This window comes from Ixodes scapularis, unplaced genomic scaffold, assembly GCF_016920785.2.
Source record: "Ixodes scapularis isolate PalLabHiFi unplaced genomic scaffold, ASM1692078v2 PGA_scaffold3__209_contigs__length_174095766, whole genome shotgun sequence".
Lineage (NCBI taxonomy): Eukaryota > Metazoa > Arthropoda > Arachnida > Ixodida > Ixodidae > Ixodes > Ixodes scapularis.
Window position 1 is genome coordinate 64,950,975 of NW_024609868.1, and position 71,481 is coordinate 65,022,455.

At 48.3% G+C, this 71,481-nt stretch overlaps 2 protein-coding genes and 1 long non-coding RNA gene across 3 annotated transcripts; 2 read left to right on the top strand and 1 right to left on the bottom strand.

The window, feature by feature from the left end:
* The first annotated feature begins 9,086 nt into the window (after window positions 1-9,086).
* LOC115321240 lies at window positions 9,087-14,597 on the top strand. Its single transcript, XM_040219659.1, has 2 exons — window positions 9,087-9,179; window positions 14,087-14,597. The coding sequence occupies exons 1-2, from the start codon at window positions 9,135-9,137 to the stop codon at window positions 14,420-14,422; spliced, it is 381 nt and encodes a 126-aa protein (XP_040075593.1). The 5' UTR covers window positions 9,087-9,134; the 3' UTR covers window positions 14,423-14,597.
* Window positions 14,598-25,202: 10,605 nt separating this feature from the next.
* Window positions 25,203-36,293, top strand: LOC120847790 (guanylate-binding protein 5-like). The gene is made up of 8 exons (XM_040219665.1): window positions 25,203-25,296; window positions 25,411-25,499; window positions 25,781-25,942; window positions 31,372-31,432; window positions 31,496-31,644; window positions 33,143-33,229; window positions 36,036-36,152; window positions 36,252-36,293. Exons 1-8 carry the CDS (start codon window positions 25,203-25,205, stop codon window positions 36,291-36,293), a joined length of 801 nt encoding a protein of 266 aa, XP_040075599.1.
* A 13,068-nt stretch (window positions 36,294-49,361) lies between these two features.
* On the bottom strand, window positions 49,362-54,274 carry LOC120847780. The gene is made up of 4 exons (XR_005717453.3): window positions 54,189-54,274; window positions 52,706-52,961; window positions 50,758-50,851; window positions 49,362-49,837 (listed from the first exon to the last, which is right to left on the bottom strand). It is a non-coding gene; the product is annotated as an uncharacterized LOC120847780 (long non-coding RNA).
* Between the last annotated feature and the right edge of the window lie 17,207 nt (window positions 54,275-71,481).

Here is a 71,481-nt window from a genome sequence, read left to right on the forward strand (position 1 = left end):
GTTACAGCCAGCTATAGAAAAGTTTAGGGCCCTGTGTCTAAAGACTGGGAACCAATTAATTTTCTTTTCCCGTCTATAGAAAGACTGAGGGCTATGTTTCAATAACATTGATAGTAATAATAATCAATAAGTTAGTGTTTTAACAGTGTCCAGGAACATCCAATTGGTCTTCTTGCTGGCGCAGTGCAATAGAACGCACAAACAGACGCTTGCGCGCTCACAGTCACACACATACACGCGCGCACGCACGTACACACGCATGCACGCGCGCAAACACACGCCCGCGCTCGGACGCACACGCACGCACAAGCAGAAACGCACACACGCAAGCACATGGACGCATCCACACGCGCGCGTACAAACACACGCACGCGCATGCACGCACACACACGCAAATCGGTTTCGGTTTACAAAAAAGAAACAACCTGGCACGGAGAGAGTAACTAAATATCAGTCCATCATGTTTTAACCGGACGACGCGGAAACCACCTCCACCTACGGGGGCGACCCGTGTTGCCTAAAGCGCGCGATATGTGACGTCTTTAGTCCTGGGCTTACTACTGGTCAGAGCCGCTAAAAGCTTTTTAGAGCGCAGCTCTTAGGGGCCCGTTTCCAGCCTGAGCGGCGTCGGCGTCGGCGTCGGCGTCGCCGTCGGCGTCGCCGTCGGCGTAACCGGGGGGGGGGGGGGGGGTCACGTGACCCCACCTCGAGATCACGTGACCCCCCCCACCCCGAGGTCACGTGACCCCCCTCCCCCGAGACCACGTGACCCCCCTCGGGGTCACGTGACTACCCGCAGGTGACGTGACCCCCCTCAGTACCCTTCCCTACTCCTCCTCAAGAGCTGCGCTCCAATTCGGCGTTACAGGGATTTTAAACGGCTTTTATTTTTTTAGTCGAGATTTAGGGTGTAAGATAGACAGGTGGGGAAACGGCCCATAGAAGCCTAACGCAGCGCCGTGACCGGATTGTGTACTCGTCTGCTTGCGGGTACCCCCGACTTGCGACAGATGGCGCTGCGGCGAGAGAAAAAAAAAGTCGGAATCGGATTTGCATTGAACTCGATGGGAGAGCGCACAAAATAGACCGAGAGCACGACATTCCTTCATTGAAAATCGACGAGAAACCATCTCCGTTACTTTAGCCGGTCGCCACCGGTCGCCCATTCGGAGTGAGAGTTCGCGGTGCTCCACATAGATGGCGCCACAGAAAAAAAGAAAGCCGAGGGGGACACAATGCGGTCGATTTGGCTCTCGTTTCCCCACCTGTCTATCTTACACCCTGGTCGAGATACAAAATATAGGTGGTATTCACTGAGCCTGCAGGTTCGATTTTGCCAGGGAGCGCCACCGTCGATCCGCCATCTTCGAGGTCTCGGTTTGACTGGCTTGAATACGCTACGCGGTCGTCCGCTGCTAGTGTGTGCTAATTTCATATCTTTGAAGCTTCGTTGAACAGAAGAGAGAAGAAAAGTTGGTCTCGGGGGCTTGCCGTTTTCCTTGTTGCCGCCGAGTACCGTGTGTAAAGGCTGAACCGCATGTAAGCAATTTGGCGAGCGACGGGACGAGACGAGCGACAGCGACGAGACAAGCGACGACGACCCGCCTCGCTGTAGCTCGGTCACTCGCGCGACGTGGCAAACCGCATGAAAGCATTCTAGAAAACTTAGCGCTCATCGCCTTGGTCGTGTGCTCCCGTCGCTTTCATGCGGTTTGCCTCGTCGCGCGAGTGACCGAGCGGCAGCGAAGCGGGTCGCCGTCGCTTGTCTTCCCGCTCGCGAAATCGCTTACATGCGGTTTTTAAATCGCTTTGGCTAATGAAAAATGCGCCGCATTTTTCATAAGCTGCGCACTCTGTGAGCCGCACGGTATGTTTCTGCCTAGGAACGAACACCGAAGGCACGACGTATGTACGACACAGCGGCGATGGAGCAACACGGTTACACGGCCGTAGTATTGAAAATCCGCTAGAGAAAAACAATAAAGAAACTAGCAAAACAAAACAAAGAGTAATCACACCTTGCTACAAAAGCACCAAAGTAGAAAAATTAGTTCTTGCAAGAGCTACCGCCGTCGGCACGGCGGGCGACACGGAGCGCTTCATGGAGCCGAGGGAGCAACGCGGCCGCGGTAAACAAGTTCGATAGCGACAAAAACGAACTAAAACACACAAAAAATACTCCCACGGCGCTTCAAAAGTACCAAAGTATAAGAATAACCCCTAGTTTCGATCAAAAGGACCCTTTAAAGTTGTAAGATCCTGCTAAACCACGCTCAAAAGGTCCGGCCAGATGGCATTCGCGATAGCAAGAGACCTCGAAGATGGCGACCGTGGTGGGCGATGGCAGCGAACCTAGCGAGTGACGTCAAGTGAATGTCACCTATAAGTGTCGCCCGAACCGTTTCAATTATCTATAAAATTAGTTTTTGTTCAGTATTTTAGATCAGAAAATAAACAAATGCAGTTCATAAAGTACGGAAACAAGAAATGACCCGTCGACATACCCGCCACCAAGCGGTTGAAAAGGCGGAGCATACTAGAAAGGTGTACTGGGATCAGGCACCAACGAGCGGTGGGCGTAGAAAGGTCCCGGATGTACGCGGCGGCGCTGCGGTCGTATGGACTGGAGGATCCGACTGCTTCCGAGCGTTTCCAAGGCCTTCGGCGAGCAGCTTTGGCTTGCGGTTTGGTCTTTTGGCGGTATGGCAGCGCGAAGTGGCTCCCATTCTGAACTGATCTTTACCCCGTGTTTGCTGTCGTTTCCGATCAATAGAGTCTCATGCCGAATTAGTGTTTAATCGCACAGCAAATGCAATGCAAGCCGCCCTGGCTGCCCGCTTCATACAGCCTATCCAGAACATGCTTTAGTATCGCGCCCTCTCGAGCCGTCGACACGGAGTGCGGCAGCCGTGAGCGCTCGCTGAGCTCACTACCCCTCGTCTAGTTCACGGCCACTCAAGCAACCAAGGACGTCATGAAGGAGGTTATTTTATGCCTGTTTTGTAATTTTAATTTGCCCATAAATTTTAAAATAAAGCGGATTTTAAGAAAATAAAAGTTTCATTAAGTTACTACGCTCAATGCGCTCAGGTTCGGTGCAAACTAAAAACCAGTAAAAAAGTCCTTGCAAGGTCCCTTTAAGGCCCGTTCATACTATGCCATTTCTTACGTCAATATATGTGCGGTGCAGACGAAGGCAACGCCAGGCGAAGAGAGAAAGGAAGGCGGAACGTGATAGGAGGGCAATTGAGGGCAAGGGGAACATTGTTGACTAGTAAGTACATTCATCTTTGCTTCATTGTCCCGCTCCGTGATAAAATGTTTGACAGAAAAACATGATCTAAAAATTGTTGTTTTTGTACTTTTTTTTATTTTACACGGACCGTTAGCCCGATCTTCATTTTCGCCTGATTCGCTCTCGATTTTAGGTGGGCTATTTGCGGGATATTACGGTAAACGATATTTACTGAAGGTACGAAAATTGCTGCATTGCCCCTTTAGAACAAAATAACGAAAAATAAAAATGGTAAGGTTTCCTTTGAATTTTAACGGTCTTCGGTTCTAAGGTTATGGATTTACAAATAAATTGAATTCCTTCATTCTTACGATCCCTGAAGGATTTAAAAGTGCGTTCAAAAAAAAATGCCCCCCCCCCCAAAAAAAGAAAGAAAGAAATGGAGGACAAGAAGAGAAAGTGTACAAACCACTGATCTCCACTATGGCGCATTGAACTAAAGCCCCTCGATGTGTTTGCGTTCGTCTTGCAAGTAGCGTCAAATGCGCGAGTGCACGAGGCCCATGTCTCGAGCGGCCCTTGGAAGCAAATGGCGGCGCAGCACTGAAATGAGCGGGCCTTGGAAGCGAATGGCGGCGGAGCACCCGCTCATGGCACGTCTCTCGCGCGCTTCCACAACAATGGTTGGCGGTACTTGTAAAAAGCGCTTTTATCAAGGGGCTTTACATTGAACAAACAGGTATGAAGCCACCGGAAGTAAGCGGCTTGTCCCGGAAGTGAGCGCTTGGCAGGCTTTGTAACCCTTCCGAGTTCTGGTTCGAAAAGCGTCGAGGGCGCTGGATTGTCGCCTGTTCCCTCAAGAGAGCCTGCTTGTTGCACAGTAATAGCGCATGCAGACCAGAGAAGTATCATGGGAAGTCATTTTATGTAAAAATTTCGAGATTCTAGTTGATCAAGTGTGAATATGTCACAAGTTCAAATGCCTCATTCCCGGGATTTAATCCAGAACGGGATTATTAAAACCCAATCAACGACACCAAAAAGCATGGTCCAAATTATCGACTGAATGCACTAGGAAGCCCAGCACCCCCTGACTTCCGGGACAAGCATCGAACTTCCGGTGGCTTCACTCGCGCCGGGCTCGGACAGCAGCTAAGCGCCATCCAGCCCCCTATAGTAGAGATCAGTGGTACAAACAGAGGGCTGTAGCATGGAAAAAGCTCGGAAAGTCCATGATGACCACAGGAATCTCACTGATCTTTATGGAATCAAAATAAGAGGAAGCCGGTTTAGGAGTTTGTGCGAATATGATTTTACGCAAATTTATGAATTTGAGAATAGTCTTTATTCTTTCCCCCGCGCACGGAACTAAGCAGTTTTGACAATAAATTAAATTTTAAAAAATTTTCGAATCACGATTTTATGAAAATTGCTCGCTGCCCTTACTACTTCGAAGTAAAGTCGACCACTAATATTTCTCTCCATAAACCATACTTGTTTTCGCCAACAACTTTTAGGTGGCTCTTTTTAACTGTGTAAGAACAAAAAAATACTTGCAAAGACAACTTTTTTTTTTTTTACGCCTGTATTATTTTATGTGCCCGTGTCCTCCGCGCGACGCTAGACCGCTTGCTGTGAAGAAGAAAAAAACATCGAACGAGCGCACGATCGGACCCGTGGGCCAGTAGTCCTGAAATTATGTTCCTCTCCCACGGTTCGTAGGAAAGAACTCCCCGGACCGGAAGCTACAGCCATGGTGTCAGCAACGAGCGGCGGGTACCTGCTCCTGGTGGTATTCATCTGCCGGGGGCTGGGCTGCAGCTGCGAGGCTCAGGCAAACACGTCTGCAGCTTCGGAAACAACAACGTCTGCATCGGCTCACAACCAGGGCAGTTTCATTTTCGACACTGTAACGTTTCCCGTGACCGATGGTGGCTCCAGCCCTCTAATATCCGGCGTAGGTGCAGGCATCTTAGATAGCCTTGCCGACATCCCCACCGACGCCACCCTTCTGGAGTTGACCTCATTCAGTCCCGATTATGACACCGTTAGAGACTACATAAAATCCAATCATAGTGCTATCAGCTCCTTTATTACGTATCTATGGGTAGCATTGGGTGTTTTCATAGTCGTCATTGTCGTTATCTTTCTCATGCGTCTCGCCAGTCTCTGTGGAGCGCGCCGCCAGCAGCGAGTCACCGAGAACTACATGCTGGCTTTCGTGTTTTATGCCATCAGTTTGACGGTTCTCTTTACTCTGTGCGTCATGTTTTTGGTCTGGCTCATCATCACGAGAGAGGCTATGAACGTTGCACTGAAGGAATGGGCTCCCGACTTGTACAACGACTTTCTTAAACCTCAAACTCTTTGTGAACTTGACGTTGGGTCAAATTTCGGAGAGTCGCAAAACACAGTTACCTTTTCATAACGTCAGCAGGGTACTTGGCCCCGATTTTGACCGGACCTTTGAAAAGTTTATCGCCAGCAGCGTCATGGAGGACGCCAGGGTGCCCTTGCACCACATGGCCCGGGACTGTGCGATGGACCACCGCTACCTCGGCCGCGTGTTAAATGCAGCGGGACATCATCGCCTGGGCGTCACATTCAGAAAAATCGGCGACCAATGTGCTCGCGTTCACAGAGACAATGAGGAACTCTTCAGAAACGTCGTCCAGGCTGTTGCCCGGACTACTGCGCCATATCGGTTTAAACTCCTGGAGATTTTAGCAGACTCGATGTCGACGCTCGACGCCAGTGACGTGGACGTGAGTCCTTCGTACACCAGCATTGACATGCTCCAGATGAAGCTACAAGGGTTTGAGGAATATCATGGCGTGTACAAATATTTAACGGAAAAAGCAGTCGTTTGGCTTTTGGTTTTGGTGGCGTTGCTCTTCGTAGCATTGGCACTGCTCGTAATTTGTCTGCTGACGGGCATTGCCGTCCATCGCCAATCTGTGAAACCTCAGAAGCGGAGTCAGGTGTCGAATTCCGTAGGCCATATGTTGATAGTCACGGCTTATGTCTTCTCCGCATTTGTAATTCTAGCCATCCTTACCGTGATTTACTTAACCGTATACAACACACTCGGATATTGCCACTTTTGCGGGCCTTACTTGAAAAAAGATTATGCCATTCTGGATGATGCCATCGACAGAATGTGGCCTGTAGGCAACAGAAGCCAGCTTTTGTCAAAAATTATTCCCAGCGAGATCGCAAGTAAATGTCAAAATGAATCGGTCTCAATCTTTGACTTGGGACCAGTGCCATCTCATGGTCGCACCTTTCATTACCACAGCCTTGCTGTCCCACAAGTGAGTCTACAAGAGGTGCTGCAAAAGCTGCCTCTTCGTGAGCAGAGTCCCATCGTCAATGATTCGCTATCCAGCCATGAAGACCCCTTCCAGCGCCTTTTGCTGTCGATCAGAAACGTGTCGTTCACTGATAATCGCTCTCGCAGAGATGTACAAAGAACTGCCAGGAGAATGTACGACAAATGGCATAACTTTTGGGCTCGAAGAATCATGCCTAGGCTCACCAGGACTTCCATTGAACGAGTGCTCGTGCCGATGGTGCCCTCATACTTCAGGCGTTTTGTCAAACGTGTGACACAAGATGTTAACAATTCGGCTGCATCTAAACCCGCCGTGATTGGTCCGTGCTTCATTGTCTCTCAGCTTATAACTTCGGTCATGGATGTCGTTTGCAAGGGCTTTGTCATTGAGCTCGTAGGCTATTGGGACACGCTTCTTATCTCGATCTTTCCCGTCATTTTAATAATTATCATCTGCTTTTTGTTTTCAAAATACTTTTTTCGAACCCACGAACGCCGGAAGAGGACTTCCCGTAGACAAAGGCGATTGATCTCGTCTTTAGAGGAGTCCGAATCGACTGAGACGACCGAGTCTTCAGGACCGTCCTCCTCTCTGGTCGTTCGAACCATCTTCGTCCGCACAGACTCTAGAACGTCGCCAATTCCCTTTGGCATGCCGAGCGCTTATAATACCTCGATATCATCGCTTCACGTGCATTCTGCTATGCCGTTCAGTTCCTCTTTGGCTCCCATAGTGGTTCGGTCATGCATCAATCGTTTTGCCTCTGTACCAGCGATCATGCACTATCATCCCTTCGTCAGCCTTACGTCTCAAACTTCCATGCACCAAGCCATATGTTCTGGAGCCTCGTTTCATGGCCCGTTGCGCAGGATCAGCTCGCTGACGGCACTTCACTCAACAGAGCACGTTCACGATCACCTGAGGCCAGATTCACGAAACGATCTTACGCCAAAAATGTGCGTAAGACGAAACTTAAGAACAAATCCGTATTCACGAAACGAAATTTTCGTAAGTTTTGCGCAGGTTACGACGAAATCCTACGACAGCTCCGAAGCTGTCTTACGCACTTCTTACGATCAAATCAGCATGGCCGACAGCGTCGCTCAGTTGGTCGTGGCAACCAACGGATGTTTATTTTTCTACGTGCGCTTCTCACGCGTCCCGACTTCAAGCAGCAAGAAACAAGTAAAAAGTACTTGAAACAGACCACGACGAACGAACAAGAACGCTGGATCCACAGACACCCGGGAAAAACTTCAAGGGCCACAAGTACGGACGCCGACCGATCGGCAAATAGGCCTAGCAGGCACTCCGACTCGGCGCAGCGATGATCTGACGGTCCTTGGCGAAGACCGTCTGCCCACGACCGGCTGGCGTGCTGAATGGAATATGCCCGCGCGACCCTTGTGAACCCTTCTCGTATTATAGTTTGATCGCTGACCTCAATTCTAGATTAAGAGGTCAATCTCTTCCTCTTGCCATCCCCTTGTTTTCCGAGGCAACGGTGACGAACGCTGTCGTCGAAAAGGGGCTCTCTTCGATTCTATCTCTGTTTTGTGTGATATCAAGCTCAAATAAACACCGTATGGATTACCTTCGCAACATGGTATGTACACTTTGTTATTAGTATTCCATTTTATTCTGACACGACTGCACCTCACTGTCGATCGCTGTAACAGTTCGTGGGTCGCAATGCCGGTCCAACCTTTCTTCGCCTGGTGTCACGTCAGCATCGAGTTGCAATTGTAAAGGATCGGTCCCGAAGCGCTTATCAATTCGCGGTCCAACAGCGCCAATGTGTACATACCATGTTGCGGGTCGTGCCCTTCGATCAAATGCGCGTGTCCGCTCCGTAGTGTGAACAGGCATTTACGTGGCTCTTGCTGACACTGTCGTAGTTCAAACGTATCTTTTTTAACGTCGCTCGCTCCTGCATTTCCGAGGCCGCAAAAAACGCCGCGGCTTTCCCATCTACGTCGCTTTGCAAACGACTGCGGGCCGCCTTTTACCAACGATGACAGTTGTGTTGACTTGGTAGCGATCGAGTTCGTAGCAGTCAATGGGGGTGGTTACGCATCCCGGCCTCGGCATTCGGGCGAGTTTAAATCGCGTTAGCGTCGACATATCACTGCACGGATACGAACCCCAGACAAGCGGTGGCAGAAAGGCCGGCTGTGTTTGTTATGAAAAATCCACGTGCTCCGAACGGCTCCGAACGGCTCCGAACAAATGCCGAGCTCTCCGATTGGTTGTTCGTGCTACCGAAGACGCCGTCGCCATAGCAACAGCACCGGTAAGTTTTAGTTTCTCCGTACGACAACGTCGCTTTCCTCCTCTCACTTAAGAACGCGTTCGTGAATACCGATTTCTCCTCTTCTTACGATGTTCTTAACTTACGAACTTCTTAGCTAAGTTGTCGTAAACTAAGAAGCTCTTCGTGAATCTGGCCTCTGGTCACGCCGGTCCGACATGCTCATTCGTGCACTACGATCGAGACACTGCTTCCTCCTCCCCAACAGCGAGTTATCATCGCAACACCCCCGTTGTTACCTCCGGCGCCCATCATGATGCCGCCACCGATGATCATCCAGCCACCTCCGCCACCCCAGGCAAGTTAAGCTCATAAATCTCATGTTCTAATTAAGAAACGTCTAGACAGAGTGATCAACTTACTTTTTTTTTACGTTTCCTCCCGTTCCGCTTTTAACATTGTCAAAAGAAATTAGGGTGTACAAGGTCCTTAGCAACTTGGAAGGATTAGGGTGTATACAAGGTCCTCAAAACCTTGGCTTGGAAACTGCAGCCTTTGTGGATGTCTTGGGGCAGGAATGTTAGTTTCCTAGCGATGCACGGTTCACGATTTAGTATATACGCCGAATGAATGCCGTCACACACGCGATCGCGGCCTACATCCTCTGGCGTGCAAAAACCACACACGTTTGCTAGCATCCTATGGTCGGGGTCACACTGCTCACACATCATAAAAAGACATTCTGCAAACACGAGTCGCCGCAACATCCATGGTTCGAATGGCGCGTGCCAAGTTGCCTCCTTGAACTCATTTCCATGCGGCATTCGAAGCAAGGATTCGCGGTGACTCGCTTTCGAACCTGCATGCGAACTGTCATTTGTATGACGGATAAGCAGTCTGACCCCGGCTTATAGCTAAATACACGCTTGCTAGCGATATCTCACAGCCACGCTTTCTAGCAACTATAGCTTTCTTGTACGTCGGGAAAACATTTAAGAATGACACAGTTCTCTATTTGGACTGTATGTAAGTATCTGTTTACGGAGATATAGCTAAGGTAAGTCTGAGATTTTCTGAAATGCCCGGCGTACCGTGCCGCGTACGAGCTGTCATATCGGTCCCTAGGCCGCATAGTTCAAAGTTGATAACAGCTTAGATCGCTTACATTCACATCGTGAGTGTCACGGGCATCGCGGTTTTTGCTTGATGCCGGCTTTCAGTGTTGTTTTGATTTCAATCGCCAGTTTCATTGGCAGCAAACTAAAAAGCTTGCCGACAACAGAGCACGACGCGCGCATTTCCGACGCGGTACTTGATCGTTTAATAATAATAACGATAATAACTTAGAAAAGCACGTGTCACTTGAAAAAATCAAATTTGGGGGTTTTACGTGCCAAACCTACGACGGGCATCTGGCACGCCCCAGCGGAGGACTGAGGATTAATTTCGACCGCCTGGGGATCTTTTGACGTGCAACCGAAAGCTCGGTTACACGGCGCCTCCTCCGCAATAAGCCTCCGTCATATTGCGGGCACCCCGGTCGGGATTCGAACCCGCTACCTGGGGATCCGTAGGCCGGCGCTCTCGCCTCGGAGCCACCGAGGCGGTTCACGTGTCACTTGAACCTAATTTCCAGCGACCTTTGACTTTTTATAATGCATGAAATTCAATATAGAAAATTGGTGTGTCACGTGACATGTATCTTCCCACTAAATTTAGCGAAGAAACTGGATTGATGTTTTGGAAACAAGACGTGAATTTTCCCGCTAAATTTAGCGGAAAACTAAGTGGACATATGGTTCAGGTGCTGTCAATTCCCCCAAAGTGTATAGGTCACATGAAGTCAGGTGACATCATGTGACGCCACTTTCCCCGCTAAATTTCGCGGAAAATGCACGGCCGGGTGGACGGGCGAAATTGCGGGAATGGAAGTAGCGTTAAAAAGCATATCTAAATCCCACGTAAAAAAATATCAAGAAACGATAATGCTTTGTCGATAAGACACACCGACACCATGCTGACGCACTTGCCTCCCGCTTTATTTTTTTTTATGTTTATCATTTTTTTTTTGGCCTGTCCTTTGCTCTCATCCGGAACTTGGTCGATTTCAAAAGCAATTCACACCCACGTCGTTTAACGTGCTCAGCAAGATGACCACCCCAATTGCTTGGTACAGAAAGATTATGCTTGCGCGCTCTCTCACTGAAACACCGACCCGTTTGTCCAAGGTAAATGCAGCCTTTCAGTTTAGGAAGTTAAAATCTGCGGGTTACCCTAACATGCTACTATCAAGTGTTTGCGAAAGCATATTAAAGAAACTTAAAGAATCCCAGAATAAAAAAATAAAAAAAACGTACTATAGAACAGATCATAAAAAAAAGAGTGCAAGTTGTGGATTATATTCGCAAGGTATCGCACAATTTAAAAAGAGCTGTTAGATATGGCATTAATCTACATTTCTCGGTTCTTTGCAAGTTTCAAGATATATCCCATACTTACTGGGCATTAAAGTGCCCAGTGCGCAAAAAGACATGCCGTCATGTACACTAAGTGCACGAGTGGGGTTGTTTAGGATATATTCACTTTAGCTGTGGCCCCATTTGCAATGGACAAACGGGTCGCTGTTTCAATAAGAGAGCGCGTCAGCATGATCTTTCGGTACGAAGCAATTTGGATGGTCATCTTGGTGAGCACGTTAAACAATGTGGGCGTTAACCGTTTTTGAAATGGACCAAGTTCCCGAAGAGAGCAAAGGAAAAGACAGAGAGGGAAACTATGAAAGCGTTATTTTATAATAAAAAAAAAAAAATACGGGAGACAAGTGCGTCAGCATGCCGTCAGTGTCTCTTATTGGCAAAAAATTATGGTTTCTTGGTGGTTTTATCTGAAGATAGGCGCGTGGTAGACGTACAATCTTAATGTACGCTTTGTTTTTTATGTCCGCAGGCTATAGTATATATCGCTTGGTGAATGATGCAATACACTTAGTTGGAAGTCAGCGCTAGTCCTGTCGTGCGTGCCTCTTCTCGTCCCCGTCAAGTTTGCGCCATTTTAATCTTGTCTATTATGAACCAACTAGCCCAATCAAAACTGGTGTTACAAGTTGTTCTATCCGAAGGCATACCCTCCAAAAGCAGAGAGCCATGGCGTATGCATGGTTAGCGCACGCTACAATTGTTTGATTTATTTGATAAATTGAGTGGGTTCGCATCACGTGATGGTCTGGTTTACTCAGCCCCGTTTTCTTACGTTACATTACGTTACGAAAGCTTACGTCTGGTAAGCCACAATTCACCAGGACATCTGTGCTTCGTATTAAGCGTGGCTACCAGTTCAAGGAGATAGCCTGGCACGCGACATTTGAGACACGAACGTTTCGGCGATCTGATGCGATTCACACACTTGCGTCGAGTCCGACTGCGTACAACTGCAACGGCTTGCGACGTACAGCTGCGCCGGCTCCAACAAAGCCTGTTTTTACCACGTTCTGCTGGAGCCGACGCGGCTGTTGCTATAGCAACCCTTACGTTGCAAATCGTTGCAGTTATACTTGGTCGGACTCGGTGCAAGTGTATCAATCGCCCTTTATACGTACCTTAAGAGAACCTAAGAAAACGGTGGTGTGTGAAACATCTTTTAGTTGACTTCTTAGGCCATAACGGTATCCAAATCTTGTGGTGCACTGACAGCGACAATATTTATTTACGCTCTAGAATGTACGTACGGAAAAATAAAATAAATAAGCCTGCTGTGACTATATTGGCCAATTTGGAGCGCGCGTTTCTCGATGTTTAGTAAAGGTACTGGCAAGTCATTTTAAAAGAGCACCCTCGTTTCTTATTTTCTTTTGTAACACAACGGGATCGCCGAGAGATAAGAAGGCGCCTATGGAACAACCGCCTCCTTACTATGTGATCTTTTTCTTCGGGGGCCGAGTTGCTCACGCGTCTTGATTTTCTTCACATTTCCGGTCAAGAACTTGGGTGTACATTAGTGGGGCGTTTTATATAGTATCAAGGTGACATTTAGGAAACAGTTTAGCCAAAGTCTGAAGGATCGTTGAAGATGTAAATAAGTTATCCTTTTTTTAAAATAATTACTTGAACACAATCTCGTTGCAAACTGAAGCGGCACTGAGGACAAGGGGAAGCCGGTGATCTTTCTGTGTTGCGAAAAATCCGAGATTTGCTTCTGAATTCCTTTCTTTGCCACAACGTCCAAGTCCCGAGCAGCGAGTTTCGCCCTCAGTTATAAAGCACGTGTTCGCACCTCTCCCTTTATAGAAAGATATCTTGTCCGTTAGGTGTCATTTCGTCATAAAGCACCAGGATTGTGGTGCTACCTACTGACTGCACTTCGGCTTTAGTCCACAAATATTGAATGCACTTTGTACGTATTCTGTACGTGTCGCCGCGTATAATGAACTAATCTAAACTGAATTCTGTACGTGGTTCAATACTAATACGAAATATGTTCGGGACTAAAGGTGCGTGTGGGTGCGTATGAACTAAATTTACACGTCTGGTCCCTGCGTGCACACGTGTTTTATTTCTATTATAACGAGTTCTATGTGGTACGCTGAGGTACGTTTTTATTGTGTGTGTGTGCGTGTATTTTATATATAATGTGAACTAATGGTTGTACATACTTTTAGTATACTTAGACTAAAGGTGCTACAATATACCTTTAGTACGTGATGTATAGAACACAAAAAAAAAACGTGGTAAGACAAGAGCGGAGGGGGTGTGGGTGTGCATTGTACAGGAAAAAAATGAGGACTGGCGAGGTTTCAGTGAGTGGAACCCCGGTGAAATATAAAAGAAACCTAAGGTATCCTTGTCACGCATTGCTCGATGTGCACGAAGTAGTATATGCGTCGGGTTTGAAGCATATTTATGTAGTTCCGTGATATGGACGATGTCTCGTCGCTTGGGAGGTTACAAGACGGTGTCTAATTCGCCGGCGCATACGCAGGTTGTCTACCCGCCACCCCCGCCACCCCCACCAGCTCCATTGTTACCGTTTAAACAGCGCTCGTCCGTCGCGTCGGGTGGAACTCTGGCAGAAAATCAGCAGGCCGCCACGGCCCACACCACCATTAACTTCTACGGGTCGTCGGCCCCCTCTGGCTACGGCCTGATGCCTCAGGCACAGCCCATGTTCGCCATGCCCAGTTCTCCCGTGTACGCCATGCCAACCGGCGCGGCTATTGCACAAGCCCCTGCGAACCAGTATGCCATGCCGACCAGTGCTGCCCTTGCGCAGGCTCCGGCGTACCAGTACGCCTACCAGACGACGGCACCCGTGACCCAGGGGACCACGTCGGTACGCCGCGTCACGTCGCTGTCGCAGCTGTACAGCAGCACCGTCGCCACCGCTCCAGCCTACCCGCAGTACCAGTACGCGTACCCCACGGCAGCGCCGGTGTCCCAAAGGACGGTGTCCTTCCGTCGCGTCGGTTCCACGTCGCAGCCGTGTCAAGTGAACACTCAAATTCCAGCCACGACAACTGTCCAGTATGCTGAGTACCCCACAGTAACGCAGACGCCCCAGGGGGCTACGACGTCAGTGACTCGCGTCGTGTCCGCGTCGCAGATGTGACGAGGAGGAGCGCAGGTGCCGACGGCCTCAGCTATATACCAATACGTCTATCCGACGGTGTCTGAAGTGCCCCAAGGGAGGGCGTCGGTAACCCGCGCAACGACACAGGTGGACACATCCGCGATAATCCCTATCTGACAGTGCGTGATTCCGGGCACGTCGTCACCACTGAATCATCAATGTGCCATGTACCGACAGTGGAGTGCCATCAATCCACTGTCGAACTCAACGCACACACACAAAAAAAAAGGTGGTTGTTTGATTTGTTTTGTGCATCTTTAAAGACAAGCGGGGCGAATGTGTTTGTATGTTTGTTTGCTTATTTGTCTGTTTGTTCTATACTTGGAATTTAGTTCGAATATCTTAGAGCGAGGAAAACAATCGATAAACTTTGCGCGGCGGAACGTAAGCTTTGCGCATTGACACCGCTGCGAAGACTTGCTATATTCGATCTACCTGCAAGACCTGCGCCTGCTGCACTCGGTTCAGAACGCCGTATTTGATTTACGAGTGCAGCCTATCTAAAAAAAAAACCGGGAGTACATTGCTCTTCACTTCTCTGCATCGGTGCAGGCTGGTGCTGGTTAATCGAATGATCCCACTGTCTGTCGTGCACGTATACACTGCATCCCAGTCCACGGTGGCAGAAGAGAGGTTACTGAACGGCATTGCCTCGCCACGGAGCAAGTGTTGCGAAGGTTCGCTCGCATTTCTGACAAGCGCCGCGAGATGGCGCAGCATGTAAGGGGCTGTCCAGAGGACGAAGGTGAGGCTTGAACACACTGGGGTGGAATGCAAGACGGCGGGAAAAAAAGACCGAGACATCGCGACCTTCTGCGATTGGTCGACTCCATGCCGCTGACCAATCGCAGCAGGCGGCGATGTCCCGGTTCATTCTTCCCGCTCTGGTCTCGCCGTCTTGCTTAGCACCCGTGGTGGCAGAAAACGAGACAGTTACTTTATGTTATGATTTTTTTACCTATTCATTTATAGCTAGGGAAGGAAATCTTTTTGAGCTCGCACCCTGCAAAGGGAAAACCAACATCCGCTTCGCTGTCCTCGCTCAACGCAGTAGGGGCGCAGGTTCCACTATTTCTCCACGGGGCGCGGTGCCGTCGGTGCCGAGAAGCGCTCCGATTGCAGTTTTTCAGAAAGCTGTAAAATACAGCGCGTGCCTTCTGTCACACTCCAGTTTTCTTATTTAGTGTTTCTCGATGATGATCAGCAAGTTTCCAAACCATGTCCTTAAACTCAATATTTAAAAAAAAAAGATTAATTATGTGAAAATAATTAACTTAATTATGCCAAACTTTAATAATTTTCCTTAATAGGCCCTTGGCCTAAGACCAAAACAACCCAAGCCTTTGTTTTCTTCTTTTTATCTGGTGGGATGCGTAGTTTGCAATATCGAATTTGTCCACCTTTCGTGAAACACCAGGCTATCACACAGATGTGGACTGAACCCACTCTGCTGTCAGAAATCTTGGAAATATCTGTTGGCTTGCACTTCGACCTCCTTGATACACATCGTCGTCGTCGTGCGTGATTCGTCTTCACAGTGTTTTCACCTTCTCAAATATTGCACTCTGAGCATGTGGACCGAAAGGTCGCGCTGCAGAACCCAGGAATCCAGGGATCCTGGGTCCGATCCCCACCCCTGCCCGTTTCGATCTGGATGAGCATGGGGTCTTTAAAGGGGTACGGAAACAAAAATTGAAATATTCAAATTTCGTTCGGAAATGAGTCAAGCATGACAGATAATAACCGTAAATGATAATCGCACGTTTGTCTTTTGAACGACTGGCTATATTTTTCGTTCCATATGGTGCACTCGAGCAAGCGCTCGAAGAGAAGCGAACGGAGAGCGCGTTGCGTCATGGGATATCCGGCGCAAACAAAAACAGAAAGAAAAGATTCCCCGCATTCGTGACGTAGCAAGGCTGGCGTGGTTATGAGCTTTGCCGTTGGTGGCGTTGGCAGCGTTTTGGTCAACGCGTTAGAACCGAGCAGCTCGAACTACCCGTGGGGTGACGAGCGTTTGGCTGGCCCAAGAGGGAGCCTTCATGTGCTCGCGCATGAAGGCACCCTAGCCCAAGGAGCACGTAGCTTCCACAACACTGTCAGCCTAGGGCTGAACGGCGTGGGGAAAGCAACTTTTGTTCAAATTTGGAGCGACGAGATAATCTTCTAAGGGGAGAATGGCTGTGTCCGGTTGCACGAACGAGAGTCCGAGAAGGAGGGGAGTCCTTCCTTTCTGTCTTCTTGGACCGTTTGGTACAATGCGCGATTTGTGAGTTGAGGAGGAAAGCTGAGAAGGAAAATGTTGAAATGCCAAAGAGTGGCGCTGCTCCGAAGGAATCTACAAGTCAAGAAGGTAGGAGAAGCTCCTCCCACAAGTGTGATGCGCCCGTTTCAAATCTCTCCGCAGTCGAAAGAAGAGTTCACTGGAAACGCTCCTTGTTCCGCTTCAATGGATTCCCACTTGTCTCCGATCCCACTTTTTAAGAAAGCGACCTTTGTATTTATCGGAGAGGGAACCGAGCCCCTGAAAGCAGCCTTTGTATCCATCGGGGGGGAAGCTAATCCCCGAAAGTCGTATTTGTTTCCGTCGGTGGGGGGAACTCTAATCTCCCTCTCGTGGCTTCCACAATGCTAAGTCAAAGTCGAAAGATAAAGCAAATATGTACAGAAAGGCAAGACCCTCCTCGCGCGTTGGCCGCAACGTCACGGAAACGGTGGAACGCTATTGGATGCGGAGGTGGCGGAGGGATATCCGATCCCCTTTGAGGGACATTTGCCTGACTATACAGTGTATTCTAAAATACTTGGGTAGTGTAAGGACCGGAGCGGCTCGGCGACAGTTCGTGGCGGCGCTGTAGTGGAGTTATCCAAAAAAAAATCGCGCAGCCCGCCTCTTTTTTTTTTCTTTTCACTTTCAGCAGTGCACGTGTCGGTACCACGATTTTATACACTCCGTTTCACCTTATGTTGTACCGCAGCGAAGGCTAGAAGCACGAGTTCATAGCGTTGGCAGCTGCCCTTGATGCACGAGAGCTTGTGCCGCCGAAATGTGCCCTAGAGCAAGGAGCTCGCGCTTGTAGGCTTTCCTGCGGTACGACACAAGGTGAAACTGTATAGTTCCGCGTGTTTTTCACTTCGAGCGGTGCGCGTGTCGGGACCACGATTTCCTAGTTCCGTGTGTTCGATCGTAATATGCTTTGAATCTTGTGTTCTGATTTTGCGGGTGGTGAACGCGTGAGGGTAGTGCCGAAATGCCGTCGGCGAAACAGCGACAGAACTCTTGCTCTGCACCATGGTTTCAAAACGGGCCTCATCCGAGTGAAAGGAGTGAAAACGGCGTCCCTTTTCGGCGTTCCAAAGGACAGAGCCAAAAGAGATCTTTGTGAGGAGAATCTCCAGCGATCGGACAAGCGTCTTGAAAAAACAAGCGCTGTCTGCATGCGAGCTGCACTTCGAGCCCGCTTCATCCTTCCAGACTTCGTCCATATCATCGGCGGAAAGGAAGTGGGGATCCCTCGTGGACACCCAGCGCTTACGCCAGACGCCGTACCCACTCTGCTGCCAAGTGTACCCCAGGACCTGAGTGATGACCTCTCCGGAGGACGAGAGGAAAGGAACCGGAAGGCAAGTTCACCAGAGCCCATCGTTGCAAAGCGTTCGGGGCTCGTTTGGGAAACTGACCCGTTGTCACCAGTGGTGAACAGCGAAGCTCCTGCCGTGATCCCACAAGGCATCGATCGCGACGCACTAGGCTCTCTAAATGTGCCAATTCCTTACTGGGCTGTTCACATTAAGTTTAGCAACTTCGACGGTGTGGCTTATTTGGAGACTGCTCTTGAGCCGAAGTCAAACAAGAGCAGCATCGAAAGGGCGGTGTTCATTTGTTTCGACAACTTACCTGATGTGGTATGCCAAGTATACCTTCAGGGCCATGTATGCGCTGCACATTGTAACCATGTATGCAACCCACATTGTAATCATGTATTTCAATGCCGTGCTGTAAGCTATTACAACTTTTTCCTTGCCTGATCTACGTGTGTTCATGTTTTCTGCTCAAAATAATGTGAAATAGTAGCTTGTTTTCTTTGATTCTTATAAAGCATTACTTGTTCAGCCCACGTCGTCTCAGTTTTTGGACTTAAGTTCAATGTTAAAACGCGTGATAAAAATTGTCACGACTTATAAGCCATTTCTTACAAGTGAACGTCGGGTGGTCCTCGGATGGTCGTGGCAGCCATGAAGAAATAAAATATTCTCACCCTTTGCGACCGTCTCTTGGGCTGTTCGTCCCATTCTTGTCACTCATTCTTGTGTTCAACAAGAATGAGTGACAAGTGAAGCGAGATGATTAAAGGGCAACTCCACTTCATTTTTGGTTTTGAAAAAACAATGCAGTCCTCTTCAGTATCGCCTCGGAAGACCACACGTCAAATATTACGGCGCAGTTCTGTCTAAATGTTTCTTAAACGGTCCGGCAAACTTTGCAACTCGCCAAGTTGCCGAAATCGGCTGACTCGAGCGGGCGAATTCAGGCGCAACCAACAGCACAGTCAAGGCTACGGCATGGGCGGAGCCAACATTGAGCTAAACGCCATCTACGTGGCCCCCTTTTGCTTGTTTTTACTTCTCCGATCGAGCGTAGCGCGTGACGTCAGCAACGTTGCCTCTCGGCGCTCAGCGGTGTCCACGTGATTGACGTACGCGCCTGCGCAGCGCGCTTCTTGGGAGCAGACCAACCGCCCGCCGTGGTCCCGCCGTTACCGCCGTCTTCCGCGTCACAAACACCGTCGTCGTCTCACCGTTTGTGATTATTTCCTCTCGGAGTTTCGTCCACACTATGGACACCATGTGCGCAGAGTCCCAGACTTATGCCGCAGTTGTGCAGACGTCGTCGAATGCCGTAGACACCAAAACGTGGTGAAGAGTGCGGTGCAGACGACACTCGCGCCTGCCGCACGCCCGCCCGCCCCCATCCCGCCCGTCTTTGGGCCGAGGATCACGTGACCTGTCGTACCACGTGATGGCCATGTACTTGGCGGCCCGAGGCCAATGTTGCTGGACGAAGCCGAAGTTTCGGTTTCGATTTCCGCTCGTGTTTAAAATTAGATTTAAAAATATATATCCCATTTTTCGCGAAGCAAAAGACGTAGTGTTTTTTACTAGGGCTTTTTAATTCGAAATCACTCATTATCCCGAAATCTTCGGAATTGAGCGGAGTTGCCCTTTAAGGTCAAGAAAAGGAGACGGGCTGGAAAGAAGACGGAGAAGTTAACCTGGGGTATTAAAAACATACTAAAACAATCTCGGACTTTAGTATGTCCCGTTCGTTCCATTATAAAATAAGATAGGGGAAAAAAAACTGCTTTTGAGTTTTAGATATCCCTTTCAAATATCAAATGTTCGGCCTTTGCGACCCAAGGAAATAGGCATTTCATTTAAAATGCTCACCATTCGACAAGTCCGCTTCTTTAAAGTCGCAATTGTTTTTATGTAGAGGAAGGGTAATGTAGCTTGTACCGTCCAATACATTGAAGCATCATTTTGCTAACGATCGTGATGCAGCGTAAAGCGCGAAACACATGTACGACGAAACCGTTCGATCCGACGTCCGACCGCGCAATACGACGGTCGGAGGCGAGGGTTTTCAACGCTCTCCGATGCTACGAACACCCTCTCCCCCCCCCCCCCCCCCCCCAAGGTCATTCCGGCAGTCCGCACGTCGGATCGGAAGGTTTTCGTCGTACATGTGTTTCGCGCTTAATTGATGCCGCGGTACGACCGCTGGCAGGATGTAGCTGTGTCAGAAATCCTATGTGCACTCCACCAAAGCGGCACCAGATTCATATTTTCGCGCGCGCATGCGCACACCTTCTGGATAACGCACCGGTGTCGACACCTGTCGCGATCAATACCAAGCGCTTCAGGCAAGCCCCTCCGGTCCCAACACTACCCAAGTTGATACTAGTACAGTGGCCACTGTAATACTATAAAAAAAAAGAAAAAAAAAAAAAAAAATATATATATATATATATATATATATATATATATAAGATTCGCAAAATCATAGATAAACGGATTCGACACGCGATGCATGCGGAGACACTTCAAATTTACATGGGAAAGAAAAACATCCCGAAGGGCTTTCAATTAACGATCCAGCCGTCTCTAAACACCTTCAATGCAAACGAGCGCCAGAGGTGGGACGACACCCTTTCTGAGGCTTCGCTAAAACTTATGGATATTACAACCCAACACCACACTAGGATGACGTCGGAGAAGGAGCTGGAGGAGGAGGGAAGGAGGGCAGATGGCTTGCTTGCCACTTCAGAGACAGATGAGCTCGAACGGTATGAACAGAAACGGATCCGCGAAATTCGGGCCCTTAAAGAAAAAAAATTTGTTCGTGACAACATTTCTTCTCAGCATTCACAGCGTGACACACGGACAGGCGCTGACTCGCAACTGTCTTCTATTAACAAAGGTCGCATCCCATCAGGAACATCAGGTGATCTCACACTGCCCGAGGGAACTTCGCATTCGCACCTCAGGACAATTAACACCTGTGCTCGGGGCCCACGCATTGCTGCACAGACGTCCCCAGCCTCTTTCGCTGGCCAAGAAACATCCTCTGAACAGAATGAAATTGGAAGCAATATTGTAAATCTGTCAAGCACGACACTCTCACAAGAAGAGGTAGCGATTCTTTCGAAGGGCCTCAGCTTCTCCCCTGCAACGGGAGGGTATGACGAATTCCAGTTATACCAGGACGTGGACAACTTCTCCCGTAGTCTACGTCTCCGAGAATATTTTCACGAGCGCCCTAGTGATGGCGGCTGCCCCCTTCCCTCAAATCCAAAAAAGCACTGGACACCAAGCAACCAAAGGAACAAATACTTGGATATGTACATAGAGGTGGTACAGCGGGAAATTTTAGAGTCATTTCAGAAAAAACGGGTTCCGAAGTACAATCTTTCACACTCCGAAAACAAATGCATTAAACTTCTTGGCTCCAGGACCGACATTGTCATTAAGCCAGCCGACAAAGGTGGTGCCGTAGTTGTTCTCAATACGCAGGACTACATTAATGAAGGACTCCGACAACTAAATGACCCAAAATTTTACAAAAAACTTTCAAGTGACCCAACATTGCGAATCAAGTCCGTTGTTCTCAAAACACTGTCCCACTTGAAAGACAACGGTGGCATAACTAAGGAAATGTTCCACAGCATTAAGCCCTGGCACCCCAGGCCTGGGCGATTCTACACGCTACCTAAAATACACAAGGAGAATAACCCTGGAAGGCCAATAGTGTCTGGCATAGGAACAGTAACCGAAAGAATATCAAGTTTTATTGACACTATAATTAAGGAAATCATCCCCACGTTTCCGTCATTCTTGAGGGACACGAACCATTTCATCCAGGATATATCCCAGCTAACCATACCCACAGGATCATTTCTGGTAACATTGGACGTAACTGCGCTGTACACCAACATTCCGCACGATGACGGCATCGCAGCGGTAATTGGAGCGTATGTGAACACCCGAAACTCTTCAATACTCGATTGTCAGTCCTTAACAAAATTGTTACGACTCGTGCTTGAATGCAACCATTTTGAATTCGAAGGTGAACATTACCTCCAAATTAGCGGAACCGCCATGGGCACAAAAATGGCCCCAAATTATGCCAACATTTTCATGGCGGAATTGGAGGGTCAGTTCCTCGCAGATCGTCCGATTCAGCCACATTTCTATAAAAGGTATATTGACGATATTTTCATGATATGGACAGGCACCGAGGACGAACTCAACACATTTATTTCGGAATACAATTCGGCTCATTCCTCTATTCGGTTCACCCACAACGTATCGCAGCGGACGATTAGTTTCTTGGACGTTACCGTCGAAATTCAGGATAACAAACTTTCCACTAAACTCTACAGAAAACCCACGGACAGGCAACAATATCTTAACTACGATAGCTGCCACCCCCGCCACTGAAAAAATACTTTGCCCGATTCTCAGGCGCATAGGTACAAACGAATATGCAGCAACGAGAAAGACTTCGAACAAAACGCAGATAATCTAACGAAAGCACTCATTAGGCAAAATTATCCTCCAGGCGTCATAAACAATGCTATAGAAAAGGCTAGTAAACTAGACCGCACGACAGCCATCAACAAAACAAGCGTTCGAAACTCGGAGAATAATCAGTATAATTTAGTGCTAACCTACGCAAGTAACCTCCCCAACATCAACAACATCCTACGCAAAAACTTTAATATTCTCTCACAAAACCAGCGCCTCCAATCTGTCTTTCCGCAGGCTCCACGCGTCGTCTACCGTCGAGGAAAAAGCCTTAAAGACATGGTAGTACGATCCAAAACCACACATGAGGAGTTCCTGGGATCTCGGCCATGCCGGGTGCCGCGGTGCAAAGTGTGTAGCCACATGACGGAATCCGTGGAGGCAAAAAGTACTAATTCGGACTTCACCTTTAGGATAAACGGAAATTATAACTGTAACTCAGCTAATGTTGTCTATCTATTGCACTGCCGCGTATGCAACATGCAGTATATTGGACAGACCAATCTCCCCTTCCGTCAAAGATTTAACAATCATAAGTCCCACCTTAACACGCTCCCCAAACTCCCGCTCTCCAAACATATGCGTCTCGATCAACACCATATAAACAAAATATTTGTAACTATACTTCAATCGGGATTTAGTACAGCACGCGAAAGGGAGCAAAGGGAATCGTACCTAATTAAATAATTTAACACGCTTCGCGCAGGCATTAACGAGAGCGCCGGCCTGCTTAGCTGCTTACATCTAGGACGGTTCACCTCATCGGAACCCCCCGTTGACGGGAAAACGAACAGACGGAGTCCCCTGCCTAGAGTTTTCCCTGCGCTGGACATCATTACGACCTCGAGGAATGTCTTCGCTCTTGGGTGCGAGATGGGGAGGCGGCCGTTAAAAAACATAAAAATAGGGAAAACGGAAGAGGAAAAGAGGGGGGGGGGGGGGCATGCTTGCACGTGAGTCTGTGTGTGTGTGTGTGGGGGGGGGGGGGGGCGTGGAGAGGGGTGTTTGGGTGTGTAACTTGAACCATCACGCGTCTCGGTTCGCGCCCGAGCTGCTCCTGTGTCTCTGCTGGCTCTTCTCGGCCACCCGGGCGCGCTTTTGGGCCCACTTGATTTTGGTTTATTCCCTTGTTTCGTTCTGGACACTGCCGAGCCCCAACGGCGCCTAGCGGGAGGTTGTTTGGGGGTGCATGCGGGGGCCTCTTCCCTGGCCGCGGCCTTCGTCTACCCATGGTTGGTCCTGAGAAGTTTTTTCGCCTTTCCTCATTTTTTTTTTTTTTTTTTTTTTTTGCCGCCGTGTCAAAGTGGCGGGCTTCCAGCTTTCACTGCAACATTAGGACCTGATGAAGAGCGGTCCCCGCTCGGAACGTCGTCCAATAAATACGTTTTAAAGCGTTTACCTCCTTTTTACGATATATATATATATATATATATATATATATATATATATATATTATAGTACACTGTACTGCTACGTCACGACTACGTAGCAAGTTCCCCAACGTCGCTAGATTACCTCCCAAATAGGCTCCGCGTGCATCCACCAGGTGCACTTTGAAAGATTGTTTATTTAGCTTTAAAATTAATTTTCTTGCGCCTTTCAACGGAAGACTGGTGTTTTTGAGGTTAGGGTGCAACATGCAACGCATTCAAGCGAGAAAATGAGCGCTAGAATTTCGTTTTCCTACCCCTTTAAAGGGATACTACAATGAAAATTCGGCGCTTATTTTATGGCCTATATGTGTTCAAAGGAGCAGTATCACATCAAACACACCAATATCTTGTTACAACAAGTCACGAAAAGGAATTTTAAAACGAATTAAACAATTAGCTTAGAGACCTGGTGGATGTCGCTAACGCCTCGCTTGTAATGTCTGTCTAGGAACCTTGACAGCTAGTGACGGTGAGTGTCTCGCCTCCGGCCACGACGAGAGAAGAGGGGAAGGAAAAACTCCCGTCTTCCCGAGAATCCCTTTTGAGTGTTCCAGAAGTAGCTATTGTCTCCCTACAAGATTATAGAAGATTAACCCGTCACTCAAAATTCGTACAAAAGCAGCCGCTTCGGTGGCTGGAACGACTAGGCCATCCCCTCGACGGTAGCTTCGCCGTAGCTTTGCTCGTCCCGAGACGACCTACGTCACGATTGCGTCGGATGTCACGTACTCTAAGCTGGGCCTTCTCCGGGCAATCGCTAGGGCAAAATACAAACGTGCGATTGTCATTTACGGATATTGTGGATCATATTCAACCAATTTTTGAACACAACCGATATATTTCGAATTTCGTTGAAGTATCGCTTGGACGCAAGCTATTTGACGGGCTAATTGAAAAAGCATCCAAAAAATTTCAGTACCGACAACAGCTTAGAAACGTCCTTGCAATATTCGTTGCCCTACTCCGTTTGTTGTTCGTTTTGTAGTACAATAAAAAGAAAAGAAAAGAGAAGGATGTGAAACCAGATTTTCGCCAACTTTATTTCCGTCCTACAAGGTTAAAAATATGCAAAAGTCTGCATGTTATCACTAAAATCGCTACTGATGGCAGCGCTCAAGACTAGCAAGCGGCGAAAAATCAAATGACCGTTTCTGAGGTGGAGCTGGGTGGAGTACATGAGATTGTCTCACCGGATATTTCAAAATTAACATCTCTTCGCTGCTTCCGCGCTTCGAAGCATGGCGACCGCGACTGGTTCAAAAATATTTCAGAATATCCCTGTACCTATCTTATTCATACTTATTTCCTGCTTGGTTTCCTTCGGAAAAGCAAGTAAGCCTGCTGAGATGAGTTCGCGTGCTTCGTTTATTCACTCGAACCAGACATTTGGCGTAGGATGCAGTCGGCAGTCGCATTCGACCCGCTTTAAAATTCCTGCATTTTCAGATTTCAGACAATTTGCGGACGAGCCTCTGCAACTAGTTAAACCAGACCTAAACCACAAAAGGCTTGTGTTGGTGAAGGAAAATATAAAGGTAAGGAACTTAACTTACATTTCGAGGCTTCGGCTTCATTCATTCCGTGTTCGACCGCCGATGATGACAAATCTCTGCGCAAATTTGAAGAGTCTCTGCCGAGAGTGTCTTCCACGGAGGAAGATCACCGCATTGAGGCTCTTTGTGAAGAGTTGAAAACGTCTGAGTGTGGCAAGCTATCAAAGAAAAAGAAGAACAAAGTCACGATGTGGCGCGTTTTATTGCTCTATGGCGGGTCTTCCACAATCTGATTCATGCTTCGTGTGGGGTCTTCCTCGCAGGTCGTGTCTAAAATTGAGGGGCCCGTGGCGACCATAGCCGTCGTCGGGAAGTTCCACTCCGGCAAGTCTTTCCTCATGAACCAACTGATGGGGAAGACCAAGGGATTCGGAATAGGCCCCACGGTCCGACCTGAAACGATGGGCATCTGGATGTGGGGACAGGTACTCATGATGAGTAAAGCTATACGCACTCCGGAGTGCACTTCGGACGGAAATGGCTATACGCACTCCGCGGAGAGCTCATACCGCTTGGGCCACCCTTTCCGAACGACGCGTGTATCACTGGGGAGCTCGTTAACACAGCCCCTCGCCTGCGTTCACGCCGCTTCGCGGCTGCAGTATGCGGCTGCTAATTACAAAACTTAACCAGTACACGCCGCTTCGCGGCGTCCAGCCGGAAACCCAAGCCCCGCTGTTCCCGATCGCACCTACGAAAAGGAAGTCCCATACCATTTAGTTCTGTGAAGTTTCGTCGACAATAATGAAACGTGAGGAATTACTGTTACGAACACGCTCGTTTCGTACTTAATCCGTCGACAACATTTGGTTTTTTTTAGTGTTCATCGCAAAAAAGAAATGTCGTAAATATTGCCAAATGCCTCGACAAAACAAAATGTTCGAGAAAAAAAAAACAAAGCAGGCCCACCGGTGGATCGAACCTGCATCCACTTCCGTATAAAGCGGAAACTTTAACCCCTATGCTATGCCATCTCTTTTTTTTTTTTTTTTTTTGGCAAACGAAACAAGTTTATTTACATGTTATTTGCAGACAACCTTGCAGTAGGTTCCGCAAACATTATACAGGGCCAAATTGAAAAATTCCGGAGACGAAAGCTACTTCCTCCGACCATGCGGCAAAGCTTCACGGTACTTTTCCCGAAGAAATCTAAAAAGGGCCCTATTTCCGAGGTCGGGGAATTTCGGCCCATCAGTCTTCTTTGCTCTGATTATAAAATCCTGGCCAAGATCCTCGCAAGGCGACTTGACACAGGGCTCAAGTCCATCATAGGGCCCCATCAGACCTACAGCCTTTGCGGGAGGAAAATATCCAGGAAGCTCCACATCATGCGGGCGATCGGCGAGGCGACGGCGGAGGGTCACCAGTCCCTGGCGGTCCTGCAGCTGGACCTGCAGCAGGCCTTCGACCGGGTGTCCCACAGGTTCCTCCTGGCGGCGCTGGATCGATTCGGCGTGGGGGAGGAGCTGCGGGGGTGGATCGCGCTCTGCTACCGAGACATCTCCACGCGCCTTCTCATCAACAGTTAGAGGAGAGGTCCCATCTCCATCGGGAGGTCGGTTCGGCAGGGCTGCCCCCTCTCGTCCATCCTCTTCGCGCTGCAGTTGGAGCCACTCTGCCGATCAGTCAATGCGGACCCATCCATCTCAGGTTTACAGCTTGGGGACAAAGACGTCCGCGTGCTGGCCTTCGCAGACGACGACCCGTCTATCTGCTCGTCCAAGGTGCAGGTGCAGACCATCCTGCAACACGTGGACCGGTTCTGCGCTGCCTCAGGGGCCATGATCAACAAGTCGGCGGGGGCGTGGCTCGGTGCATGGGAGACTATGCCAAGAACTTTCGGAGGTATAGGATGGAGCACTTCGCTCGACGGCTACCTGGGTGTGCCGCTGGACCCGCAGCGATCAACGGCCGCAGCGTGGAGACCGACCGCCAACTCCGTTGCCGCCAACCTGTCGCCCTGGCGGTGCAGAAACTTGTCTTTCTTCAGCCGAGCTCACGTGTGCAACACAGTCAGCTACCCCGCCGTGCTGTACAAGGCTCGGGCCGTCTGCTGCCCGGGCAGCCAGGCCGGAAAGGTACACCGGAGCTGGGCCATGTTCGTGTGGAAGACCGCCATGGAAAGCACATGAAGGAGCAACCTCTTTCTGCACCAAGAGAGCGGCGGTCTGGGCCTCGTTAACATCGTGCTCAAGTTGCACGTGCAGTGTTTTCTGCTCTTCCGGGATGCGAGGGACCCGACCTTCGTCGCCGTGCTGCACCACCTTGGATTCCCACATCTCGGGAATTAGATGGTGAGCACGAGTGGCCGTACGACCAAGAAAGCCGCCCTGCGGTTCTACAAGGAAATTGCCAGCTCCATCGAGTTTCTGCAGGCCCAAGTTTCCTGGGAGTACCTGACGGCCGTCAGAAAGAGGCGGCTGTACTGGGATGCCGTTTCCACATCCTTCTTGCCATCGCTCTACAGACAACCATTGACGCCCCACGACGCAGCGCAACTTTACAAACTCGTGCGAATCCTCCCGTCCCTGTGGCGACAAGGGACTTCTTCGTCCGGATGCACATGGAGGTCCTTCCAGTTAAAACCTGGCTCCATTACAAGGGGTTCTTCATGCCATGGTCCCTAAACTGCAACCTTTGCGGGGCGCCCGAGACCATCCAGCACGTCCTAGTCGAGTGTAGTAACACCTGCCTCTTCTGGGACGAGATGAGGACGACGTTTAAGCTCCGGGACTCCTTCGAAGTAGAGTGGAGCGCTTTCAAGTATCTGCAACTCGAGGAGAGGGATAAGGCGGAGGTGGTGCACGTGATGATGTTGCTAGGCCTGCACGCCATCTGGCAGTCGCGTACCTCAATGGTGCAATGCCACCTCGACGCGCGTCCAACCTGGAGCTACTTCGTGTCCACGTTGGGGTGGGTGCTCTCGGTGACGTCGCGGCAGGTGAATGCGGGTGATTGGGAGTGCATCGAGCGAGAACTCGAGGAAGGGCGTTGCCGATGCGTGCAACGACGTACGTCAAGCGTGGGAAACTGGCGAGTTCCTGTGAACTGTAGGCACGTTGGCGTTGGCTGAGGTGCGTGGTGCGCAAGAGTGGACCGTGGCTATTCCCCCTTGGAATTGCACGTCTATATTGTTTGATTTATTTATATATTTTTTTCGTACAGATTGTATAACTGTTGACGCGGTCTCATAGTGTATCGTTTATGTTTCCTCTGAATAGTTTCCTATGCTATGCCATCGCTCAGAAAACTCGTTGTGACCATTTATTTTATACGAGTTTAGCGGAGTGCATATAGCCATTTCTGTCCGAAGTGCACTCCGGAGTGCGTATAGCTTTACTCAATAGAGTGTGATAATATTTATGTGCTAACTACAATGTGATTCTGGGTGGCGTGCAAGGCCATGCAGAAAGGTTAGAACCCGTACGCGAGCGCATCTGCCAGCCCGCCACTCATGAGGTAGGGTCCACGAACGTTTGTCTTTCGTGGTTCGCTTGCTTCCTGGTGTTTTTTTTTTACATACCTTTTTTACGCTGCCTTGCTCTTTGTGTTTTTGTAAACAACAATAAACAATTTTCTCAGCAGTATACTCGACACATCTTGTAGCACTACAGGTTGTAATCACATTTTTACTGGCAGCAATGTACCCCTTGGGTTCAACTAAACGAAAGCTGAAGAGTTTTTTTAATCGCAGTGTCTAAAGTTACGTCCGAGAGAACCCAACGTCGCTGTACATACATTTTTTTTTAATTACATCCGACATAATCCTAAAAAAACAAAATTAAAGTTATATCCGACATAATGTAAAATAAAAATTAAAGCTACGTCCGAAATAACTCTACTTAAATATTTTATGTTATGCCTGGCGCAATTCTAGTTTAGTACTTAAAATCATGTTCTGACTGTCCTGAAATTTTGAAAAAAATTCGTGAAATCTCTAACGTGAGGGTTCATGCCTTCACCACTCTTCAGTGGCAACTTGATTTAGCGTGTAGCCGTGACACAAACGCACTGGGGGTTCTCCGCTCTTTGACCGTGGTATTGGTATCGCATGCAGCAACCAGTTACCAAATCGTTACAGAAAGTTTGAGTATGTAACCTTCTAAGAACTTCAAAAAGAAAAAATATAATGTCGCCTCTTTTGCGTGTTGAAACCAACTGAATGCAACGACTTTGTCCAGCCCCCTCTGCCATTACGTCAACTAAGGCCCCGGCTGAGGGGCGTGGAACTACGTGATTTTATGATTACAACATTGTAACTTCATTTCAGTTTTGTTTGAATAATCTGACAAAGCCGGACACAAGACCCAGTTTCCTAGTACGTGGGACGTAACCTTAAATTGTATTGTAGGCTACGTCAGACGTAACTTTAACTTTTGCTTTTGGGTTACGTCGGACGTAACACTAGGCACCACATTTTTTTTTTTTAATTTTAAAAAGCTGTAAGAGTAAAAATTACATCAGATGTCACCGAATATGTGTCGACACTTTTTACAGTTAACGGGGGGAGAGAGGTTCGTTGCAAGCCGTGTGGCAATCGGTGCAAGTGTTTTCTAATACAAACTTCTCAGTTTCAGTCCTGCCCAATTTTCGTGCAGGAACTGAATTCAGGAGCCAAACCATAGAGAGTCATTCCTGACTTCTTTGAGCTTCCCTTTAAGTTGCTATTTCTCTTTTCTTTCTTCCTTACTCATCAAACACTGTGTTGCTATATGATTGTGGCGAGTAGTATAATACGAAGCTATTAACTCTGAATTTTCTGAATAATGGAGAAATCTTTATAATTATTGACCTAGAAAATTGCCAACCTTACCTATGAAGAAGAAATAGGAAGAATATAAAGAAACTGACTATGAAGGCCCAGCATGTGCCATAACGACCACATATCATGGCACAGGCTACACGTGCGATTTATGGTGACCAAAATATTTTTCTTCCTCCTTTTCTATTAAAATATCTAGCTGCGAGTCAGCACTCTGTTCTATCCGGTGTGTCTCTTCCAGCATCCAGGTGCGGAAAATTAAGAAACTCGTCTCGGAACTTTGTTCGCGGAGAGGAGTCACGACAAGAATTGAATGGGTACCAGGCCATGCTGGAATTCCCGGAAACGAAACGGCTCACCATCTCGCCCGCGCGTCTCTTCTAGCTCCTCCCGGGCAACGAGACGATGAGCCGCCACATCCACGCATCGATCACCGGTACGACCGGACAACTCGCTCTGAGGAGCGGGCTCTGTCACACGTCGACTGGAAAAATCAGGAGTATGACCCGGCTGAGGAGAGGGCGAGGATCAAAGAAGACATCAAAGCGAGATTAGAGGAGCGCCTATCCGAACCGGATCTTCCCGGACTCCCTTCTAAGGGGTTCGGTCGCAGAGGGCAAGTGCTGCTCACACGAGTAAGAACAGACGCCACCCTATCCCCGGCCCGCCTCGCCTTGTGGAGCAAGGGTAGAAGATCAGCTTTATGCTCCCACTGCGACATGCGAGTGAAAGCAGACATCCGACACTTGATCTGGGAATGTCCCAAATATGAAAACACAAGAGCAATGTATAGACCCCAAGACGTTGATTCATTTGAAGGCTGGACTCACCCTCCTGGAAATGAAGACCGACAACGAAAGATTCTACGAAGCCTACTGGACTTCGTCCATGAGGCCAAAGTAGACTCTTTCATCTAACCTGATTTTTATTAATATGCCAGCACCCAGACCTCGAATTCAGTCACCGGTGCCCTCCCCAATCCCACTCCCTGATTATTTTTTGGCTAATAAATCGCGTTCTAATCTAATCTTCCCTTTATGTCCTTTTGCGCTGTGTATTTTTTTATTATGTACAACCTTATCTCGTTTTCAGCCACTGAAGGTCAGGCTACCCTCAGGGCAGAATTTATCTCTAATCTTCTTGGACACTGAAGGCAAGTGGTTTTATATCTTGCATCTCATAGAGCCAAAGTTAAGCCTAATGAATTTTGTTGCAGGCTTTGCCGCAAACAATGTCTCTGAAAACTATGATGCCAAGATTTTTGCTGTTGCAACCCTTATCAGCTCGCACCTGATCTACAACTCAGTCAAGATAATCGACCAAGCTGACATTGACTACCTGGAGCTGTTGGCCAGACGCACACAGGCAGGATACCTCCTTTTTATGTGATTAGATTTCCTAAAACGAATCTGCCATCAAGAAACATGCTCCACCCCCGAAAGATAACCCACCCCTATGTTTGGCACAATTTGATATTGTTTTAAAAACACCGTAAAATAGTCAACTTTCAGTAATTCCAGGGCCCTGGCCAATTCTGACCTCGGCAGAAATAGTGTTACTTAGCCACGACGGGAGATAAGCGAGCATTGTTGACTGGGTAGGTCAGTCACTAGTTCCATAGGTCACAAAATCCAAAACTACAGTGAAGTTCTGAGAGAACACCCGGCCCTGGGAGATCGCCCATCCTGTTTTTCTGGCTAAATATCTGTAAAAATAAGAATTCCCAAACATTGCCTACCCCTTGATTCTTGTTGGACGTCGCGCGATGTTTGATGAGAATCTCATCAACTGCGCAGTTTGCTGTACCGGCACGTCTAACAAGCGAGTTCATAGCAGGTTCCCACGTTTTTGTCTGCGATCTGCGCACGCGATATCGGCTCTCTTAACACGCGAGTTGTTCCCACGTGTATGTTCCACCGTGAAATGCGAATCTGCTGCGTCTGCAATCTGGTATCCGTTCCCGTGACATAAAGTTTGTAGCGGATTCCCGCCTGTATATTGCATCGTGAAATACGATTTTGCTGCGTTCGCAATCTGTGTTACTTTTTCCCTTAACATAAGGGTTTGTAGCGGATTCCCGCATTTTTGTCCGCGATCTGCGCGCACGGTATCGGTTCCCGTGACGGGCCAGTTCGTAGCGGGTTCCTGCGTGTTTATTGCACCATTAAACTTGAATCTGCTCCGTCCACGATTTGCGGTATTTGTTCCTGTGAGATGCGAGTTCTTGACTGGTTTCCGCGGGGCCTTCGCACCGTGAAGCTCGAATCTGCTGTGTCCACAACCTGCGGTATCCTTTCCCGTGACGCAGGATTTTGTAGCGAATTCCTGCGTGTTTATTGCATCGTGAAACACGAATTTGCGGTATCGGTTCCCGCGTTGGGTACTTGTAGCCCGTGCCGGGGTGTTTATAATTAATTTTCGATAAAGTTTTGCTGTGGCATCCCCAAAGATAGCCCACCCCATGTTTTTTAACTATTTATCTCTTTAATTTGTGTGGGCGTTCTTTCGAAACATTACGGTAGCATTTTTTTTCTCATTTTTTATTTGCACATTGAAAGTTAGCTTACTCCTTATTTTAACATGATTTGCCTTCGATTTTAGGTGGGCTATCTCTTGGGATATTACTGTAGCCTCCAAATGAATGAAACTTCACAATAAATGTAGAGGATTATTTTCAGTTTAGGTAATGGTTACTTTACCATATAACCATATGTAGATGTCATTCTCTTTTTAAAACTTTTGCATTGGCAGTTAGAATGAGTCATTGTTGTGTTATGTGGACATGTCATTTGCTCTGTGTCAGTTGTTATACCTGGGAGGTGTCGGTTATTAGTGGTCCATCATTGGTTTTTCCCTGTTGCAGCTCTTTGCCTTGCGGTCGCAATTGTCTCGTGCCAAATGGAACGACGGTTTCGTCCATGATCTGCTCAGCTTTCCGCCACTGCTTTGGGCAAGTTTGTGAAAGCAATCTTCCTGTTTAATCTGTGCATTAGTCACGTCTAGTTCTTAGCACTGGAGGCGCTCGGATGTACTTGCTTTCATTCACAAGTGGATAAGCAGACAAAAACGAGCAGAACATATCCAACAAAGTGAACATCTTCTAAAATATTAATTTTTTGCTAAAAGTTATTAGCCTTCCAAAAGAAAAATAGAAGTGTTTTCTCGTCCTTTCCCCACCTTTCATAGGTATCTTCCATAGTCTCCTAATCGAGCCCCACTATTTCGTGTTAAACCCCCCTATTTCACAAAGAAATTTATCTTTTATTAATGTTTTGGGCTGTACCTGCTATAATGCTTCAGCACCGTGGGTTTTTGTAAATAGTTAAATAAAACTCGCGGGCACCCTTACTTGTGGGAACATGGCAAGCTTCTGTGGGAATGTTGACAGGAGATGAATCCAAGCTCGGTGGCATCCTCCATCTTGAGGAAATCAAAAGAACTTCACTTGGGACACTTTGATTGTACCATTGCGCATCGAGCTCCCAAGAGCACAACACTGGTGCATTTCTAGAGCATAGTTCTCATTCAGTTGCTCGCTAGTGATCCAAGAGTCATCGCGCGCCCACCCAGAAACAAGCGAGAACAAGATAACCTGGAAGTATTTCTCACCTCCTGTCATGGCGGCCGGAGGCTGCCCGAATACCCTGTTAAGAAAACACGTTCTACTTGAAGATAATGGCAAGAAGTGTAATGAAGGAGCAATGCACAAAGTAATAAAACCCAAAAGAAACCCCCCAAAATGCAATCACCAGAAGCCAGATTCACGAACAGCTTCTTATTTTACAACAACTTAGCTAAGAAGTTTCCTTTGTAAGTTAAGAACATCGTAAGAAGAGGAGAAATCGGTGTTCACAAACACGCTTTTAAGTCAGAGGAGAAAAGCGACGTTCTTGTACGGAAAAACTAGAACTTACCGGTGCTATTGCTATAGCGATGGCGTCTTTGAAAGCAAAAACAACCAATCGGAGAGCTCGGCATGGTTTGGAGCACTTGGATTTTTAACAACAAACACAGACGGCCTTTCCACCACTGATTGTCTGGGGTCCGTGTCCGTGCACGGATATGTCGACGCTAGCACAATTTAAACGCGCCCGAATGCCAAGGCCGGGATGCATAACCGCTTCCGTTGACTCCTACGAACTCAATCGCTACGAAGTCAACACAACTGTCGTCGTTGGTAAAAGACGGCCCGTGCCAGTCGTTTGCAAAGTGACGTAGATGGAAACAAATCGCCGCAACGTTTCTCGCAGCCTCGAAGATGCAGGAGCGATCCGACGTTAAAAATATATACGTTCGAACCACGAGAATGTCACCAAGAGCCACGTAAATACCTCTTTACACTCGAAGCGGACGCGCGCTTTTGATTGAGGTGCTAGATTCGTGGTGTTGGAACGCGAATCGGTAAGCGCTTCGGAACCAATCTTTTGCGATTGCAACTCTATAGTGCTGTGACAGTCGGCAAAGAGAGGTTGGACCAACATTGAGTTGCTCCCACTAACTGTTATAGCTCGACAGTGACGTGCAGTTGTGTCAGAATAAAAACGGCATACTAATAACGAAGTGTACATACCGTGTTGCGAAGGTAATCCATACGGCAATTATTTGAGCTCTATATCACATAAAACAAGGAGATAAAATCAATGAGAGTCCCTTTTCGACGACAGCGTTCGCCACCGCTGCCTCGGAAAACAAGATAACAAGGGGTCCGGGGAGGAGATTAACCTCTTAGTCTAAAATTGAGGTCAGCGATCAAACTATAATACGGGAAGGGTCCACAAGGGTCGCACGGGCATATTCCATTCAGCACGCCAGCCGGTCGTGGGCATACGGTCTTGGCCAAGGACCGTCGGAGCAATGCTGTGCCGAGTCGGAGTGCCTGCTAGGCCTATACTGCCGAGCTCGCTTGGTCGGGGTCTATGGAATCGTGGCTGTTGGAGCTTTTTGTGGGTGTTTGGGGGTCCAGCATTCTTGTTCGTTGTTTCGTCGTGGTCTGTTTCAAGTACTCCTTACTTTTTTCCTGCTGCTTGAAGTCGGGACGCGCGAGAGGAGCACGTAGAAAAGTAAACATTTATTGGTCGTCGCGACCAAGTGACTGAGCGACGCTGTCAGCCATGCAGATTTGATCGTAAAAAGTGCGTAAGACAGCTTCGGAGCTGTCGTAGGGTTTTGTCGTAACCTGCGCAAAACTTACGATAATTTTTTTTCGTGAATACGAATTTGTTCTTACGTTTTGTCTTACGCATATTTTTGCCGTAAGATCGTTTCGTGAATCTGGCCTCAGTTCTAGAAATTTGCTAGAGACCCGGGGAGACAAGAAACCCAGGTCTACTTGTAGTAGGCGAAGGGAACTGGTCGTCACCCTGTGAATTGCGTGGGTTTGCATCTGTTTTCTTTAGCATCGGGTTCTACTGTTAAACTCTCCGCAAGGAAAGTGACATGTACAGGCATTTTGCTAACTCTTTGCATTCATTTCTCAAGTTGTGCCCGACAACTCATTAGGGGCTATGTGAAGCATGAAAAGCAATCTCATAGCTCAGTTTGTAATAAGCAATGTCCAAAGTGAGGCGCTTGTGAGTCAAAAATGAATGCCTCGTGCCTTTTGCAACGATGCACAAAGGAATCAAGGGCACGTGTGCAACTAAGACACCTTCCTTATTTCGCTGCTTGAGATCGGGGTGCTGTTCAGAGCTCTCGCAAATTGTTAAAGGCGGTGGTGTTAAGTTATAGACTGTTCCCTTTCCCGTCTGGAAGTGCAGGTGGTGCAGGACTTTGTGCAGACAACTCTTGACAATGAGACACCTACCCAGTGGTTGCACCGGCTCATGGAAACTCACAGCAGAGAGAGCGAAGACTACAAGATTAGCCTCCTTGGTGTGAGAAGGACGCATACTTTTTATGTGCAGATTCCTTCTTCATCATCTTCATAAACTTCTTATGCCATCTCCATAAAGTTCTCATGCTTGCCCTTGTAGGTTGGCCATTTTCTTAATCTTGATTTCCCAGCAGGCTATTAATGTGAATGCTTTAACTGTTTCATGGAGCGAGCTGACGTCATCAGTTGGAAGCGCGGAAACGGCAGATAGTTTCCGCGTGCCTTCGGTTTCATTAGCTGGCACGCGTCGACGGGACTCCCGTTGGCCGCTGCGTCATGGCCTCCGAGATACCGAAGCGTGCGCGCGCTAGTACACAGCAGAAGACAAAGGGAGCGGACGAGTGGCTTGCATGCTTTCGCATTCAGAACTCGTAAAAAATGCTTAGGTGTACCTCGAGCTTTTTTTTTATGCTGTTGCAGGGGCGGATCCAGAACTCCGTTTTGGGGTGGACGAAAAAATTTGCAAGGATACTATTCTGCCATTCGACTGAGTGGTTCTCTAAGTTCAGACTACAAGTGTGCCTGCTAGGTTGCGACCTACCCTATTTTGAACCCTCATCCTTAAGTACCGAGCCTTCTACCACCTGGCAGGCCGGTAATCTGTGTTATTTGGGGGGGGGGGGGTCGGGTTGGGGGTCGGGAGTCGGGGGTCGGGAGTCAAGGTCGGGGTCAGGGTCGGGGGTCTACCCACTTAAAATTGCCCTCCGAGAAGGAGGAAGGGGGGGGGGTCGACTTAGTTTTGGGGGGGGGGGGGGGGGGCGGCTGCCCCCGTCGCCCCCCGTTGGATCTGCCCCTGTGCTGTTGATGGCAAAATGTACCCAGTTGAAAGAAAGATATAAGACGTAACTATGTTAGTGTGTGTTCATGTCGTGCCTAATAGGTGTCTGTGGTGCAAAGTTTGTTTCCTTTGTCCTCCAGATATTTTTAAATCGCTGGAGTGTCACACTCTCTTTTTGCCTGCCGTCAAGCGCCTTCTTCTGACTGATTTATCCGAGGTAAGAGCATAATGACACTGATTTCTGTCGTACTTTTTAATAAAGACTCTTTCACACTCTTGCAGCCGAGTACGACCGAGAGAGACAAGACCGGTTTTTAATCCTCTTACGACGTCTTGGGACCAGCTCCGCAGCAGTGCACTTGATCCTAAGATGTCGCAAGAGGCTTAAAAACCGGTTCTGTCTCTCTCGGTCTTACTCGGCTGCAAGAGTGTGAAAGAGCCTTTATTAAAAAGTTGCTTCCAAAGTTGAGGAGAGGGGGAGGGGAGGTTATTTAAGATTGGTCTATTCATGCCCTTCGTCGTTAAGCAATTACTTTGAAGTGCCTTCCTGAGCTCACCTGTCTAACATAGTGCTGACGTTAAAGGGGCCATGAAGGTAACGACAATGCTGGACGCTATGTTACCCCACGAACCGGCTGTCGACGCAAGCGACGACGCCCAGGTGGTTGCCCAAAGGGCAGAAGAAGTCCGTCAGCTCGCCAGACTCCGGATTCAAGCCCAACAACGTATCGACACTGGCCGCTACAACCTTCGTCGTCGGGACGTCCACTTCCAGCCCGGAGACAGGGTGTGGGTGTGGACACCGATTCGCCGCCGCGGTCTCAGCGAGAAACTCCTGAAACGTTACTTTGGACCTTACAAAGTGCTTCGTCGACACGGGGACCTGAACTACGAGGTGATGCCCGACGGAACAAGAACATCATCACGCCGCCCACCACGACCGGAAGTCGTCCACGTCGTGCGACTGAAGCCGTACTACGCTAGATAGGACTGTGGACCTTATATGTTCCAAAGGACTCTTTAGTTTACCGTTATTTTTATTTGTTTTGTTCTTGGATTGCATCGGGTCGATGCACTTTTTAATGGGGAGAGTAATGCCGCGCGCGCAGCTGGCCAAGTAGGCAGCGCGCGCGTGGCCTAACGATTATCGCGCTTGCCTCCCACGCGAAAAGCTAGGGTTCGAATCCTGGGAGTGACGTGTCTTTTGTTTATTCCTGCAATTTAGTGTTCTGGAGAATTCGAGAATCATGTTGCTTGTTCCAGGCCCGAATGTTCTACGCGTCGAAGTTTCTACGCCGATTATTCCAGAAGACCACTCATGTACATAAGGGGCTCCGCGTGGCGAGCCACAGTCAGTTTCGCCCCAGCGTTCGACTCTGCTGTTACGCCGACTTCGACGCCCGCGACGCTCTCTTATTATCTTTTGTACCCTTTTATTTTTGGCACAAGTTCGCTACATTAAACGTTTATTTATTCCTGTTTATTTCTTGTTTATTGGTCACCACCCGTGACAATATTTGGGGGTGGTTGTTTTGGCGGTTCATAATATTAAAGTCTTGAGTTTGGTAGGTTCATATAAGGTAGTGACTTTTTCTACGTCCACGCTTAATATATATATTTAAATGTTATTTTGACGTCCGTGACGCCATTTTTTTTAAGACTTGAAAATATTTTTTAAATCATTTTGATGTCCCCCGTCAAAATATTTGTTTCTCCTTATTCTGACATCTCAAACTTTGGAGCTTCGGAGTTCGGACTGGAAAGAGATAGAGATATAACAAATATCTTGCTTGCAGGCGGCGTCGCAGTTTTTATGGCCTTTAGAGTTACGTGGAATGCAAAACAAAACTTCTCAAAGTACATCAGCTATCAGACCGCACATAACGTTTCCTTGGTTGTGCCCTACATTACAGAATGCAGCACCGTTACTTTTTAGGATTTATTTCACGTGTTTTTTTATAGACTAAGCTGAATGTCGTGTCATTAAATTTTCAGTTGATTGTTCGTTCGCACTTTTGTTCGTTCGCACCGGTCAAGAAACCATTTGCATTGACAACTTTTTATTTAACATTCCGATCGTTCAGTAGTTGATCCGCTTGTTATATACGAACCGAACAGAAGATCTGAACAAGGAACTCACGAACTCCGGTTAAAAACAGGGCAGGAGCCAGATGCAAAGCGAGACTGCAACCACACAAAAACGCGCTCGCACGATATGAATGCACAAAAACGTGCCACGTTTCTCAGTGTTGCCTAGTGTGTGCACTTACATTTGTTACGTGCAGGCAAGACGGGTATATCGAGCTCGCCTTTGTTGTAGACTCAAAATTTTAAGACGCTTGGATGACGATCATGAACTGACGCCTTGTGGAATTGTTTTTTTCGCGAGTGCAACGGTGCGTGAAGAAGTATCTACATCTGGAGGAGCTTTTTACTTCACTCTTGCAACTGTATTTGTAACAATTGCGGCACTCGCGGTCCAGAAACGAGCCTGATCCAGTGGCCACGGAAGAGGGGTAGGGGGGTACGGGAATGGTGGCATATTGCACACGTATGGGCCGCGTTTAAAGAAAAGTTTGATCTTGTTGCTTCATATAGTTTTGCGTTCGAAGACCTACCAATTCCTCCACAGCGTTACTCTGTTTGTTATGTTATCCATTCAAGGAGATTGGGAACATAGCCATGGTTAATCGTGCATCATAGCAACCACTGATCCCCCCAACCCCCCCCCCCCCCCTCTTTGTTGATAGTAACTCGTTGGCGAACCAGAACGCCGGAACAGTTGGGCGATAGAGAAGGCATCTACGCGCGACACACCTTCAAAACTTTGCGACGGCATCGATTCTTGATCTGTTTCCAAGCGTGCGAAGGTACAGAGACGCAGCGCTTCGGCGGGCCAAGGAAGTTTTGATCTCGCCGAGAGACCGGCGAGACTTGCATTCGACGAGTTGTGTCTTTTTCCTGCGGTGCTGCGCTTTCGTAAAAATTTTCACGTTCTCAAAAACAATTTTCACCGTTTACGCAAGGTTCAAAAAAAAAAACGTCGGCAGATGACGACGAACGAGCAGAAGACGTGTCTTCAGCACCCTGCCGCCTAGCGTCCGCAACGCTCCAAGACGTCGATTTTCCGTGTCCCACGATTGCCGTCTGGTGGCTGCGACTGGCTGCAGAGAGCTCGCCCCGTCTTCGCTGTCGGTGTCGCCGTCAGAGCGTGAACGGTCTCGTAGTCGTCGGGATTCGATAAACTGGGGTCGGTAAAACGGCGTTCGCTAAAACGAGCTTCTCTAAACTGAATGCCTCCGATCGGGAGTCTCGTAGAATTTTCCAGGTCTTTCCCTGATATGCGATATAATAAAACTTTGGTTGGGGCTAGTTTGTTCATCTCGATTAAAAGGTTAAAAGGCGCGAATAAACAGGACGAAAAAGACATGTACGACACGGGCAGGCGCCTGTCCGCGTTGTGCGTGTGTCTTTTTCGTCCTGTTTGTTCGCGCGTTTTAACCTTTTAAGTGATATAAGCTTGTGCTATTATCAGCGCTTTCCATGGTGATAAGATGTAGTAAGCTATAAAGCGTGTTTACGTATAGGATTGCATGCAATAAAGAAAAAAACAGTCGGTGGCCAAGTGGGTTAATGCTCAAAAGCTCGGAGCGAAAGCTCGCGCTGTAGAACCCAGGAATCCTAGGTTCAGTGTAGGTCCTTGCCTGTTTCGATTCGGATGAACATCGTTCAGGCGTCCCGTCGTGTACACGATGTTTAGGCACACTCTTTAGCTGAGGACACGGCGGGGCTAAACGCGCGGCGCGAGGAATCAGATAGCGCTCCTTCGACGGGCATCCGAAAGGCTGCATCATTCCGCGGCCACCGTGCCCGCGGCTGACAGTGTCACCGGCGGCCAAACGGCGAAACGGTGTGAGAGCGAAAAAAAATTATCTCGTTTCCATGACACCCCGGTACACCGTGGTCTTTCTGCACGTGCGACAACCTCGCTGGAGCTCTGCGCGTGGGGAGCATGAGGCTGCACGAGCCGTCTTGTGCACTGCTGCTTGCCTCCTGCTTCTTACACCGTGCCCACCGGTCGACGAGTCACCTGCTGGCGCCGCTTGAAACCATAGTGAGAGAGAGAAAGAGATCGAGTGAAAAGCGAACTTTATTGGCACGTCGCGAGGAGCGCGCTGTCCTCACCTGAAGAGTATTACCTTACACCGTGTTCGTGTATCACTACTGCATGGTGCTCCCAGGCTGGCAGTCGTGCTGCACTGGATAAATTGCTCATCCACAGGGGGCAACAATGTCGCCATGTTCTGGCAGACTAAACTCCTGCTGTAAAAACAACTAACAACTAATTTGTTTTGTTGTTTTTTTGTTTTTTTGCTAATAGCTGTGTTTTCTGTGTATCTGGTTTACTAGGCTGGTTTTGTTTTGAACGCTCGCTACATTTAGGCTGTGCAAAATACAGCTTAAATGCCACGAGCGTTTAAAATCAATGGAGCCTAAACCCGACAAGCAAGCCGGGAAAGGATTGGCTGAACTGAATAAAAAAATTCCAGAAAATACGCACTCAAATAAATTGCTACCCGGGGTAGTAAAAGATATGTTTTAATAGCATTGACTACCCGTCTGGCTTCTCTACTAGTGACCACACTACAATTTATTACTTGTATCTATTACTTTTTATTGTCATTTTGTAGCGTCTTAGTTACTTGATGCGAGCAGCAACGACCCTAGTAATCGCGATAGGTTTTTTTATTGTTTCTAGCTGACGTAAACTAAAAGGAAAATTTGCTCTACAAAAGGCGCCAACCTGCCTGTCAATCTCTCAACTACGCGGAGGACGTGCTTTTTTTCTCAAGCTCGGGATAAGTACGATCTCGCTGCACACGGCGTTAGCAATTAATTCCGGGTTCGCGAAGATATACAGCAAACGACAACACTGACATCATTCATTCACTGCTCAAGGCGCATCATTAGATTACTTGTTTCCTGTGCTCAATATACCGGCAACAAGCTTCTGGACAACACTATGCCAAATGAGGCTGTCTTGTTGTAACAGTCCTAAGAATGACAAACATACTTTCGCCAAGTGCTCACGTATCCCTTGAAAGCAGTGTTGGCGGTAACGCGTTACAAGTAACGGCGTTACCGGTAACGCGTTACTTTTTTTGGTAACGTAATAACGTACTCGTTACTTTTCCAAAGAACTAACGGGTAACGTACTTACGTTACTTATTTTGAGTAACGTGTAACGAAATTACGTTACGTTACTTTACTTCCTAAAACTTAAAAAAAAAAAATTGTGTTTTTAAGCGCCCAGTCATAAATTCCTTAGTCAAAAAATTCCACTGTCCTCCACTTCTCTTTGACGTCGGTGCTCGTCAGATTTGACGTCACACGCCACCTGCCACTGGTTTTCTCCCGCGGCTCGTTGACTTCGCTACCGCCGTCGCCTCGGCTGGAAGGCCAAAGAGGTCAGGCTTCGGGTGAATTTGGGAGATTCCTGCGTCGAAGCCTGCGTTTCGCTTCCCGCTGGGAAAGAGAATGACACCTTCGTGTCTTTCCCTTTCCTATTTTCGGGACTTGAAAAACGGAGGAGACCTTGAGCGATTGATCGACAGCGAACAGAGCGTGTGAGTGGCTCTCCGGACCCACGTGATGAGCAGATGAAGGTCGCCGTGGAGGGCACGGGCGAGATTTGACAAGAAGAACTTTCCCCCGGCAAAAAACAACAACAACAACAAACAATACGGCCGGAAGCAGGGCACCGAACGATTCGTCGAAGTCGTGTCACCTGACGATTCTTGTAGTGTCCTGTTTGGACAGGCAAACATTCCTGCTTTACGGAAACCCCAACGCCACGCCCATTGACCTGCTTCGACGAACGCTGTCGCGGACAGTGGCAGGCACAATGATAGAAGTCCTCCGTGGTCAACTTCTAATCCTCCGAGGAGAAAGGGTTCAGTTTTTTCTACTATCCTAATCTAACCATTCGTGGAATCCCAGTGGCTATTCTTTGTGCGAGAGTGAACCCGCAATCCTACTGCGCCAGAGTGACGCTTCCCGGCGATTTCTCCTGAACCGTGCTGGACGCGGATCTTCAATGTCGCGCACCAGTTGTCTGTCAGAGCTGAAGACGATAAAACCTCCACGAAAGCCATTCGCAAGCAGTTGTCGTCACCTGTAGGATGGCTACGGCAAGTGGATCTTCATCGCCTTGGCCAGGACTCAATAAATATTTCGAACTAACAGAAGCCAAAGATGACAATTTAATTTTTAAGTGCCTTCTGTGTCAGCCATAGCTGAAACTCTTAAGTTGTGCCAAGTCCTCAAGCTCCAACCTGAAAAAGCATGTAAAGAGAGGGTAATTAAGTTTCCGCATGGACATATTTTAGCTATGGCGCTTACGCACATATCAAACGTCGAAACAGCAAATGTGTTAGTTCGTGAATAAAAAGTAACGCAACAGTAACGTGCGTTACTTTTTATCAGTAACGGTAACGGTAACGCGTTCCTTTTATTTTGAGGTAACGTAGGTCGGTAACGCGTTACTTTTATTTGCAAGTAACGAGTAACGTATTTAGTTACTTTTTTTCGGTAACGCATACAACACTGCTTGAAAGTAACACCGTTTTGATGAATGACGTCGACCAGGGAAGAACATTATTTTAGAACGCAGCTCTTAGGCGCCCGCTCCCGCATTTAGTGGCGTCAGCGTAGTTGCGCGTTGCATTATGGAACGTTACAAACCTATACATCAATTCAATCCAACGCTAAATTTGGCGGAGAAACTACCCCCAACCAGAACCTTTTAAGGTTTAGCGGGAACGTGACCTCAGCACCAATTCAGTTTCACCGCTAAATTTAGCGAAAAGGACATCACATGACTTCGTGTCACGTGACCTATAGACGTTTTCATCTCCGTAGTTACCTGACCGGTGGACAGAGAGCGCTGACAGGCGGCGGCGCCCCCCCCCCCCCCCCCCCCCCCCATATAGAGTTCCTGTATTCGCAACTCCAGCGCGCCGCTCGCCCTCCCGCGGACGAACGGAGTACCAGAGGAGCGGGGACGGCAGCGGCGGCGGCGCGGAAACGGTGGCAGGGGCTGTCGGCCTTGATGCGTGAAACCGTTGTAACGAAAAAAGTGAGCGCGTTAAAAAAGGAATTCTTGTGCTCCGCCTTGCAACAGTCTTGCACGAAGGACCGGGATGTCTAACTTTTTCCTTAGGGACTTTTCGTGTATAGCATTAGCTGCGGAATTCTGGTCTTGTGCATGACTGCCAGCTCAATCTCTATAGAACTCTATAGTACGGTCTACGGAAAGTCTATTCTTTGCCATGAGTAGGAGAAAACTCGTCGCGCAACGGTATGTCGAGCAATATAAATCGGGAATGGGTTCGCGTTTTAAGGCCGTAGGAACATGACCATTTATTCCAAGCACTTTAAAAAGACAGAATACCCGTACATGCTTAAACAAAACCCCTAAACACGCCGATTATGTTAATTGGCAGTTTTTGCATAGCGCACGACACCTCTAAACTTCAGTTGAACGTACAGCGCACTGACGTTCAACCGGCGCTACGAACTTTCACGAGCGGCTTGATAGCCGAGTTCTGCAACTTATTGAAATAGCTTAAGTAAATGTAAAAAACTGTAAAAAAAAAAAAAAAAATCGGGGTTTTCTGGGTTTTACTGCAAAACCTCGGCGTTTTTTTTTTCTTTTTTCGGTACTCTTTGATGCGTACTTCAGCTGTTTAATATCTTATATTGCGCCGTCATCAAGCCTCTCGTAAAAGTTGGGGCCGTCACTTTGACGTCAGTGGGCTGCACGGCGAACTGAAGTTTTGGAGTGTCGTATATGGGGCAAGAGATGTAAAAACTACAACTTTTTTTTTCTTTTTTTTTTTTAGAGATGAGCACGGCAACGCTTTTGGAGCGCACTGAAAATTGTGCTTCAAAGGCGCAGCGCGAGCTTGCGGTTGTAATGCTACACCGCACGGTAGCCTGCGGTAATAAACGTTCTATAAATAACCATAGAGCAGTTTGATTGCGTGTGGCAATACACTAAAACCAAGACGGTCAGCAGCGAGTTGTGAGGCTGGGACGCGACCAACGCTGTGAACGCTGCTCTTCCGAAGCTTGACGGTCACCGTTCGCGGCTCTATTTTTAGAGAACTAAGGGCCAAGCAAAGCGCAAACATATCTTCATCACCCTGAAAAAACTTCTGCCACTAACAGTAACGTGACCGGTGCCTAAAACGCGCTCGCTCACCACAAAGTTTCGCAATTTGAGGTTTCTGCAACATTTAATTAACAACATGTTCGTTTTCCTAACGTGCATCCACATCTCCATCACCGGTAATATGATCCCTCCCTAACCGCTTCGCATTTGTAGACAAATAAATCATTTTTAGCGCGCTGAACAGCGTCAGCGAGCAGGCGCACGGGATATCCTGGAGAATCTATCCCCGTCTCTTCCGCCATCTTGGAACTACCGTCCCGCCACCTATAGGGCGTTGGAGTTGCGAATAGAGGTAGTTACGGTAGCAGAGTTGCGCATTCAGCCTCGGCGGCTGGCCGTAGCGCCGGCTTTCCTGCACGTACTGGATGCTTTGCTCATCACGTGACTAAATTTGGCGAATAGCTGCGCCGCCGTGTATGGAAACCCCGGACACCCGGTGTTCGATACAACTAAATTAATCCCCTTGCGCTTTTTTCGACATGGCCCACCCCCTCCCCTTCTATAAAACTATTCCTATCTCCCCCCTCTACCCCCCAACTTTTCTCACCACACCCCTTCCCCCAAGAGCCAGTGACCAATGCGCCCGCTGCGCATTCACTATTAGCCCTCCCCTCTTCCCCCCCCCCCTTCCCCATCTTCATTCAACAACGCTTAGTAGTAGTAGTAGAAAGAGGAGAAGGAGGCGAAAACAGCGGAACATACGCCGGGGCGCGTGCAACGTCGGCAGAGCGACCGTAAAGGTGGCTTTCTTGCACGGCGCTGGATGCTTTTCTCCTCACGTGATCGATCTTGGCGAATAGCGGCGTGGCGGCGCGGGGAAGGCAAATGCGCAACTCTGCCCCCCTTCGGGGGAGCATATCGAGGAACTCTAGCACCGTAAGGTGGCCTCTGGTTGGTTTCGGTCTCGACGGGCTCGCGGCTGTGTTGATGCGTTATGTCGTTTTCGCTTAGTTATGCGATATAAATATATCCCATATGGTGAAAGAAGAAACGATGCAGTGGTAATGGGACACCTTGGAAAGTGTGACGTAATTACGAGCCTAAATTGTGGACGTTTTCCGAACACCTTCATCTGATCAGGTTCTTTGTTCGGTCAGGTTCGGCGGCGAAACGACTGAAATAATGCCGGGGGAGGATTACGGATGTGATCTGCCGTACAGGAGGTACTCGCTAAAACTGGTTTACATAAAAATAAACGAATGAAAAGGCTAATGCATGGAGGCACAGTGAAAAACCAGGTAGACGACTGGACTAACAATGTGCTGGATCGCATAGAACCGATGAACTCGCAAGCTCATCTGTTCATCAGCATTCTGTGAAGTGGTGTCAGGCACAACCTCATGGAATGCAAAAAGGAAGCGATAATGTCTCCATGGGTTTCTTTAAAGAAATTAAGTACTCGACAGATGTTTCGACGGTCCACCCTAGGCCGAGTAGCAATGCTTTTTCAACTATCAGCGCCCTGCTAAAGTATTCATTAGCAGCATTTCACAAGGTTGGTCTTAGGAAACTATTTTTCTACGGACATTTCCTTACAACGTCTTGAGAATATGAGATTAGGGAAAAACCCGTCATTTGATGTCTGACGTCTGTATAATTTGCGAAATAAAATTAAAGGCGCAACCAATTTGACCTCTAGCAAGCAAATGCCAGGCACCGCTTCATGGATTTTGGTTGACAGATACTTTTTTGTTTGAACCGATACGCTTTTTACTTTGAGCAGTTTCGAGAGTGAATCCGGGACATCGACAACGCTTCACTCGAGTGATTTCCACCCAGACGGCTTTTTTTCGGCGTCACATATTGCGTGCCTCAGGCGCTTTTGTCAGGCACTCACAAGATGCCTTTGACACGTTTTTCACCCGGTGGGCCACCGTTTATGTCTAAATGACTTAATTTAATTGGACATCTTAGGAAAATTGAATGACTGCAGACATGAGACCGATCACAATATATAGTTCCCTAAATTCATAAATAAACAGATATCAAAAGTTTATACCGCGAAAATTATTCCCCCATATAATGACACAGCTGTTTTGGATTCGTTATGATGGCAGAGCACGATGCTCTAAAAGAACACAGTGACTGCTTCCGTTGAATTTGCCTTCTTTAAGATCATAACTGCGTTATCACAAATGTACCTTGCGCTTCTTATTGTGCCAAAATCAATAATGGCATGCAGTTAGGTAGTAAAAATAAGTACCATGCACCTCACAAAGTAAGGCGAAAAATCGCAAAAACGCGACAAAAAAAACGCGAATACAACGCCGTCGCCAAGGCGCGGAGGGGAGAGGAAGCGACAAGTTAAAGCCACCTTATGGCGGCCGCGTTACGTGATTCCAAGATGGCAGCGCCCATGCAACGGAGGGTGAAAATCTACACACAAATTCGGTTTCCCCGCAAGATTTAGTGGGAACATTGACGTCACCTTACCTCGCCACCAATTCAGTTTCTGGCTAAATTTAGTGGGAAAAATAACATCACATGACTTCTTGTTACGGCACCTACACACAAATCTGGTTTCCCCCCGCTGATTTAGCGGTAAAATCTGCGTCGCGTGGTCTCAACACTAAATTAGGTTCCTTGGTAAATTTAGCGAGAAAATCACGTCATATGACTTCGTGCCACGTGACCTATAAACGAATTCAATTTCCCCGCTAGAGTTAGCGATAAAATTGACTTCGCATGGCCTTCACCAATTTAGGTTCCTTGGTAAATTTAGCGGGAAAAATGACGTCACATGACCGTGCCACGTGACCTTTACGCAAATTTAGTTTGCCCTCTACATTTTGCGGGAAAATTGACGTCACGTGACCCTGCCACCAATTCAGTTTTCACGCTAAATTTAGCAGAGAAAACGATGTCATGATTTTATGTTACGTGATCTATACACAAACTCAATTTCCCCACTAAATTTAGCACAAAAATGTACGCGAAAATTGACGCCGAAATTTCTCCCGAACTGCGCTCTAATTTCGCATTACAGTTGAAGTTTAAACGTCTATGTTCTATGTTTTCAATTTTTTATCTGGGACATGGAGCGAAAAGCCGGTCTCAATAACATAGCTACTAGACCCTGTCCAAAGTCAGTGTCTAAGCAGCGTCGTTTTTCCTCACGCTTACTATTCGCTGTGGAACTGAGCCATCGGCTCAGTTCAGCTCAGTGCTATAAAGTTTTATCTATATCGTGAGCCTGCGGGTAATTGACACAGCCACTGGATTGAGTTCTGAGTAGCAACCGTAACCAGTATGAGACCTCATTGATCAAGGATTAGTTTCTTGCTTTTGCATGTTCACATCGCTACCTTTACATCGAGCTCTTTCATATCAAAGTGCACATGAGCCCCACTTCATCACAAGCAGTGAACGGCTGGTATTTCGTGATGTTAAATGATAAAATATAACAACGATGGGAACTTTGGTGGTTTCTGTGACGCACCCTAACCCATAGCGACTAACCCAAAGCGACTTCAATTTCTTACTGCTTGGGTGTTTCGACAGACAAAACTAACGATAAAGCGCTTAGCCTCGGAGAATCGAGGTATTTCAAATGACCACTGCTTCGACAACGGTTGCTTTTGACATGGTTATAAGAGAACGGGTCAACTTTTGTGAGTTAGCAATTGCAGACATTCTGCGGAAAAATGGCATCCTACGGGTGCTTGTTCCTCCCGTACCCCCCCCCCCCCCCCTCTTCCGCTTTCAGTGGGGCAGCCAAGTATGCGGCACAGATGATAAAGCAGAAGTTGAAGGTAACTTTCCATAATTTGGTGACTTTCCTTCGCAGATAGCCATGGAATGCTTTTGTCTTACAAAACGATGCCACATTAGGCGATGGGCTGTAGTCCTGCTGAACTTCATCGGTCTGTAAGCTAAAGTCTGTGCTGGGTTTTCTGTGGCCAGATTTTTTAACACCGGCGATTCTAAAGCAGCTTCATCACAACATGCGGAGCAACGTGTCCCAGCATTATATTCTTATTGATAGGCAACACCTACAGTATTATAAATTTGAAGCAAGTCGCGTTCGAAAATGCATGCACTGTAGTTGGTTGTGAGGGGATGTCGTGAATGAAGGTTGGCAAATCCAAACCTAAACCGGGACCCTTGGGTTCCCAAGGTGCTTTACACGGCACTATGCCGCTAGGATCGCTTGGTTTTAACAAGCGGTCTATTGGCAGAGCCCTCGAAATTCCCAGGCTGCCTTGCGCATGAGGCAAGAGTATGTGCACTCTTTTACGAAGCACTCTGTTAGAGGTTAGAGCCCCTGTGGAGGTTTTCCCTGTACGATTTTATTGAATGCAGTCAGATAAAACAGTTAAAACTAACTCCAATAGAGCTACTGCACTATAGCCTGTCGCAGGTTAGGAAGGCCGAACAAGCTCCACCCGCAATGCCCTCCACTTCATTTTAACAAAGCGAACGCTGCAGAGAGGAGGCGAGAATGGACTCCTCGCCAGCGTGTGCGCTGCTGAAGTGGAAAGAGTGGAGAGCTTCGGGGGAGGAGCAGGTGCTGCTTTTTTTAACCTGCAACAGACTATAATGGAGTCGCTCTGTTGGAGTAACTATAAAATATTTTAAACTAAAATTGATCTACAGATTGTGTGTTGTCACACAAGCTGATCGTCTGGACTCTGGAAGGTGCTGTCCTGCCAATCACTGGCGTCGCATTTTCCTGAAAAGTCGAAGAAGTATTCGCTTTTACTTATTTGTGTGACAATATGCGTTGCAATGGCTTTCTCCACTTGCTCAGATGTAAACAGTGCCTATTAATATAACTATGCATGCCAAAAAAAAAACACCACCTGAACAACTTTTTGGAGGAGAGGGCCGTGTTCGCGGCATCGGGCATGCTTAAAAGCCCAGAAATAAGGAGTTCTGTGGTTGGTGCGGTTCTCTATTTACATGCCTATTCAAGTGAATATCGTGCATTGAATTATTCAGCGGGCTTCAACGTTGGTTCATCATAACGGTTAAAGAATTCCTTTTTTTTTTCAATAAAAGTAATTAAAGTAATCGGCAGTTAATATGCTAACGCAAATTTTTCTATTTTTGCGGTACGGACAATAAAAAAACGAAGCTGGTATACAAAGAAATTAAAAAGGAACCCTTTGAAGTGCGAGCTGACGTGTCGCTAAGAAACCTAGCTTTTCCAGGGCCCTAAAGAAGCTAAGTGTTAGCAAACACTGACCGCACTAGGTTTTATCATAAAATAGTAGCGATCCGAATAGCGCAAAGATAGATCACCGTATTTCACAAATCTTAGCATGTTAACACTACAGTTTCCTAGCCCGAGACCCTTTCGACAGCCCAAACCTGGTCTGCGAGAGACCTCAACAACGAAACAGATCAAAGACGAAAACGTTCCAGGTATGGAACCTAAATAATTTCGACGCGATTTTGTTCCTCAAATTAACTCGAAATGTAGGAAAACATGCATAGATGCTTGCGCGGGTCGGTACAATATTTAACATTTGGAACACATTATTTGTTTTTTTAACTCCAGCTGGTTTTTGGCAATTATATATTGCGGCAATCATATATTGCGGCAATCCCTCATTTCCACCAGAACAAAGATTAAATGAACGGGCTCACCTGTTAACATTGGGCTCTTTGTAAGAGGGTACCGAGAGTTTGCGAGGTCGCTCACTTCTTCTCGTAGGTGGTGGTGGGGGCTCGTCGGCCGTTGCTGCAAGACAGGATGGCAACGTCTCGCACACAACGGTTTCTAAGGCCTCATTTAGGCGCTCTCATTTGAGTGTGATCTGCTGAGCTGTAAGCACTTGTGACCGCTTATGACGAGAGTGACGAGAGGAGACACTGGTGCCATCTATTAGGTAACACTGGAACACTTTTAATTTGCGTACATCTGACCATTTTTAAATCCGATTGCTACCAGATTTAATGCGCCAGCGTGCTTAGGAAGCGCATCCTCTCGCTGTAAGCGGTACCAAGCGGTTATGCCGACAGATGTGTGAACCTGCGTAAGCCCGATAAGAGTGGTTGTTTCGTCGAAAAACCTTTTCACCAAAAAACCCATTGAGTGTTGGTTTTACCATGCACGTTTCGTGGACAAACGTGACGTGCTTATTAGCTGTGTCAATAAGACGGTTCCACGAAACGCCTTTTTTCTTTCCGGTGTCCGCCACTTTCGCCATTAGTTTACACGGAGACGCTAAGTTATTGGCGTCGTTCTTGGTGTTGGTGAGACGCTGAAGCGTGTCGAGCGGCTCTGGATTTTAGTTTACGCAGATTTGTTTGCTTTCCGAGCCGCCCGGGCGACATCTACCGCGGCCTTTTAGGCCGCCGACGGGTCGACTTCTCATTCCCCATCTTGTCTTAAACTTGAATAAAGACTGGTACGTATAAAAATCGAGTACCAGATGATGCTCCTTTCATCATTGACTACTCCGGCAAACGCAATCGCTCATAACGCCAAAAAAAAAAAAAGATAACCTCGACCGATTTGGAAAACACTGCCTTTCCGCGCGTAGAAAGACATACGGCTTAAGTGTATTAATATGGTACCCGACGAGATTTCGAGCCGGAAAGAGTTGTTCGGGTCACTAGCAGACGCAGTTGATACTTACGCTTGCGTCCGCTCTATTTGTGACATAGTACAACATAAACACCCTGCGGTACGGACCGGGGATCATCGCTAATGCAATGCATCTTCTATTAGTGTCCTGAAGTTAATGCAAGATCTAACACGAAGAAGCTTCAGGAATGTCATGTGCCAGATTGGCAACCTCCTCCCAAGGGGCTCCAGAAACGCAAAATAGTATACTAATCATTTAGAGATAATCCTGACCACCGATTAGAAACCGTACCACACTCTAAGAAATCTGCAGCGTGTATACTTTTCCGCAAAGCACTTGGGAAAGTCAATCGCTGCTATCTGCGGAAGTAGCTATGCGAATGACAGCTTGCGATGTGTGCATGGCGAAACGTCATGCTGCACTGTCGCAGCGCAGGATGCTGTTTTTCATTTTTTACAGCGAAGCTGTTTATGGCTAGGGTTCCGTGGATGTTTCGTGTGCGTCAACAAAAACTCAGTCCCGAATTCGATGCAAAATTCCTTCATTCTATGCAAAAACTTACACGTCTCATCACTTGGATATGCATTTCCAGTACATGAGTTATCAATAGGCACCATTCTCAAGATCAGTATAAACTCGGGTAGATAATAAAGGTTTCTCAAAGATTTACCACTGCGCGACCCGCGTCGCTCTTGTCTATGCCCGCACCGCCCTCTCTTTGTCGTCGTTCCAAGCGCTTGCGTGTCTAGTTTCCTTTCCTTCCGCTCTCCCGGGGTGGCGGTCCCGTCGCGCGTGTCTACTTTCCTCCGGCCCCTCGGGGCGAGTCTGTGTAGTGTGCTGAACAGCTTCGCTGGTCATCCACCTTCAATAAGTAAAATGGCTCGGGATTTTTTTTTTTTTTTATGCTTAAACATGTTTGCTTTTTAAGTGCTTTGCTGGAAATCAGTCGCTCCAGGTTTCTAGGAGTGCTTACCCGAGGAAATTAAGAGCACTGTGCACCACACCTTCATCAGGCTTTTCTGCCGATTTCTCCTGGTCGGAGGTGGCTGCACGACTCTGCACCCAGAAGGGCGTTTTACTGCGCTCGCTCGTCCGGGAAGTTGAGACTCGTCCACTCGGCGAAGCTTCGGGGGCAGGCTCAGCTTTGTCAGTGAAGGGCTGTCCCGGTAAAACCGTTGTTTGTTTCGACGCCCCTGGGGTTTCATCGGCACGCGCGTTCTTCGACGTGAAGAATTTATATCGGGGGTTCTTGGTTGGAGTCTAAAAGGAAGTGTTCAAGAATAAATTGGAGCAAGAACCTCAACGGTAGTCAGCACTTTCAGTCTCAGATTGGAATGCATTGTACATCTACGTTTTGACGCGCATACCAGATGAAACTTTCATTTCGAGGAGGGAAACCAAAAGTTAATACAATGAAAGCGACGGGAGAATTAGAACGTCAGTTATGATAACACTCAACATCATGTTCTAGATGTAAGCAGGCAGCAATATAAAATATAAATAACAACACCCTTTTTCGTCAAAATACTGCACGGGAATTGGAATACCTTCTTGACATTACATGTGGCAAATCATCTTGATTTAATCTCTTCAAAGTAGCATAACCCAAGATCTATGAAATTTTTTTTTTTTTTTTTTTTTTACATATTTACAATAACATGAGACTTGGTATTAGGACTGGATCACATATAGGTTGTGCTCACGTCATCGGCGGGTGTGTGAGCTAGTCTTTTCAGAAGACATGCTTATTCAAGACAGGCGCGGCTGTAAACAAAAGCACGTTCAGCACGTCCTGCGGTGTCTCAGTTTCCCACTTGTTTCTTTTCCACCTTGCCATTTATTTTAAATGGCAAGGATTTTTTTAATAGTGTTGCTCTAAACACGAACTGGCAGTGCACCACACAAAATGCTTCATAGCTGCTTGTTGGCACTAACGAAAAATAAAGCATTAAATACTCTTACTGTTATTACTATTACTATTATTATTGTTGTAGCATTTTATTCTGACAGTTTTTGCAGTATATAAAACAGCACTATAACATCATATATGTCCCATTCATTTTCTCACAGCACTGAGATAAGAAAATCGTAATCGAATCTCTATTCGAAGCTTGGGAAAATGAGTGGTGTTGAACTAATAAATAATTTAACAATTCACAGGCTGACAAACGTAATGATACTATATATACATACACACACATATACACACACACACACACACACACACACATATATACATACACACACATACATACATACATACATTAGGAAGAAAGGCGGGAGTGTTAATTGTGATGAACAGAAGCATGACTCAGCTAGGTATAAGCACTGGCAGAACTAAAAAAAAAACTTCATATTAACAGTACAGAAGCTTTTGGGTGCCCTGTCAAGCCTTGTAGTCACAATAAGGAAGATATATAGGTTCCCAAAAACCCAGTTTGAAAACCCGTGCTGCGGACCTTAGGTGTCTACACGGAAACGTCATACCACGAGTGTATGCTTGGGGACTTTCGGTGATGCTTGTCCGGATGGAGAACCCTTGGCTACGGCCACCACTCCAGGACTCGTCACTTCCTCTGGACTGCTCTGGTCCTCATAGCAGACAAAGGCAATGTCAGCCAGGGGGGTAGTGTTGGAGCTTGCAGGCGATTTCCAGACAGCCGGTTCTGAAAGATGAAGTCGAGTCATGTCAGCAAATCCTCGTGAAGCTCGTTGGCCAGTGTGCACAACTACCTTTGTGTCGTAGATTTTGACACCGTCATAAAGTTTAGAAAATAGCTCGTACATGTGGTATCATATAAAAAAAAAATTAACGCGAACCCGACAGTGAGTCTACCCAATCAACTTATAAATGAAAATTTAAAAAAAAAAAACTCGGTTGGCAACCCTAGACAACATTAAGAATAACCGTCGAAACAGCGCGCGAAAAACGTACAAGGCGGCAGAAATTGATTGGACAAGTGCTGAGTTGCAACTGAGCTTTTCTTGAAGACAAAGAAAAAGCCAAAGAGAATATCACGAACCAAATAAAATAGAAAAATAGAAAACATCAAGACTCCTAGTACAAATTCTGCTGTATGTTTATAGAGCCTTGCTGCTAATGCGCCTTAACGGGTGAGTGTCTCTCGGCTGTAAATGAGCAATTAGCCAGTGCAGTACAACCGCTAATTTGGAGTCTAACTTGCACCACTCAGCAGTGATTACCCGAACGCGTACCGGTGCGAAACTCATCCAGATTGAAAAGGGCAGGGGGTGGGGATAGAACCCGGGAGGTTCTACAGCGCAAGTTTTCGTTCCACGCCCCGAGCTGAGACGCCTCAGCCCACTCGGCCACCAATCACCCTGATTCCACGCATACCTCATGATTCCCTACTTATCAATGAACTGCCTCATGCATATCAGTACAGGTATGATTGAAAGAGTTATTTCTGCCCGCTAATTTCATAACATTCTATACTGCGTTCCACCGTAAGTCACTGCAGAGTCGAAGGACAGAAGACACAAACGGAACCGCAGGCTAAAACTCACAAGGTCAAGGTGCATGCCCTGCGCTTGATTGATTTAGCCGGTGCACATGAAAAGTGCACTCTGAAAACCGACGAGCGCCGTGACGTTGCGTTGTTAGTGCTGCTTGCTTGAACTCAACGGCTTGTATAGTACCACGAAGCTCTTGCTTAAGTTCAAGTTAACAGTGGTGGAACTGCTGAGCCATTGTGCCATGAACGAAACACTGCTACATCTGGCGTAAAATTACAATTTTTGCTAAGGCTTGCGCTACACCTGCGCCAAGAAAAAGAAAATATTGGTCAACCCTAATATTCAGAGAAATAGATGGAAAGAAAAATGGTATAAATTTGAATTTCACAGCATCTCTACTCACCGTATAGTTTATTTCGTTTTAGGTCAAAGCACAGTCGAAGACACGAACACATAGAACCACAAACACACATACTAATAGCGCAAGCCACGGGACATTCGCTGCACTTGATTGGTTTAGCGGATGGAAGAACACGTACAAAGAGATGAAGGCCATGATGTCACGCTTTGATGCTGGGCATCAACCGCTCTGGCCGGTTCATGCGCTGGCTGGTTTATCGCAGACATTGTCTAAAGACGATGTCTAAAGAAAGCTTTGCAAAATAGTAGGATTGCCGATAGCGGCTATTATGATAAAACAGAACCAGGGGTTTGAACTCCTGATCAGATCACTCGATTACCATGTCTGCCACATGGCTTTGTTCCGGGACTGCGGCGTACCGTGGCACTTGCGCCGCTCCCGCCAACCTTCGCCGCCTCTCACCAGCGCGCGCGCGTCGCGCTTCACATTTAAATATTCTAAGCTTAAATGGTAAAACAAAATGGCTAGGTGGCGTAAGCTACCGCCCGATCCAAAGGGCTCAGCCGTATTCATCCATCCATCCATCCAACCGCTTGGCACCGGAGTGTTAGGAGCAGCGGCTTACCTGGGAGAGCGCCTGGCTTACCGCGATATAGTCACGGTAGTTCCCGTGCAATTGTCGATCGAAAGAGTAGCGAACTTTGACGTAATTCTGGTTCCTACGCCCTTAAAGAGCCGCGTCACCTTTAAAGCGCAAGTGTAGGCTTTTATAATATTTTTCGGTGTTTTTGTTAGTTTATGATATTAGAATCATAAGTTTGGTAGGTGCATTAATTAAACTTACGGGGCGCATTTTTATTGACAGACGCGTTAGCGGATATGCTGGTTCTAGCTGGAATTTAGCAGAAATTATGTTTACAGGTTAAACGAACTACCGAGTGTAAAATGGGGTGGAGAAAAATAATTCATCCCAATGAATGTTGCGCTATGATTCACTTTCCAACCATTTTTTTAAATACCCATTGTAAATAAAACATGTTCTGATTAGATCTCTATTTAAGAAGACGGTTCGTCTAAGCCCGATATATTCTTATCAGAAACGGTAATAAGTAATATGCTCAAGTATCAAATACTAACCCGTGATCACTATTATAAATGAACTCGTTTACAGATGCAATCACTTTTTTATTCCCAAATGATGTGCTAACAGATGTTAGTGGCTGCTCAAAACCAATATTCTGCCTGCTACTGAACCTGCTACAAAAGGTCAAATGCCGCTTCCATCACTGAATTAAGTATGGAAATTATCTTAAAAGTTTTACCTTTATTCTTATAATGACCCAGCTATATTATGTTTTCGTCGTCACGACGACTATAACAATCCCAGAATTCAAAGGCCCCCCCCCCCCCCCCCCCTCCCGGGCGTGTTGATCTAAAAAAACATAATCTGATGTTATTTTATTGATTACCGCCCAGTTTGGTCAATTTGCACTTTGCCAATGGTCAACACGGTTTGGTAGCCAATACCCATTACGGCTGAAACGTGCTTACGCTTGTGTTTCACATCGCAAACACGCTTATCCTGCCCCTTTTCGCCGAGTCCGGATCACAGTTTTTTGCGCCGAGTTGCGGGAGGTTGATTCATGACTAAGCCTATAATTTTAGATTATAAGAGGCCCTGTGATGTTTGCAGTTCTTCGGCAGATGGTTTTGTTACATGCTGCTTGATGGTCCTTACCTGGCAGCTGCGATGTCTGAGGGCTCAAGGCGAAGTGGACATCAGAACCGGCAGCAGAAGATGGAGACGCCGGAAGGCTCGCACTAAGAGTTTCGGATAACCTCCGATGTCTCTCTGAAACGCGCGATAGGGACGGACACTTTTGAGTCCCACTGACGACGCAGGTTGCCGTGGCAGTGAAGGAGTCTTCTCTACAACATCCACTCTTAATCGGTGTCCAAACAGGATACTTCAGAACGCGTGAGGGGTGTCCAAACAGGACACTTCAGAACGCGGGAAGGGCTGTCGAAACAAAACACTTCAAGAACGCGTGAAATCACACTTCGCCATATAAAGTGCAACTTTCCGCTTCCGTCCGTTTTTTTTTTTTTTTTTGGGTGGGGGGGGGGGGGGGGGGGGGAAGGGGGGGGGGGGGGTTCGTTAAAGTTCGCTTGTATTGCTCACGAAGGCCTAGAGCATGCTTATCACGTGGATCCGGACAGCCACTCACACGCTCTGCTGGCTGTCAGTCAAACGCTGAAGGCCTCCGCTGTTATTCAAGTCTAATCCCTAAAACGGGAAAGGGAAGAATACGAGGGCGCGGTAGAAACAGATGAACAGGCACCGACATCACAGAAAAGCAGAGGAGGTGAAGAAGAGAGCGATTATGTTTGCCGGGTGAACGTCCAAACAGAAGACGGACGGCCGGACCTCAACTTTTAACTTCATTTGGTGGAGAAGTGTCGCTTCACGCGTTCCGAAGTGTCCTGTTTAGGCACCCCTTGGGGCGATACTTCTCCGCCATATGAAGTGAAAGTGGAAGTTCGGCTGTCCATCTTCTGTGTGGACATGCGCCAGCCAAACATCACGGCTTTTGCTTTCCTCCTCGCCTCCTTTGCTTTTCTTGACGTCGGTGCTCGTCAGACTGGACATCACACGCTACCTGCCAATGGCGTGCCTGTTTCGTGTCCATGTGTTCTGCCACGACCTTGTATTTTAGGGGCAGTGACAAAGCCCACAACGACGATTGCTTTGCTTCCTTTTCCGACTACATCGCCAACTCACACATACTTTCGTATCCTTCCCTTTCCTGTTTTCGGGACCTGAAGAGCAGCGGGGGTCTTGGAGGATTGACTGACAGTCAGCAGGGCGTGTAATGTCCACCCACGTGATGAGTATTCCCTGTAGTCGGTGACAGGTTAAGAGTGAAGTGGAAACTCCTACCACCTCTCTTCACTTCACTGGAGAGGAGGCGACCTCCTCTCCTGCGTTCGCTCTGCCTAAAGGGAGGGAGGTGGCAGGAGCTTCCACTACACTCTTAACCTTGGCGGAAGGAAGCTGCTCCCAGCCCCCCCCCCCCCCCCCCCCTCCAAAAAAAAAAAAAAGCGGACGGAAGCGGTGTGTTTCGCTTTATGTGACGGAGGGTGTCGCTTCACGCGTTCTTGACGTGTCCTGTTTGAACAGCCTTTCAGGCACCCCTGAAATGTCCCGTTTGGACAGACCTTTACGGTATGGTACATGCCTTTTCAGGGCCTGACTACCCCTACAGTTTTTAACAGCCGTTCATAGAGTTGATAATAATCTGATTCTTAATGTGTGTTTTTTTTTCCGCTTTAGAGAAGTGCTTCTGGCCAGATGATTTTGGCTCCCATGTCCACCATAACGCTGCACTGCCAAGACAAGTCCGCCATAATTGCCCCCTCTATCACATATCCTGCATTTTGTCCCATTATTCTTGGAAAACAAATGATATTAAAAGAAATAATAAAGCTATTTGTTTGTTCAAACTGAATGTTGAATCACACCCTTACCCCCCACCGACATTCATCTTTAACTTGTTGAAAGCAGTCAGTGTACATTTAAAATATAGTCGTTAGGCTGTGCAAAGCCTGAACACTTGATCAGGTGCGCCTGAAAGTCGACACGCTCTCAACATTTCCCGCGAACTCGTCTTAGGCGAGAAAGAATTCAGTCTTTTCAAGGCTCTGTAAACTTCAGCGATACACGAGGACGATAGCGATAAGAAGGATTAGTATGAGGAGGTTTTCTTCAGCCTGGGAATTCGCTCTGAAAGGTTCGTGATGAGTAGTGCTTATTCGAGTGGGTCCATCTGTTGGTGCAATAGCACCGAGAAGACAAGGCATTACGTCCCATCGTTAGCAGTTCTCCAACCCGCCTCAAGCGGCGAACACGCTTAAGCTGGGCGAGAGCACGCCACGCAAAGCGGCAGACGCGTCTATATTGGCGGCGTCGCGTGCCAGCGTCGCGCTCGTAAGACGTTGCAAGACACGCTGGCGGCGACGTTGACGGGGGTAGGCGGCGCTACTTGTATCCACTAGTCATGACATTTGGGAGAAAAGGCCTGGTCTTCCACGTGGTATGCAGAGACCAAGTCGTCTGCCTTTTGCGCAGATGTTGCACTGATGCCAGAATGATGCCGAGCACCGATTGGCTTTGGTTGAAAAAATAGTGGGTCGACCTCAATGCTCGATGCCTTCAGGTTTACCCACTATGTTTTTCAATCAGCCAATAGGAGCTCGACGTTCTGACACCATCGCAACCTCTGTGCAAAAAGCAGTCGAACTTGCGCTCAGCATTTGTTTGATTTACGTGCAGCTCATAAGGTAGGCAGAACGGGGAGGGGCAACTGTACAGCGCTGTTCTCACCCAGACGTTCGTAAAGCAGAAAGCTCGATCCCTCGGTGCACGGCGACGTGCTCAGGCGCATGTCCCCCTGGCCTGGAGCCAGCGAAGCCTGCTCGTCGGACCGCCCTGGACTCGGAACGTGTAGGAACGACTGGCAGTCGTCGTTGCTCGGAGTTTCTGTAATGCGTACGACCCAACAATGTTAATGTTGATAACTCTAAAAAGGCCTGCAGAACTTAAAAATCGGCTTTTCCTTCCCAGCGTTTGACCACATCGATGTTTGTGGAGGGCGATTCAGACGAGCCAAATGTACTATGAGCCGGGAAGGAAAAGCGCGGCACATTCTACGGGAGCTTTACAACAACCTCACATGTTTCAATCTAACACAGTTCCTTGTTCGAACAACAGTCGCTTCTCGATGTTGCTCTCCGCAAGACGAGCCCGTTTCTTTTCGTCAGCACTTCGTTGGTAAGGGTAAAAAACAAACTTTCCACCAAAGCACTCGAAGTCACTGCCGTGTTGTACTCCAGGAAAAGGCTGTGCAATCCCTCGAAGCTGTTCATCTGCGACAGCGGGTGGTCGACTGGCACCAGCAGGTTCCGAGACAGTTCGTCCTGTGCTTCGGACTGAAGGGTTCGTTGTCCGATTGAGAAGTTGTCTGGTGTTGAGGAGACGGCAATATCTGCCCTGGCTGTGGAGGTCGCCGAAGCTAGCTCCGTCTTGAGGTAGTTAGACGCCTGGTCACATATGGAACCATCTTCGACTTTAGATTTCTGTGCGTATGAGGATTCCCGGAAGTAAAGAAAGTACCGAGTTCGAGACGTCCCTCTTTCTGTGTATTTTCCTTCGACTAAGTTTTTTATTTGTACCGCTGTTTTGGGCATTAAAAACAGGATCAATATCCACCAGCTCGCCTGCACCCCAATGTTACAGAGTGAGGACCCCACAAAATAAATACTAGAATAAGTAACAAAAAAGTTATCGAGATCCTGCTCTTCGTGAAGATATTTTTCTATTTTCTAAAGATTCCTCCTTAGGAATAAAAAACAATTACCCACTGGACAAAGAAAAAGAAGGAACGCAGTTTTTCTTTTTTTGTTTTAGTAAAAATGTAACGAGTTCCCGTTCCACTTAGGCAGAATGAAACGACTGCGTTCCTCCCCTTAAAAAGAGCGCCTTCCTGGAACGTGGTTCTTTGAAACGCCGTCCCGTACAACACTGACGCGAACGAAGACACCATAAAAAACTAGTGAAAAGTGCGTTGAAAGGCGGGTTCTCTCTTGATAGTATTTATTGTTCATCGTAAACCAACTTTACTATTCATAGTCCCGTTTCACGGCTGTGTAACTTTGTTCAAATTTATTTGCGCAATCTTGTATATCGTGCTTCGAGTCTTGTATCATTGTCATCATCAGGTCTACCGTTCTCATTATTCTTCCGCCCCGTCTGAATGCGGCAAAGTTCTTACGCACTTTGGATTTAAGTCCGGCGGGTTTTCTGGGCCTAAATCAAAGTACTAATCGAACCACGATGAGTTCCGACGTGGTGTTGAATGCAAATTGCTTAAAGTTCTAGGAGTTTCCGTTTTCACAGTTCATACTTGAAACAATTTGCGTGTTTTTTTTTTTTTGTTTTTTTTTTGTTTTTTTGGTGCAACAATGTTGAAGGTAGTCAAATTTCTAAGCGGTAGCCTGGAATTCGTCACTTTTCTATACTTCGTTTCAGCTGAAATTCAGACGCAGCCGATGCTATCTACGATCTTTTCGAATTAAAATGGAACACCCGGTATACCTTAAAGACCGACGACCAGTTCGCGCTTTCCACTTTTCCCTCGCTTCCTCCTCTTCCCCTTCTACCCTGTCCACCGCTGCCTGTTTCCTCCTCCCCCATGGTGAAGAGGATCTTCTGCCTTGCAGAATCTCGAGTCTGGTCGTCGGCCTTTAAGCATCAAGTCAAATAAAGAAAAATACTGTTTAGATTCAGCTTTCAGCCTTCTAGACCTTGGAATTCACATTCCTTGCGACGCTCGTGGGGGCGACTGAACTCAAGCGAGGGAGCACGCGCAGTGCAACCAGCGCAACCCTGCCCAAGCACCGCCCTGAGCAACCGAGAGTGAAGTAGTTCGGGATTAGTTCGGGAATGTGGAATGACCTCGGTCTCTACACACCCAGGATCTCGGGCAGCAGCAGCTTGTCCTCGTTCTGTGCCGGTAGGTTCTGTTGGCCGGGAGAGAAGGACTCCTGCTCTCCGGTGTGGTCTTCCTCAATCACAGTCAGATCTGCAGTGAGGCGACTGCCAGGGGGGTGCAAGGACTTCCGTCTGCAGGACAAGCACGCATCGCGCGTGTAATTTGTCTCCACAAGTTGCCTTTTTTTTTTTTTTTTTTACGGGGACGTTGTTTATTTTTAGCTTTCCGGATAAGGAGACCTAGAAAAAGACATGTTGGCTCGGTTGGTTACACGGCGCCTTCTCCGCAATAAGCCTCCGTCAGATTGCGGGCACCTCGGCCGGGATTCGAACCCGCCACATGGGGATCCGTAGGCTGGCGCTCTCGCCTCGGAGCCACCGAGGCGGCGCCCTTAGAGTGTCTCATCTCCTTTTTTGACTCATTTTAAAACTATGCTGGCCCTTAAAGGTGCCTTGAGCAGGTTTCTGAGATCACCTAAAAAGGTGATAACTCACCTTGCTGGTTCTTAGCATCCTAGAAATGCCTATATCGTGACGATACGCGGCCGATGTTAACATTAAAAAGAAATAAAAGATCGCCAAACACCGACTTCATCTCCGGCGATGGGTGGAACATGTTCCGAAACCAGGACCACTGTCAGTAAATACCAACGGAAGGATCTTCGCGCCTCTGACCGGTGGAACCGAGGAGTGATATCTCGTTGCCCATACAGCCCGGACTACGACTCAACCATAGCCTCCTCTATACTTCCAAAGCCTGGCAGATCGCCATGAGAAGCGGCCACCGAAATTTAAAAGGTAGAGCGGCAGACAACGGATGAGAGGAGAGCCACGTGACGGGCGCCCCGCTGCGGCGAGACGCTGAAACACACTTCTCCCGAGCGATGGAATGTCCGCTCGTGCTCCTCGCGCTCCCGTTCCTTTTCTCGTCGGGTTTCAAAACCACGTTTCCGGTCCTCGCCGCTGCAAAAAGCTGTGCGCTGACGTCCAGGTTCCCCGAGAAGTGTTCTGTGCTACCAGACTCTCGCGTTCCAAATCTGCGACCGGGCACATATGGCTCCGCCCTCGAACTGCCAGGCTTTGAGTATAGACACTTTCCACAAGCGCGCCGCCATCTTGAATTGTCACTTCCAGTATGAGCGAAAACATTGTTTTGCCGTAGTTACGCCAATTGAAGACATTTAGGAGATAAGCGTAACCGTCACTCATTCTCGTTTTGTATCCTCTCTATTTGTTTACTAGTTACAGGTTAAAGCGTTTTATTATTTTTTCGTCGCCCATACCGGATACGCCTATTATGTGGCTGTCCCTGTCACTGGCAAGTATAGACCGTTCCATTAGGGTCATAGAAGAGAGGGTAAAAAGAGAAAAAAAAAATGCCCTCCCCCTCTCACCCGCATCTCGTCTGCTCCGCCGAGTGGGCTGTAGCTAGCATTCGGCTGGCGTACAAACTCTGTTTAAAATCGCGTCATTTTGGAAATTTCAAGCGCAGATGCGCATATTTTGGTATGCCAGTTATCGTGTAATACTATGCTAGATAAAAAGACTAACAGGGTCCAATTGCGCTGTTACCTGCGTGCAAATAAAAAAAAAAAAAGGAAAAACTGTCAGATTGGCCGATCTCTCCGGCGAAAAATAAATCCGGTTGCTCTATATTTTTTACTATACAAAGTTCGTACTGGTGTAGGCCTTTAGCGACCATGAGTGGAAATCTGAAATAATAACTAAAAACGTGCTCTCCTGCCGCAATACACGCAGTAGTTGGGGGTACTGCCGGCCGACTCAACTGCTATTTAAGTAAGGGAAAGAAGATATGTTAGTTGATCATTTACCGAAATAGAACAACAGAGAGCTATAGGCTGATTTTGGAGTAGCCATAACTATTCTAAGAACGCGAACCACTTTACAACGGCAGCCACGAGCGAGAGTTCGATGTTCCGTACAGCCCGCCGATACAGCCCAAAGATGGAGAATGGCAACCTCCCGGTTTGTCGTCTGCTAGCGGAGTCGGGCGCGTGCCCTCTCTCTCGTTTTACCCCGCCGAACCCGCTGAATTTCCCGGATGTATGGAGAGGGCGCTGCTGTCGAACAAAATGGTGCCGCCCAGAGAGCGCTAAATGGAATGAACCCAGCGGTCGCGCTCTCGCGCGCTGACGACCGGACTGCGCTCCCGCGAAAGACAAAAAAAAAAAAAATAGTTTCCCATTTTTATGACTATTATTGCTGTATTATGTTCCCTCTCCGCGAAAAATTAACATTTTTCGACCACTCTTTGCTTTTATTATCTACAAAAGTATACATATTTTGTAATAACAGTGTTTGCAATCTCAACGAAATGTTGCGTTTTCATCGGTCACATGCCGTCCTGGCTGCCGGCACGTCGTTCCTCCCAACGCAGGAGATGATTTCGATCTTTGATTGTTTGTTTAAAATGGAAATCGGCCAAGCATCGTTATGATTTGTGGATTTCAAGGATGCTTAGCTTAGAGCCCGCAGAGTGAACTATCGCGATATTTAGGCGATCTCAAAAACCTCCTGAGGGCACCTTTAAGCACTAGGTCTATTCAATGTCTCGTTCATGTGCCTCTCGTTGAAAACAATGGCTCAGGCTCTGCAACTTTCACGAGTTGAGGTAAAGCCCTGAAACAAGAAAAGGTCACATTCGATGTGGAGTATTAACTCTTTGCATGTTCTGTTTGTTGAACGACATTTCATTCCCTGTGATGCAGCGCATGCTGTCTAAATCAGTACTGAGAGTAAGATGTTCTTGATGTCGAGATAATCGCAATACAGCTTACAATAAAGCACCTCGGATTCGGTGTTGTGCACCGTTTATACCGTGAGAGTTGCGCAGTTCTTCAAAGGGGCCAAAGGCTCAAAAAGGCCACAAAGCCAATGACTGTTTAGAATGTTCAGAAAAGCCAGAAGGGGCTCATCTGGTGCAACCGAGACAGAGGTCGAAACTAGGTTGTGCAATATGCCGCCCGGTACGAAAGTCTGCTGATGACCTGAGAGTGGCGGCCGACGTTTCGCAAATCTCTTAGCGAAACGTTGCCGCCACGACCTTTAAGAAACTTTTTATTGCTTCATACTAGCGGCTACGATCTTTGTGTAGATTTTATTATTGCGAAGGAAGATAACAAAATGGCATCGTTCGTCATTTTTCAAACGATCATCTTGAATCTTTTCCTTGTCCTGCAATGGCAAAATTGAGCCAATGCGGTGCAATGAATGGATATATCTCTACTGTTGATCTATCCATTCATCTACTTGACAGTTTGTATTCTTTTCGTTTGCGCCTAAGAGTATCTACCGTTCGCAAAACTAGATCAGCAGAAAGGGGCCCGGAACTCTGCCTTCTGCATCATTTCTTTTTAGAAAGTAAAGCACCCGCTGCCATATGTTTCCTATACAGATTCAAGCACCGTTTCTCAGGCCGCTTATTTCGCATCTTACCCTGAACTTACCTCGGTGGCGGCGCCTCCTGGAAGACATCTCCGCAATCAGGGGCCAGGCTGACGTCATGGCCGTACATGAGGATGTTATGGATAGACAGAATCGCTCGCCCGTGGACTCGGGTGATCTCTTGCATGTGACTCAAGCTGTCCTCCAGCCATACTTTCAGCTGAAACAGGCACACGCACAACGACGCTCGACAACTGGTGGCTGCAGGATTGATGGTTACAACCCAAAGGCACCCATAAACCAAAGAATCGGTTAAAATCGGAAAACGCCCCATCGCCCAGTGAATATTTGGAGTGGAAGTCAATAAGTCGTCAACCTTAATGTGAATTGAAATATGAAGGGCCAGTTCATCTAACATAGAAAAGCTCGAAACGAATTTATTTAATTTTTTACGATTTTACGATTTCCCATTCTCTAAGGAGCAGAGATGTTACACGGCCCCACAGACACTGCGCTCACCCACATGACGGCAAAAAAGCAACAGCGGGGAACACACACACACACGCACACGCACACACCATAGTTTTTTTTTAGGAGCGCGGCTTTTAGGCACCCGTTTCCGTGTTTTGCGGCGTCGTCGTAACTGCGCTAAATTTAGCGGCAAAATTGACGTCACGTGACCTCACACTACTTCAATTCCCCGCTAAATTTAACGGAAAAATTTGTTTCTCCGCTAGATTTAGCGGGAATATTGACGTCACGTGACGTCCACACCAATTTAATTCCCCGCTAAAGTTAGCGGGGAATCGAACTGGTATTGAGGTTACACGACGTCATTTTCCCCGCTAAATTTAGCAGGGAGACTGAATTGGAGGAAGAGGGAGAGGAGAGAATGGAGGACAGGAGGGTACGGAGAAGTAGGAGGGGCATACTCACCCCTCCGTACCCTCCCCTCCTCCTCCTCAAGAGCTGCGCTCTAATTTCGCATTAGGGAGATTTGAAAACGTCTCCTTTTTTAGAGCGCGGCTCTTAGGCGCCCGTTTCCGCATTTCGCGGCGTCGCCGTCGGCGTAACCGCCCCGCTAAATTTAGCGGGAAATTGAATTGTTGAGGTCACGTGACGTCAATTTTCCCGGTAAATCTAACGGAGAAACTGAATGTGTTTATGGGTAACGTGACACAAAGTCATGTGACGTCATTTTCCCCGCTAAATTTAGCGGAGAATCTGAATTGATGTTGAGGACACGTGACGTCAATTTCCCCGCTAAAGTTAGCGGAGAAACTTAACCCGCTAAATTTAGCCGGGAAATTTGTTGCTAAATTTAGCAGGGGTAATTTTCCCGCTAAATTTAGCGAAGAAATTTTCCCCCTAAACATAGCGGGAAAATTTTCCCGCTTTATATTTTGCAGAGAAATATTACCCGCTAAGTTTATCGGATTAAGAAGCAAGAGGGGAGGGTACGGAGCGGCATATCCTCCCCTCCGTACCTCCCCCCTCTTCCTCCGCTAGAGCTGCGCTTTTATTTCGCATTACAGAGATTTGTACACGTCTTTTATTTTTTTAAGCCAGATTAAAAGCAAAATTATTCTCGGGTGAAATACCGAACGTACGCCTGATATAACATTTCTCGGCAAACAACGCATATGCCGGATACATTGTCCCAAGTTTGTATCTTCTGTCCCTGACGCCAACATTTGTACCCTATCGTAAATGCTACGAATATACGTCATCCTAATGGATGCAACACACTGGCATCGTAACGGTGTGCATTTAATTTAACTTAAAGCTCAATGTTAACGATCACACTGCTTAGGTTAAAACATCCCTCGCCTTATCACATCGCCATGAAACAAGTGTGTCGAAGATTCGCTCTCATTTGTGATTGACGCCGTGAAAGGGACAACATAGCTAGGGGCTCGAGAAAAAATAAAATAGTATGCACGGTTTCATTACACTTTGTGGACATCAGAATGGTGTGTTTTCAAAGAACGCAGAGTGAAAATAAACTGAGTACCTGTGGAAGTAAGAGACGCTCGATCTTTCCTTGGCGTACTGTTGCAGTCTTGAGCCTGCTATTCTGGTTTTTGGCTTCAGCGAGGACAAAGGCCAGCACCTTGTTCTGCTCAATCACAGTTCGCAACCGCTTCTTCAGCTTGGCTGAAAAAACGTAAAAAAAAAAAAAACCACACACACACAATACATTTTTTTTTTTTGCCAAGCAAAACAAAAACCAAGGATGTATGCATTTATAGTCTGTTGCAGGAAGAAAAAACCAGAACAAGCATAAATACTTAACGAGCGCATTGGTAATGTCAGCAACAACAAGAAAGAACAAACACACAACAAACAAAAACGCAAACAAGCACTTTTTTTCTGTGGTGGATATTCGAGAGAACATCTACTTTTTGGAAGAAGCCTTATTTGCAGCAGTCTTCTTAGCAGAAACCTTTTTCGCCGTCTTGGGCTTTTTGGGGGCTCTTGGGTGCGGCGGCCTTCTCTGCCTTTGGATTTTTCGGGCTTAGACGACTTGGGCTTCGCTGACTTGGCCCTCTTAAAGGGATACCTCAACGAAATTTGAAATATACCCGTCGTGTTCAAAAATAGGTTGAATATGATCCACAAATCCGTAAATGACAATCGCACGTTTGTATTTTGAGCCTCGTGGCTGTATTTTTCGTTATAAACGGCCCACTATAGCAAGCGCTCGGAGAATAGCCAGCGGAGAGCACGTGACATCCAATGCAATAGTGACGCGTAGTTTGTCTCGGGACGAGCAAAGCTAAGGCGAGGCTGACGTCGAGAGGATGGCCTAGTCGTTCCAGCCACCGAAGCGGCTGCTTTTGTACAAATTTTGACTGACTGGTTAATCTTCTAAAATCGTAAAGAGCGGCAATAGCGACTTCTGGGACACACAAAAGGAATTCTCGGGTAGAGGGGCATTAATCATGCCCACGCGCTGGGGTTGGCAAAAAACGCGTGCTGAGCTCCAGGCATTGTTATTGGAGTTCGGCTATTTCCATCACCGCAGTGGTTGAACACGAGCCCCTACCCGAGTGCCCACCGGGGCATTCATTGTTACGAGCTGAAGTCGAGTGCTCACGCCGTTCTCGTGTTCAATCTATGAGCTGGCGCTCGACTGTCGTCAGGCGGGTGGTGTCGATCTAACAATTACTGAGGGAAATAGTCCCTTTTCATCATCACAATTTCACCGCGACAAAGAAGCTTCTGGATCAGTGGTGGTCTGTAATAAGTTTAGTCGGGCCAGACTAGGAACAGTACGCCTCTGCAAAGTCATGAACATTCCAACCCGATATCTCTTTATGACCCCTTTAAAGAAGTTTCAACACTTTTTACGAAGTGAAAGTGGCCCCTGCATGTAGTACAGCCGACGAAATTTTGAGTTAGTAAAAAAAAAAAGAAGTTTCTTGAGTAAAGAAACTGCCACATGGAGTGATGAGTTCGCAACCTTGCATAAAGGTCCATACGCACATTCGCATTTGAACGCGTTTGAGTGCGTTGCGGAGTCCTTGCGGCCAGGCGCGGTCGCTTGCGGAGCGACGCGCGCCTTCCCGCAACGCTCGGTAGCCACTGTAGCTTCTTCTTCTAAGCGTTGTGAAAGATGGTGGGGGGGGGAGGAGAGGGCCAATAGTGGTTGCGCACCGGGCGCTTGGTCACTGGCTCTCGGGGGGAGGGGGGTGTGGGGAGAAAGGTTGGGGGTGGAGGGGGGAGATAGAAATAGATTTGTAGAAGGGGAGGGGGGGGGGCGGGCACGTCGGAGTACGCGCGAGGGGGATTAATTTAGTTGCATCGAATACCGGGTGGCCGGGGATGGGGGGGGCGGGGGGAGTTGGGGGTCCAGCGCTGGAGGCTGGCACGGCGCGGTGTCCGGCGATCAAGCAATCGTCCGGGGCGACCACGTCGTGTGGTGGGAGGTCCCACTCTAGTCCACCCGCGCCGGAGTCCGGGCGCGTTCGTCGAGCACGCGGCAGGTGCGCGCCAAAGCGAGCGTCCAGGGCACGACTGAGCACAGCCGTCAGGGCCCCGCTCCGCAGTCGGCGGGCGCCAGGAGGAAGTTCAGAGGGACCACAGGAGCCCGGTTTCTTCCAGAAAGGTCAGTAGGGCCCTGAGCGCGCGGTCTTTGCCGCGCCGGTCGCCCCTGGGTCTCAGTATTTGTTCTGTGGTGTTGCAGGGCAGCCCCAGTGCGGCGAGGGATGTTGTCATGGCCGCCCGGGCGTCAGCGTGTGCCGGGCAGGTCAGGAGGAGGTGGTCGAGATCCGACCATTCTCCGCAGGTCGGGCATTCCGGGTCGGCCTCGTTGCGCAGGAGATGCATCCGTGCCGGCGTCAGGGCACACCCCGTCCGGATCCTGTGGACGACTGCGGCGGCTGGACGGCCCGTGCCCCGAGGGGGCTTCGCCGGTCGGTCCCCGGCCGCGTACCGCTCGTCCGGGTGGTTTGCGGCGGCCTCCCGTGCGATAAGAAGCTTGGCGTCGGCGAAGGGGCCCACGTCCGACGTCCGGAACTCGGCGGCGTCATGGACCCGGTCCGCCAGGGCGTCCGCGCGCTCGTTGCCAGGAATCCCGCAGTGGCTCGGGACCCACTGGAACGCCAAGCGGTGGCCGAGGCCGCCGAGAAGCAGAGCCTCACCAGCGATCTCCCGAGCGAGGGGGCATGCCCCCTCGAGCCCGTACAGCTGAGACAGGGCCGCCTGGGAGTCGGAGAGCAGCAGCCAGCTGTCCGGGCGTCGGCTCTTGTAGTGGATCAGGCGCAGCGCCAGAAGGATCGCCGCCAGCTCCGTGGTGGTGCTGGTGGCGTGGAAGGCGAACCGTTCGCCCACGCCCAGGTCTGCCCTCTCCACAAAGACAGCCGCCGTCGACGAGCCGTCGCTGGGCCGCACGGAGCCGTCGGTGTACACCCTTGCCCAGCCGGGGTGGTGCCGCTCGATGTGGTCCTCCGTCAGCTGTTTGGCCACGACGTCGGCCGTCCTCCGTCGAGGGCCCATCCCGTCGACTCGGAGGTGGACAGTCAGTGGATGGGGGTCGGAGTGCAATGGTGGGAGGGGAGTGATCGCCGGTGCAGGGCCTGCGACGTCCCCCAAAACGCACAGAAGCTGCCCCAAGCGCGACTCGGGCCTCTCCGCAATGCGTGCCAGCAGCGGTGCCGCGGACTCGCAGGTGGAAATGCGGATGAGGTGCCCAAGTGCGCGCTTTTGGAGATGGTTGCTGACGGTGTTGGCTCCAGCTTCCGTGTACGTCGGGATGGACGCCGCCGACCTGGATATGCCGAGGCAGATCCTAAGTGCGATCCGGTGGACTGTCTCGAGGTTTGCTGCCTGTGAGGTGTTGAGGCTGAGCAGCGGCAGCGCGTAGAGCGCCACCGACAGCACCAGTCCCTGATGTAGTTGGAGCATCATGTTCTGGGATGCCCCCCAAGTGCTGCCGGCGAGCGACCGCAGGGTGTTCATGCGGCGCCGCATTCTTTGGACTACGCTCGCCACCGCCGCCCCCCACGTCAGCCTCCTGTCCAGGACAAGGCCCAGGTATGTGACCGTCTGCTCGTGGATGATCGGTTGCCCCTCGATGAGCAGTGTCGGTCGGAATGAGGCCGGACGCGGGGCGTAGATGAGCGCCCGAGTTTTTCCGCCCGACACAGTGAGTCCGAGCTGCCTGAGATGATAGATGACGTTGTCCAGCGCCCTTTGAAGCTCGGCCACAGCCCTCCATCTTTCTCGGCCGCCCTGTCCGGTCACCCACAACGCGACGTCGTCCGCGTAGACAGCGACGTTGACGGGGTATCGCGCCGTGCCCCCCGTACGGGCTGCCGCCGGGACAGATGACATCCCGGCCGAGAAGAGGAGTGGGCTGATCACGCTGCCCTGCGGGACTCCGCGCGTGAGGTGCCGCGGTGAGCTCTTGTCCTTGCCCACCTTGACGGTCACCGTGCGGCCGCCGAGGAACGCCTGGACGAATCCCAGCGGCCGCCCGGTGA

Coding starts and splice junctions, on each gene's coding strand:
- LOC115321240 (XM_040219659.1), top strand. CDS start 9,135: ATGATGCCGCCACCGATGATCATCCAGCCACCTCCGCCACCCCAG. Junction 9,180..14,086: donor AGCCACCTCCGCCACCCCAG/GCAAGTTAAGCT, acceptor GCCCTTGCGCAG/GCTCCGGCGTACCAGTACGC.
- LOC120847790 (XM_040219665.1), top strand. CDS start 25,203: ATGGCGACCGCGACTGGTTCAAAAATATTTCAGAATATCCCTGTACCT. Junction 31,433..31,495: donor AATCTTCTTGGACACTGAAG/GCAAGTGGTTTT, acceptor ATTTTGTTGCAG/GCTTTGCCGCAAACAATGTC. Junction 31,645..33,142: donor TGTTGGCCAGACGCACACAG/GCAGGATACCTC, acceptor TCCCTGTTGCAG/CTCTTTGCCTTGCGGTCGCA.